At 38.7% G+C, this 72,089-nt stretch overlaps 1 long non-coding RNA gene across 1 annotated transcript; it reads left to right on the top strand.

Moving 5' to 3' along the window:
- The first annotated feature begins 20,599 nt into the window (after positions 1 to 20,599).
- LOC118655677 lies at positions 20,600 to 60,418 on the top strand. The gene is made up of 3 exons (XR_004967345.1): positions 20,600 to 20,687; positions 56,485 to 56,558; positions 59,812 to 60,418. It is a non-coding gene; the product is annotated as an uncharacterized LOC118655677 (long non-coding RNA).
- Positions 60,419 to 72,089: the final 11,671 nt, after the last annotated feature.

The following is a 72,089-nucleotide window of genomic DNA, read 5'->3' as shown; positions in this document are numbered from 1 at the left end:
GAACACTTGATAGACAGGCATCATAGCTCCAGAGTCCAACTTTATGAGGGCAGTTGCACGGGGCACAGGTTGTTCTGAAGGCAGGTGCTATCAGCAGAGCCCTTATTTTTTCATGGAAGACTTTCTATGGAGTCACCAGGGCCTTCTCCTTACTCCTAAAGACAAAGGGATAGTGTGCTGTGGGATTCAGGACAAGACCCTGACAGATTCTGTAGAGCATGAAACCACAAGGATTTTCATTTTATACAGTGTGTCTGTGCTGGGCACTACCCACTTGAAGTGCCTATACGCACAGCAGCCATGCCTGCCAGGAGCCCCTCTGTGTTGTCAGCTAGGAGAGGGGGACAGTTCACTATCTCAGCATTGAGACAGTTCACTATCTGGAGACAGTTCACTATCTCAGCATTGAACTTCAATACTCCTTTTTGGCCCACTGAACCCTGAATCCTTTCTTAAGTTGGGTATATTAGCAGAGTTTAGCTACTGAAACCCAGTTAAGAGCTGGAAATGCTCTCTGCCTACTACCTCCACTCCCTGACAGTTAGCCGCATCCCCTAGGGCTGTCACTCACTTTCAATTCTGGACATTTTCTGAGGTTCCCTTGGAGACCTCGTCTTTTTTATAAGAGGATCTGTCACCTTTCATTTTCCAGGAACAAGTGGATCTCTAAATGTCATACTAAAATGTCTTTGTCTCTGAATAAAATAATTAATCCCACAGTGGCTAGAAATATGTTTAAGTTTTGCCTCATAAATTAGACTGATTGTTTGAGATTGTATGGAGCCCTTTTAGGGGAGGTATACCTATTTTGTGAAATAAGTTCTTTCATATTCCAACTCTCTCTAACCTGAGTTCCAAGAATTTGTTTGAAATTTCATCTCATGGTCATTTCAGCATGTAATGCAGCGTTCAGGGGAGCATTGGAGTGCATCACTTGGACCGTGGGAGACACAAATATGTTTCTTACTCTTTAGTTTATAGCTATTTGTAGAGATGAGTGAAAACCCCTCATTCTCTCCAGGGATAGAGGCGCTGTATTATCTGCCCAAATCCATGGGTTACTATGGGTACAACAGTGGCTATGCTCCTGGGCTCTGCCCACTGGCAATGGCAGGAAGTTGCTGCAAGGGCTTCCCCCCAACCTGTTCCTCCAGGGAGGATCTGTGCCACAGTGTTCTTCCCAGCCCCACCTCTGCCCTGAGTTGGGACAGGTCACCTTAAGGAGGAATCTCCTCTTTGTCCAGGCCTTTAATCATGTGGAAGTGTTGTCTGTGTGTTTGGGGAGCTGAGCTATGTGTCCACTGAAAAACCGTCAAGAGGTATAGTCCATCATGAAATACGTGTGAAAACGCAGAGAGACCTCTCACTGTTTCATTTAGAAGTGTATTTGTTTCTTATCACAGCTGTAATGCATTACTATAAATTACTTGAGGGCTAAAACCGTGGTTGGTAAACTGTGGCTCGCGAGCCACATGCGGCTCTTTGGCCCCTTGAGTGTGGCTCTTCCACAAAATACCACGTGCGGGCGCACGTACAGTGTGATTGAAACTTCGTGGCCCATGCGCAGAAGTCGGTTTTCGGCCTGGGCGAGTCTATTTTGAAGAAGTACTGTTGATATTTGACTCTGTAGACTAATGAGTTTGCCGACCACTGTTGGAGAACAATGTTTTAGGCCTTAAAACAACACAAATTTATTCAGTTACAGTTTTGGAGGCCAGAAGTTCAAAATCAATTTCACTGGAAAAAAATCAAGGTGTCAGCAGGACTGGTTTCTTCTTGAGATTCTCTGAGAGAACCCATTTATTTGATTTTCCCAGCATTTAGAGATTGCCTATAGTCCTTGCTTTGGGGCCACTATCCTCTGTCTTCAAAGCCAGCAATGTAGCATCTTCACATCTTTTTGTTTCTTGCTTCTGTCATCAAATCACTGTCAGTGTCACTCTGACAACCTCTATATCTCTCTTATAAGGATCCTGTGATCACACTGGGTCTATTCAGATAATGCAGAATAATTTTCCCTTCTCAACATCCTTAATTTCATCATATCCGCAAAGTCTATTTTGCCATATAAAGTGAAATTCACAGGTTCCAGGGATTAGGAAGTTGCATCTTGGTGGGAGGCATTATTTCATTTACCACAGTAAAGCATAACTGTTGAAACATTAAATTGGTGGCCTTGTTTGTGGTATGGCTTTGTTTAAAGTTTTTTACAAATCATTCCAAGAAAAATCCTTATTTTTTGCCAAAAATATTTTGTAAAACATTTTAGTATAAATCTATCCTATTTTGCCATTGCTAAGCTAATAAGCAGTTTATAGCTTAACCACAGATTACTTTGAAAACATGTGATTTTGAACAGCCAATTACTTTGGATATATTTGGTATTTTGCTGTTTAGTGTTATGGCAATAAATTAATTTAACATTCACACAGTTGTCATATGCCATTTCCTAAGAATTCTACTTTAGCACACCTATTAGAATTTCCTAATAAACACTATAAAGTGACTACCCTGAAATAATGTCAAATTATAATGAAGTCATATACACACAATCCATATAACAAGGCATAAGTGTCCTGAGCACTTCTCTTTCTCTTTCTTTCTCTCTGTCTTTCTTCTGTCTGTATCTCTGTTTCTTGGAGCCTTCACTCTGAGGGAGTCAAGCTGCCTTATTGTGAGAAACCTTATGGAGAAACCCATTTGATGAGGAACTTATATTTTCATTCAAGCGTCAGCAAGGACCTGAGGCCTGCCAGCAGCCATGTGAGTGAGCTGTTAAGGGACTCCTCATCCAGTTTACCTTGAGATAACTGCAGCCCTGACAACACCTTGATTGCAGCCTCATGAAAGGCTATGAAACAGACCCATCTAGTTAAGCTGCTCCTAGATTCCCAACTCAGAAACTGAAATAATAAATGTTTATTGTTTTAAGTCACGCAGCAGTAGATAGCAAATACCCAAGCCTTGAGGATCTTATCTGCGCATAAAACACACACACACACACACACACACACACGACGTAGTAAATGACTCAAGGCTGTGCTTTCAACTAAGTCTTGGATTTTAAGTACTTCCTATAGGTCAGTAGAGGTAGAGGTTGGGGAAGGGGAGATTTGAAATGAAGCAAAGCTTTATTTACTCTAAGAGTTTAAGAACTTGAGCATGCCCATGACAGTAACAAGGTGAATATGCTGAGCATATATCTGTATGAACACTTAATAGCACCCTGAAAATGAACTCTTCCTAAGGACACTCATTCCATTAGCCAAGCCCTGGTGCCAGAAAAGGTGAACGGAGCTTGGCACTTCACTCAGATGGTCTGCTTGGCCTGGGGAAATAGGAATGTGGAGACAATGTCTGGGAGGCGATATACTGACCCCAGAGCAGCACTGCCTCAGGGTGTGCTCGCAGGTGTGATTCTGCCATGGGGAAGAGGGACCTCCCCAGCCAACTGGAACATCTAAAGTACCACACACTCCAGTGGGCACCAGTGTAAAATGCTACTGCCTTCCCTGCCAGTGGGGGGGGGGCACAGAGGGGGCTTCACAGACAGAAGCCTTTTGGGCCACTATAGATGTCAGGGCCAGAGCAGGAAAGGAGGGACCACCAGCAAGAGCAATATGAGAGCTGAGATGTCTCTATTCATGAGCACCTAGAAGAAGGAATTCTAGAAATTCTACTACTATGAAAGGAAGCCAAAATAGGGAAAGAATATATTTCCATTGTGACTTTTTAAAAAAATTCTTAGGTTGGTGTGTTCTATAAAACAACAATTACATTCTTTGGGCTTCTGTCGGTAATTACCCAAGTACAGCATCTGTTTGGAGCATGGATTAATTACTACCCAAAGATTAGAACTAACTGCCTTGTGGTTAGTGGCAGGACCATGGAGAGAATACTGTGCACTGTCAGAGATCATTCATGAAGCATCAAGCGTAGGCATGGCACCAGAAAACTGGTCTAAACAGTATAAAAATATTGTTGCCGGCAGGCAGCAAGGCTGTTCAGTCTCTAGGAGAAAATTGATGATCTTCTCTGAGAGATCAGAGAAGCCCTGCCAGCCTCAGGGGAAGTCTTTTGCCCTGGCTGGAACTTTCCTCTCAGGCCTTGTCAAAGGAGGTAAGAACAGGCAGGAGAAAGAGAAGGGTGCCGATAGAAGACAGCAGGGCCCATAGAAAATAGCATCTCCTCTCTCAGGGCAGATAATGTTTACAATTATGGGGGGATGCTTAAAGACGTGCAAATAAGTATTTTAAACCCTAGATAGTCACATGACCATAGGATTAAATTTCTAAAGATACAGAAGAATGCAGGGACATTTTACTAGTGTCTTGTAGGAGTAAAACCAATCACAGACAGTAATAGAAACAGGAGATGAGACGGGGCTTGCTGTAAGCAAAAAAGTATAAACATTTGAATGGTAGCTTAGATTGCAGAGAAAGAAAAGTATAGCACCCTGGATTCCCATAACTAATACAAACTAATAGAAGAGGAGGAGGAATATGAGGCCATTTTTAGCATTCAAATGGACAAGATGCGAGGGGTTGGAGAACAGCTACCACCTACACTTGCATTTCAAGGCACTATCCTAGAAGAAACTTTGAGGGTCACTCAAACTAGCAGCTTGGTCATTGATCCCTTTCCTAATATTGCATATAATAAATATATGGAACTGTGAATGGGAACTGTCAATGATTTTGTAACCCTTTCATACCGTTTTTCCATGTGGCATGTGACAGCAGGAAAAGTCAAATCTTAGAAGTCCAGTTTTACTTGGTGAGTCATGTTAAGTCTTCTTTTCTGTCCCTTTACAGATGGGGCTTGGCTAAGGATGTTTTGATTTCTTGGTTCTTAAACTTTTTGTGTATTAGGGTGGTGCCATTCGAAGTTTGGACTCAAGCTCCCTGCATTTTAATCACCTCAGGAGTATACCGTATTTTTCTGTGTATAAGATGCCGTCATGTATAAGATGCCCCCCCCTTTTCCAACCCAAAATTAAGAAATCAATGTTCTAAACATTTTTCTGGCTTTCCTCTTAAGGCCTTCTTCTTTTGTGGCATCTCAAGGAGTTGTTCTTCCTGTTTTCTCCACTGTCTGATCATACACTCAGTGAGAAGAGGTCCAAATTGTCTCTCTGCAGCTCTATTTCCATGCTCTTTTGCATAGCTGATTACATTCAGTTTGAATTTTTACATTACTTTTGCAGAGTAAGATAGTCGCTTACTAGTATTCATCGTTTTATTTTTGACATCTTTATGAGTTCAGAAGTCTCCAGTCCTTGTTGCATCTGCGCACTCTCCACCTCCACCTCCAATTAGGCATCAGCTGACTTCAGTAACAATAAGGCTTGTGACTGGAGGAAGCCTGTTTGACAAGGTATGGGTAGCTACGCACCTGCGTGGCTCTCTCCTCAGCTGACTTCTGTGTATAAGATGCCCCTCAATTTGTAGTCTAACAATTTTAGAAAGAAAAATAGCATCTTATATATGAAAAAATATGGTATATATACTATATATATAGTATATATATATATATTCATTCTTAAGTTTCACATCCCTGTATTCTGACTCAGTAAATTTGGAGTGGGACTCAGGTTCTAAATTTTAACCAATATATCCCCCTTCTCAAATTGATGTTGTGACTGAATTCTAAGGTCTTTTTGACTGATGAATTCTGAGGAAAGGGAGTAGAATGAAGGCAAGGACTTTCTCCTTCTCCATTATTTATTTTGAAAAAGAAAATGCAGAGCAGAGAATATGACCAAGGACCCTAGTAACCTGCCTTTGAAACTGATTCATAGGCAGAATTCTATTGTCAAAATTCTAGAACCCACAATAAAGACAAGGGGTGAGCTAAAATTCACCCCTCCAATTATTTGTGCCCTGAAGATCCAAAAGTGAAATTTGACAATGGGAACAAAAAGGGTATACCTGATGGAGTGGCCTGGAGAATCAGCTAGACTTCAGCTCACTGTGAATTCCCAGGCTACAAAAGAAGATTTTTCCAGAATGCCAGGAAGCTTTGATAAGGAAGGGCCAGCATCAATAATGATCATGATGATAATGATAATAGTTAATGTTCATAAGCACATATTTGTCAAGCACAGACCTAAATAGTCTTCTGTAATTCTTACAATAATTGTATGATATCAGATGAGGAAAATAATACTTAGTAACTTGACCAAGTTTATTTAACTACTGTGTGGACAAACTGAACTTTTAATCTCAGTCTGTCTGACTTCAAAGCCCATGGACTATATCATTAGTTTCTTTGCCTCCCTAAATGGTACTATGAGGGAATGGAGAAGGCTAGTCTACAAATAATTTTTCAAAGAGGTTGACAAAGATGCTCTGAATCAAGATGGATTACAATACTTCTGTTATCAGAACTTCTGAAAGTTTTTACACAGGTGGTTTCTGGGTATTTATTGTGTAAATCTCATCATCCCTCAGAATAAAGGCTAGGAAAAGGCTCAGTTTATTCTCATAAAAAGATTGCCCGTTTCTGGGGATAGAGACCTTTAAAGGATGTAATAGGGAGAAGTGTAGCAGCAATCCCAGGTGAGCCTACATTGAACACATTTTAGGACTGTTGTTATAGAGATCTACCAAAGGCAGATTTTAATGTTTCTAGCAAACCTCCTGGGAAATAACTATTACAAAGAACAAGGCAAGATCTGTGCCCAATAATATCATCAATACTGAAGAAGACTCATTTTTAATATAGAACAGTGTCTATCACTCAGCTCATCCTTAAGCCCCAAAGGTCACAGGTTGGGTGCTAGGAAGAACCAAGTAATATTTGAAAGAGCTATTTAAAGAGTTGTATAAAGTCTGAAATCAATTGGGTATGGCCATTCCATACCCAATGGTGTATGACACAAAGACTTATTGGGGATTCTCTACTACCTATGCAGAGAGCACACAGTTCCACACTGCTGGCTCCCTGAAGGCAGCTGGCATACAGGTGGTCTCTATGGTGTGTGCAACATTGAATAACACATCATGTTTGGCACAGCAGAGGTTTTAGCCCAGCAGGACACCTTTATGGTGCATATTCAGGATTTGTGCCAGACCTGGAAGAAAAACGTTTTATAAGGCTGAAGCCTGGGTAGCAGATTACACTACTGCGTGCCAGTAATGGAACAAAAGAGAAAAAATGGCAATAATTGCATGGTATTTGAAAGAACTCTGTGCTTGAATCCACATGAGATACTTTCAGAAAATATTAGGGGAGATTTAATGGACTATAGGGATTTCAGTAGATAGCGGCAGAGCCTTAAAGAGGTTGTTGATTACAATCAATGCTGTGATATCCAGCCTCCCAGGTGCCTCCTAATACTCCTTGGCTCCTGATATTCATGTTCTTGCTTTGAATCCCTACACAGTAAATCAGTGCTGACCCACATCACCAGTAGAATACTGCGGAAGTGGTGGTGTGTGACTTCTAAGCTAGGTTATAGGAAGCATTGATATTTCTTGGATTGTCACCCCAGGGGAAGCCAGCCTCCACATCTTAGGACATTCAAACAACCCTGTGGAGAGGCCTATAGGAGGGTAACTGAGGTCTCCCATTGAAAGCCAGCATTTGCCAGCCATGTGAAGGAATCACTTAGGAAGCAAATCTTCTGTCCTCAGTCAGATCTTCAGATGACTATAGCCTGGCCAACCTCTGACTGAAATCTCATAAGAGACTGAGCCAGAAACACTCACACAATCCCCTTCTAAATTCCTAACCCACATAAACACAGAGAAATAGTAATGTTTATTGTTATTTTAAGTCACTAAATTATAGAGTGACATGCTATGCAGAATATATAGCTAATGCAAACATGATCTCCATTTTTATTCATAGGCTAGAAAGTCATGAAGAAAGAGTTTGGCTAAGACTTGAATTTCTATAAGTAAAGGGTAGGATTTGATAGGTGCTGAGGCAATGGGAAACCTTTCTTGAAAGAGGGATGAACATGAACAAAGGCAGAGATGCAGACGCATCTGTATTCAACGGGACAGATATGTTGAGTGTAAGAGGAGGACTGTGGAATTAGGTGGGATAGATCGGCAAGATCCAGGTTAGGGAGGTCTTTATGGCCAATTTTAAGACCTTGAATGTGAAGCTTAAGACACTGGAATATGAGGCAGAAGAGTAATAGAATAAATAATTGATTTTTCAGAATATTATTTCACCTAATGATTGGGAGTCAAATGAACTACAGGCATATCTCAGAGTTATTGCAGGTTCAGTTCCAGACCACCACAATAAAGTGAGTATTGCAATAGAGCAAGTTGTAATCTTTTTGCTGGTGGAGGGGCTTGCCTTCAATTTCTAAAAAAAATGCAACATCTGTGAAGTGCAATAAAACAAGTTCTGCTGGTAGAGGCAAGAAGACATTGGAATGAAGAAAATTGTTTGAATAATTTAATAATCATACATAGTTCATCTGAATGAACTGATAAACAGATATATTTAGAAAAACTGGACTTATCTTTTCAGATATGACTTTACAATATGACTGCAATATTAAAAATTACTTGCAAATTTTTTATTTAGATTTTCATTCATTCATTAATGAAATATTATTGAAGTTAGGCATACATAAATTGATAAGTTTAATCATCATCATCATCATAATCTTTTCTCTACACAATGTTGGTAACATAGGGGGCAATTATTAAATGAAATAGTTGAAATTATTTATTGTTCTTTGAATTTGTTCTTTTTTTTAAAAAAAAATAAAAGTATTCCTCCTTTATAATTTGTATCTTTTCAGTGATTTTGTTGTTTGTTAGCTTCTGCTTTGAAAGTGCAGGCAGGTGTTGTCTGTGGAGAAATTTCACTTTTTACCATAAGGATAGATACTGAATTAAATTATAGGCCTGGCCAGATGACCCTATTTACTGGGATTGGGGAAGTAGAGATTGCTCATTAATTACTATTATCTTTGCTCAACTGCATCACTTACTCTCCTTTCTTATCTCTTTCTCCTACCTTCTGTTTATCTCAACAACTCATCTCTCCAGGGGAAAAACCCTCAATATTTGTGTCTGTAACTAACAAACAGTTGCCTGATTCTACAGTTATGAATCACAGCTAATATACCACACACAAAAACATAAAATACCTGTACTAACTTTCATTTCATTTGCATTCATCTTTATTGCTATAAGCCACTAAAGTGTAAACTATCCATTTTTGGTATTTGCAAGGAATTTCTGGAGAAAAGGATATTTCTAAGGACCACTCAGGTCTTATTGTTATCATTATCCTAATATTTATGGCATTAAAAAAAACCTAAAGGCCATGACCCAATAAAAGGCTATAAAATCAATTTAGAATGTTATGACAATAAGACTTTTAAAATGAAATAAAATAATATTTAATAGATAATATCCCAAATGTGTTTCATGTCATGAGAGTAAATACTTCGTTATAAAAATTGATTCCAGTTTTATGTTTGTGTGTGTATGAGTCACAATATAAAATTACCTCTTGTCAAATATCATTTAAAAATTTTTGAAAGCTACTGATAGTTGGGAATATAAATTTCCAAGTTTAAGAAGGTTTTCCAGTATAATATTTTTATGAATAATCTGTTTTTCTCCAAATCAGAAATAGCATGCATTGGAGATGGAACCACAGATTATATAAGCAGTTGCAGAAGATTGTTTCAGACTTCTCTAAGTTGTCTCTCTTCTCAGTTAAACACTTTTTTGAGGGGGGTGGGAAAGGGAATAGAGCTTATCAATTATATACACAGTGACATTTTTTATGTTCAGCTGCTATTATGCATGTGAGAAGTGACTATCCAAAAATCACTCCTCCTTGTGTGGACTGCGATGGATGGCGTTATGTGCTTTACAGGGAGTGAGCACCACAGCATTTCACCTTACCAGGCTGTTAGACTTTGGAAGATGCCAACCTATTTCTTGACCTGGTCAAATAGTCTAGCAAAGGTGACTCTCAATCAAGGTTTCTGAGTGACTAGATAAAGTCAGTGTATATATATTTTTCTTAATCTCCTGTCTTTGCAGTTGGAATCCTAAAGATAATAAACTTGCCTCATAAATCTTCACATGGATCAACTTGGGAAAAATCTCAAGGACTTTCTCTCCCTCCATTATTTATTGTGATAATGCCAAAGGTTGTTGGTGTCTTTCAATCAATGAATTTCTTTGTGCGTATTTAGATTATTCAATACTAGAGGCCCAGTGCACAAAATTGTTCAAGGGGCTGGCCCCACCCCCACCCCGCCGCCTCGGTGGCTGCCTCTGCCTCAGCCCCACCACCACGTTGGCCACCTCGGCCCTCGGAGCCCTGGCTTTGTCTGGAAGGTCGTCCAGAAGGACTTCTGATCTAATTAGCATATTACTCTTTTATTATTATAGATATGTCTTAGATATTGATATTTCTTCATTTGGATACAAAAGAACAGGTTCTGCACAAAAATAAATGGCTAAACCAAGGTTTACAGGGTTGTGTTTTAACCAGACAATAAGGTTACTTTGATGGAAAGCAGTTCAGTGTGGTACAACAGAGAGTACTGGAACTTGGGACTAAGGCTGGTTCCAGAATTGCTACTTTTTAATTGCATGACTTCAGATAACTGTCTTAATTTCTTTTAACCTCCATGTTCTCATTAGGAAATAAAGAGCCACATCCTACAAACCCTGAAGTTGCCTGAGAGCTCTCTAGTTCCACAAGTCTACCATGCTATAATCAGAAAGGTTAAGTTAACTGGAGAGTTGAATGCAATAATTCAGATAAAAATATCTAGCACACACTAAAGGAAAGAAAAACAAGGTGGAGAACTTGATCTATGCATTTATTGAACATATACGGAGTATGCAGGTGCTGGGCTAGGTGCTGTGTGTGTCTGTGTTTTAAGTGTGGTAGGATCTTAAAAAGGCTTGGAGGCTAGTTGAGGGGAACTGGGTGTGTGCATGAATAACCCTCCCTGAAAATGGCTCTCAATTTTTAGGAAATTAACTAGGCAATTGAGCCATAATTCCTTTTATCTTTTAAGATAGCACTTGATATTCTGAGAAAAATGGCTCAATCTAAAGTTACTTCGGAGTAAAATAATTTTTCTGCATATCAGAACATCACTATTTGTAGGCAAAAGACTGCCAAGTTCACAAGAATGTGTGGGTGTACTTGTTTTAAAAAATCTGTGATTAGGCCAAAAAACTCTACTCCCTGAATCTGCTTAACCTGAAAACAAATAAACCAATTCTAATCGCTGGCCAATAATAATAATTTATAAAACAAGGGGTTGGGTTGAACACAGAGATTAGAGAAAGGTGTTAATCAAATTCACAGTGGCATGCTTTTACAAAAAGAAAGCAAGGGTTGCTGGGTTCTGTTAGGCAATCTTTTTAAGCTTTGATTAAAGATGCTGCCAGGCAACATTATCTAACCCCGCATAGCATATTAGAAATCTGTATCTTTGCACAGACTCCTCCCATTTAGATTGCAAACTGTTTACAGTGTCCTAATTTCTAAGGCAGCCAAGGCACGTAAATAGATTTCCTCAGTTCAGGTTTTAATATTTCTTAAATGTTCAGTAACAGATAGAAAAATACTTCTAAATACAATGATTGTTCTTGATTCAGTATACCAGCACTAAGCAGATCTGCCATAGAAATACGCAAAAGACGCTTCTGAAGATAGGTGGATATTTATGTACAGTTCCCATATTAAGGCAGAGGAATATAGAAAGAGGTGCATGAGTATAGGTTTTCTTCTTTCAGCATAAGTGGAACATTTTTTTTTTTTCAGGGAGAAAGGGGTATGATTAGATTGTTGTTTTAGAAAGGCAATCTAAGATGAGAAATAAGAATGAAAAAATGATATTAAAATATGTTAACTTTAATAATTCATGTAAATGGCCATCAAGATTTGTGTGAAAGGAAGCGAATGGTTGAATATGAGGAGTGAGTGATAAACTAACCTCAAATGCTAAGCTGGGTGCTGGGAGGATGGTGGTGTCAGAGACTAAACCTAGAAAAACTAAAGAAGAAACCATTTTTGAGTCAATTATGCTTAGAGGAGAAAGAAAAGATATAAACATTATTTTCCTATCTTTTTATTTTTGAAGATTTCAAACCTACAGATAGGTTGTAAGAATAGTACAATACATATCTATAAACTACTCTGGACTAGGTTCACCATCTGTTGACATTTTGCCCATGTGATAACCTTCCCCTTTCTCTCCCTCTCTTTTTCTCCCCTCAATATTTTGGCAAATATCTTCTAATAACCAGTCAATTCTCCTATATATCCAAAATACAATTACCACTCTCAAGAAATAAAATTATTAAGATGTTATCTAATAAACAATCTATATGCATTTCTCCAATATTCCCAATAATGTGTTTTATAGCTTTTGTTTTGCTGGAAAGACATCCATATTGGGATTCTGATATGGAGTTAAGGCACCAACTTATTGTTATAAATGTAGATTTGAGAGTCACTCTCTGGCATGGAAGTGATGTTATTAAGCCAATAGCATAGGTGAGACCACTCTTGAAAGAGTAAAAAGTGAGGTTAATCAAGGACAAAACCTTAAGAAAATTTTATATTGGCTTTTTAAAAAATTTGTATTGAATTTATGGGGGTGACGTTGGTTACTAAAATTATATAGGTTTCTATATTACATCATCTGTATATTGCATTGTGTGTTCACCATCCAAAGTCAAGTTTCTTTCTATCACCATTTATCTCCTCTTTATCCTCCTCTACCTCCCACTAAGCCCACTTTCCATCTTGTAATCACCATTATGGTGTGTGTGTGCCTATGAGTGTTTTTGTGCTTAATTCCTTCCCTTTTTTACCCAGCCCTCCAACACGCCTCCTCTCTGACAGCCGTCAGTCTGTTTTCTGTATCTACGAGTCTGTTTCTATTTTGTTTGTTTGTTTATTTTGTTCATTAGGTTCCACATAGAAGTAAAATCATATGGTATTTGTCTTTCTCTGGATAGCTTATTTCACTTAGCATAATACTCTCCAGATCTATCCATACTGTTGCAAAAGGTAAGATTTCCTTCTTTTTAATGGCTGAATAGTATTCCATTGTGTAAATGTACTGCATCTTTTTTATTCACTCACCTATTGGTGGGCACTTGGACTGCTTCCAAATCTTGACTATTGTAAATAACACTGCAATGAATGTAAGAGTGCATAGATTCTTTTGAAATAGTGTTTCAGGTTTCTTCATATATATTCCCAGTAGTGGAATTGCTGAGTATTAAGGTAGTTACATTAAAAATGTTTCTATTACCTATTCTTATTTTAAAAATTATTGTGTAATCAATATTTTCAGAATTTTAATCAAAGAAAATTACTTAATTAAGATAGTTGCTTATAACAAGTTATGAAGTTATTGAAATGTAGAACTAGGATTTGATTTTTGCCTCCTAAGCATGTGGTCCTCCTATTATAACACAATTACAGCCTGTGAGTGCATGATGTCATTTCTGGAGGAAACTGAATGTAGCTTATTGGTTCTCCAACTATGGTTATAACAGTAATTCCCACCACACAAATTTTTCTGCAATGTGACTTGCCACTCTCCCTTAAGGGGTGGAATCTCTATATTGCCAAATCACATTGTGTCATGGAGACTTAAAGGCATGCTTCCCTTTTTACAGAAAATAATAGTATAATTAAAAAGAGCTAATAAATAAGTACTTGTTTATTTATTTTATTGATGTTTTATAGAGAGGTAGGGAGAGGGATAGAGAGCCAGAAACATTGATGAGAGAGAAACATCGATCAGCTGCCTCTTGCACACTCCCTACTGGGTGTGTGCCTGCAAACAAGGTATACATCCCCTTGACCGGAATCGAACGTGGGACCCTTGAGTCCACAGGCTGATGCTCTATCCACTGAGCCAAACCAGTCAGGGCAGTACTTGTTTATTTACATCTTCACATTATCCCAAGAAGGATTTAAGGCAGTTAGGGATAGTTTATGCCATTCCTGCCTGGAGTTCTCAGAAAGTACAATTAGATCACCGAACCTATTTTTCTATCCAAGGGTATGCTTTCTTTCCATATAATCTTTTCTTACTAGTTTGGCTGCACCCTTTCAGAAATGTCTTCATTCAAGAGCTATTATACCTGCCATCTTGAATGCAAAGTAGCTAACACAATTAATCTCATGAATTGACTCAAATTCACATATCAAACCATAAAATAGTCATATTGGTAGGTCCACGTTTCATGATATACTTTCAAAATAAAAAATAAGTGATATGCAGGATAAAAGTACTTTTTGGCCTGGTATATCTGAGAAGTAGTGGGTAGACGTTCAGAGGAGGGGGGTAAAAGAGAAGAGGATGAAAGTAACCCCTCTCTGTAACTTACTGATTAGTATCTGGTTTTGTGATTTATTCTTTACTTGATATAATACACTGTGTTCTGAATTAGAATGTATAGTTTCATTCAGTCTATAACCAAGAATATAATCTCCTTTAATTTTATTTTGTTGGTTTGTGACTATAGCTATTCAAAATTCCTGGTAAAACTTGAAGAATAAGGGGATTCTACTAGCTTATGGGACAGACTAACTCTTTAAATCCATTTTTATTTTTTAGGAAATTATATTTGTATCTAGTGAGAATTTCAAACATTGCCAAGGTGAATATATCAAACCAAACACCTGCTTCTTATCTCTAGTCCTCTAGTTTCGTCTCCAAAGTCAACCGGTTTTCAAATTCTTGTATATACATATTCAGAGATATTCAAGTCTTGTCAAGCAGGTTTATACATATCTATGCCTCCTTTTTTTGGCCTGTTTAGTAGCATATGATTCTCCTGTTCACTTTGTTTTTTACAATTATTTAAATGTAAAGTTTGGTCCATATCAGTATAAGTATAAAATTTATGTATCAGAAGTATTCCATTATAAACCTGCACCATGTTTCATTTAACTGGTTGCCTATTGTTGGATACCTTGGCGTGCATTCCAACTGGTAAACAATCTTTTAAAATTTAAAGTTGTGCCCTGGCCAAGTAGCTCAGTTGGTTAGAGCATAGTCCTGATACACAAAGGTTGCAGGTTCGATCCCCAGTTAGGTCCCATGTAAGAAGCAACCAATGAATGCATGAATAAGTGGAACTACAAGTCGATGGTTCTCTCTTTCCCTCTCCCTCCCTTTCTCTTTCCCTCTCTAAAATCAGTCAATAAATAAAAAAAATAAGAGTTAAAAGCTGTGAAAATGTAACATAACATTAAAAGTCTGTAGGAGAATTACACAAAACACCACAAGGTGGAGATACCAGATCATAGAAGCCCATCTCTGTTTCTTTGTGTTGTGTGTGGTTGTGAGTCTGTTTTGCTGTGTTTTTGTGCTACTCCACGTCCTTTCACACTGTCTAAGTTTCTTTCTCTCTGTGCATGCGCATTTCTATTCACTATTCCCGTCTCTGTATTTCACTGTTGGGAGGATGCACTTTAGGGGTTAAGTGTGGAATAGTGGGAAGCATGGTGAGCAGAACTGGGACACAGTTCTGATTCTACCACTAACCAGATCTCAGACCTTTTCTCTTCACATCTATTTTTTACATCTAAAGCCATCAGTTTTCCCATTTGTTGAGGATAATAATTTCTGAAGCTCTCTTTCCTATCATCCTATTCATACATTCACTTATATAGCTGTTTATTGAGTCATCATCTAATAAGTTGTGTTGAATTTTACTACTTACCAGGCATTGTGAAGCACTAGTAGAAATGGAGGAAGATTATAAATACACATGAAATGTTTTCTAGCTTTAAGTCAATCCAGTGGAGAACACAGATGAATAAATAACTACATCGTAAAGAGTAGTAGAATATGCCACCCTAAATATGCCTCTTGGATATAAGGATTATTGGAGCTGATTATTTTGAGAAATAGCAGACATAGGATGAGCTCTGTAAACAGTATAAATTAGCCTTTTGTAAGGGAAATTAATGTTTATAAAGGAAATTTCCATTTGTAAGGGTGTCTGCTTCTGTGTAGCAAAAGGATGACTAAATCACGAGAGACTTGGCAATGGAGAAGGCACAGACTTAAATTTGCATAGCAAACTTTACCCTTGTTTACCCAGGACTTTTCTGGTAACCTCTCACAACTGGCCTTCACCCATACCTCCCTGTCCAACACACACATACCCTTTTCTTTATTTTACCTTTAGCTGAAGATGATATATAAGCTATGGGCTAGGCCACCTTAGGAAGTTACTGATTTTTCCCTATCTCCCATGTGCACATGAGGTATCTATGCTAATAAACTTACGTTATTTTCTCTTGTTAATCTGTCTTTTTATTATCGGGTGGGGGTATGTCAGCCAAGAACTCATAAACAAAGAGGGAGAATTATTTTTTTGTTCCCTACAATTGCATATAATTACAGTTACTAAATGGAGTTTTAAGCTCTTGTTTCCTAATTTAAAAAGTGGAACAGTGAGTACTTATATACTTCTTTTTAAATTTTGCTTTTTCTGATTGTAATTGAACTAATATTTTCTGAGGACTATTTGCCCTCATCAGAAACAAACAAATTTCTGATTATATTATTTCAAAAGGAAAGTGCTCAGGACTTTGCATGTCACACAGCTTAATGTTTAAAACAATTCATTGTGAGTTTTTATGCAAATATCATAATTCATATGCTCGATAATTTGTAGCAGCAGGTTCATACCTCATCCTGGTTAATAAGGGATAGATGTTGTACAAGGTATAGGTTGAACTACAGACCAGCCATGAGCGAGAGACTTGGTCCATCATTGACCGAGGAGCGTGAGAAAATGAGATCTGGAGCTCACTGGAGTTCCCAACTGTAAGAGCACAGGGCTAAGAAGCCGGGACTGTAAAGAGAAAACACCATCTTTATGGGAACAGTAGAATGGAATATCACCTTGGAGTCCTGCTCTATTTCAGAATAAATATGGAGGATCTGTTCAGAGCCATCTGCATGCTCCTAAAGGGGGGAAGAACAGGTCACCCCAAAATGTGCCACCTTGGTATATGGATTATTTTGAGCTGGAGACAATCAAGGCCCAAAAGACTCAGGAAGAGCTTTTTACCCCTCCTTAACTGTCCCCCCAAATTTAGATAGAGGATCTGGTTCAAGAAGAGAACTGTCACCAGAGAGAACTACAGTGAGTATGGGCTAGGTTTAGTAAGCTGGGGAGAGCTCAGCCATGCTTGTTTGTTCCAGTTTCTCTGTGTGCCATTGTCTCTGCATGGCCAACATTTGTTTACCAAACATTTACTCTTCCCATCTTCTTGTGAATCGTCTTTCTTCCCTTTGTAGCCTCAGACACCTCCACACTTCTCCTTAGCTCAGGATGGCTTATAAGCTCAATTGCCTGACTGTCAGAGAGCATCCCATGTCTATGTGAGGCTCTTGCATGTATGAAATTAAATTTGTTTTTCTATTGTTAATCTGTGTCATGTTAATTTAATTATTAGACCAGCCAAAGAACCTAGAAGAATGGAGTAAACATTTTCCTCTCTTACACTTCTCTTCCATTAACCTTATGCTTGCTAAACTACATCAGAGTTTTTAAGTGATAGTTATTTAATTGGAAAATGAACATTTACAAATGAGAAACAATGTTGCCCAACTTATACAGAGGTGTTGATAAATTGAAATGAGTGGGATCACATTTAACACCCCATTGACTGAAATATCATTAATATTTTAATTCATATGTTTTTTATTTGTTATTGTTATTTAGTTTTGTTTTTTTCCTATGGGAAAGGAAGCACCATAAATATAAATTTCAAGGCTGTATTTATTTCTGTGGGCAACATGACTAATCAAGTTAAAAGTGAAATTACATTAATTCATGTGTCCAGTTGAAAGAACAAAAGTAAAATTTGCATTTTATAATAATTAATATTTAAATTATAACATTTACTTTATTGAGCTGACTCATCTAAGCATACTAAGCCTCAGTTTTCTCATATATAAAGTGGAAATAATAAGAGTAATATAAATAAACTAGAGGCGCAGTGCACAGATTCGTGCACCAGTGGGGTCCCTCAGCCTGGCCTGCACCCTCTCGCAATCCAGGACCCCTCAGGGATGTTGGACTGCTAGGTTTGGCCCAATCTCCGACATCCACCAAGGGATGTAGTAGTGCGCAAAGTGGAAGGCAGCCAGAGAGGAGCCCGAGCCCAGGCCGGGCGCTGCACTGCTCCCACTCATCCTGGCCCTGCTGCACCTGCTGCTGCTGTTGCTTGGTAGTGCTGCCGTGCAGGTGGGAGAGGCTCGCGCTGCTGCAGCTGTGCTGATCAGCCGTGAGTCCGGCGTCTAGTGCCTGTTGGTCAGCTGAGCAGTGCTCCCACTGTGGGAGCACACTGACCACCAGCTCCTGCATTGAGCATCTGCCTCCTGGTGGTCAGTGAGCATCATAGCGACTTGTTGACCGGTCATTTGGTCGACTGGTCATTCGGTTGGTCATTTAGTCAATAGCTTAGCTTTTATATACTAGGTGTACTAATTAATAATGCAAATTTTTTTCAATAGATGGAGTTACACATATGTTAATATATATATGTGATTTGATATGTATGCTATTTTGTTGTATTGACAACAAGCTTCAAAACTTCATATGTCAAATTTGGTTAAGGTGTTAACATCATAGATATTTTCACACTTAAAAATGTCGAGTTTTGTGCCAAAAAAAGAGCATTTGTGGGAAGTTATAATTCATTACTTTATTTTGAAGAAAAGTGCTGCTGAAAGTTATTGTATACTTCGGGAAGCTTATGGTTGAACATGCTCCATCTCAAGATACTTGTGAACGCTGGTTTAAATGCTTTAAAAGTGATGATTTTGATGTGAAAGACAAAGAACATCCAGGTCAACCGAAAAAGTTTGAAGACCAACAATTACAATTATTATTGGATGAAGATGCGTGTCAAACTCAAAAACAACTTGCAGAAAGATTAAACGTTGCTCAGCAAACAATTTTGCGATCGTTTACAAGCAATGGGAAAGATTTTAAAGGAAGGAAAATGGGTGCCACATCAACTGAATGAAACACAAATGGAAAACTGAAAAGTTATCAGTAAAATGTTGCTTCAATGGCATGAAAGAAAGTCTTTTTTGCATCGAATTGTGACTGGTGATGAGAAGTGGGTTTATTTTGAGAATCCCAAGTGCACAAAATTATGGGCTGATCCAGGACAACCATTAACATCAACTGCAAGGCCAAATTGCTTCAGAAAGAAGACCATGCTCTGTGTTTGGAGGGATCAGGAAAGTGTGGTGTATTATGCGCTTCTAAAACCAGGTGAAACCATTAATACCGATCACTACCGACAATTTTAACCATGCTTTGATAGTTAAATGACCAGAATATTCCAGAAGAAACAGCAAAATAATTTTGCATCATGATAACATGCCAGCACACACTTCAAAACCAGTTAAAGACATATTAAAAGATCTTGCCTGGGACGTATTAACCCACCTGCTGTATTCACCAGACCTTGCTCCTTCAGATTACCACTTGTTCCAATCAATGGCACACGTACTTTCTGAGCAGCACTTCAAAACATATGAAGAAGTGGAAAATTGGGTCTATGAATGGTTTGCCTAAAAACAAGAAAAGTTCTATTGGGACGATATCCACAAATTACCTGAAAGATGGGGAAATGTGTTGCTAGTGATGGACATTACTTTGAATAAAGCACTTTTGATGTTTCTCTTGAAATTATCATGTTTTCTTTGATTACAAAATCCGCTATTATTAACTGGTACACCTAGTATATAGATATCTGATAGGACCTGACACGTGGTTAGTGCTTCAATTCTTATTTGATACAGAGGCCCGGTGCACGAAATTCATGCACCGGTGGGGTCCCTAGGTCTGGCAGGTGATCAGGGCCGATCAGGGCCAGGCTGATCAGCGTCTGAAGACCCAGTGGGGTCGGGAGAGGAGGTGATGGTGGCCAGGCTAGTTGCAGAAGGAACAGATGCCAGACGCCGATGCTGCCCTTGGCACCCCCCCACCCCATGGTGTCCTGCCTCCCCCCCTCTCCTCCCCTTGGTGCTGCACCACCACTGGGATCCTGCTGACTGGGAGGGGTGGAGGGAGGGGCCAGGGGAGATTTTGATCCCCAGATTAGAACGTGCAGGAGGCAGCCAATAATGATTCTCTATTGGCAGGAGGCAACCAATCAATTATTCATGCACTTCAGGGTGAGGAACGGGCTGTAATGACTGGTAATGTCTGTGACAGTGACACCAAGTGTGTGTTGGGGCCATCGCTGGGATCATTCATCCCCAAGAGGTTTCGAGTCTGGATGGGAGGAGGAACACAGAGATCAGCAGGCCTTTCTTAGCCTAGAAGGTGATGCAGGTGGCAGGAGTCAGCTGCCCTGCTTCCCTACAAATGTAAACATGCAGTGTAACTTGCACATGGACGTCGGTCACACGGCCAAATCAATGCCCAGCCAGTGCTGGTGGCTAAGTCCTGCCACTCTCTGGCTATGCTGCAGCGCTATTGGCTGGGGAGGCCGAAGCCATGCCCCCAAGCACATGTAGTGTGTGAAGAGGTGGGCAGGAAGCCAGAAGCTGGAAGTCGGAGCGGAGGCGGCCTGGCAGCGCCATAGCCACCATGGAGCTGGATAAGGAGCAGCTGTCAGTGTGACCACAAAGCCAGAGGGGCTGCACTTCCTGCACGTCACTGGTAAGTCCCTGTGAGCCTGTGGTGTGCCAGCTGGGCCAGGTGAGGCCTGGGGAGGCCTTTCCCTCCTGGAGCCGTTCTTCCTTAGGGTGGCAGCATCAACCATTCCCCCCGCCCAATTTATTATTTTTATTGAAAAGCAAGCTCTGGGCTCGGGGTTTCTGAGATCCCTGGGCCATAGAATGCACCTCCAGGCCTCACTACGCCCCCCTCCCCTCCTCCTGCATTGAGCATCTGGGCCCCTGGTGGTCAGTGTGCATCATAGTGACTGGTCGACTGGTAATTCTGGTCATTCTGCCATTATGGTTGCTGGGCTTTTATTATACTGAAGCCTGGTGCATGAAATTCATTCACGGGGGTGGGGGGTCCCCTCAGCCCAGCCTGCACCCTCTCCAATCCGGGACCCTTTGGGGATGTCCGATGGCCTGTTTAGGCCCGATCCCGGGGATTGGGCCTAAACCAGCAGTCGGACATCTCTCTCATAATCCGGGACCACTGGCTCCTAACTGCTCACCTGCCTGCCTGCCTGATCACCCCCTACTGCCCCCCTGCCATCCTGGTCATCCCCAACTGCCCCCCCTGCCAGCCTGGTTGCCCCCAATTGCCCCCTCCCCCTGCTGGCCTGGTCACCCCCAACGGCTACCCCCCTTGCCGGCTTGGTTGCCCCTTACTGCTCCCCCCCCCCCCCCACTAGCCTGGTCACCCCACGCAGCCTGCTGTTCAGTCATTTGGTCCTCCCTCACTAACCTCTCTGCCGGCTTGGTTGCCCCAAGCAGCCTGCTGTTTGGTCGTCCATCCTGTTGTTTCGGTTGTGACGGCCCCTGGCTTTTTATATATTAGGATAGGATTATTATTTGATCTTTAAAGTCTATAGTATCTGAAAAATATAACTAATTCTGCAGTAGGCAGTTAGACAGACCTGATCAGAGCAAGGATAATGGGCCAGGGCAGAAAGTCACCAGGGCAGAAAGCCCTGGTATCTAGCAATGGGCAAAACTGGGGTGGGACCTTGCCCCCAGGGTGACCTTTCCTCCCTTGTCTATTGCTGGTTATGTGATTCAGACCCTCCCCTGGCCTTTCCTCCCCTGGCCCATAGAGGGGGACCAAACAAGAGGATAGGAGGATAGCCCTTAAGCATTAAGCCCCCAGGGCAATGAGGTTCTGACCTGCATCTAGACCTCAGTTATGTTTTAGCTCCAGGCCTAGAAAAGCAGCAAAGCCAGGCAAGCAACACCATGGCTGACACCCAGACCATCTGCATTGACTAATGACCCCTTGCCCTGGCACTGAACAATCAGTGGAGACCATGACCTTGTAAAGGCACACATGGAAAACTGATGAATCTTATATTGGGACCCTCCCCTGAGACCTTTAGGTAAATAACCTCCAGACAGAGGAAGCAGTGCAGCTCTCTCTCTATGGAGCACACTTGCGCCTTTCCCCAGGCAAGTTTTTCTTGTCTTCTCTCCTAAGCTCTAAGGGCCTTCTTTTGCCTATAACTTGTTGATTCAGCCTGTTTCTTTTACAGCTCACTTTTTCTACCTTTGCGACTTTCTAAATAAACTTTCTCTTATAGTTTTGAGTCTTGGCTCTGAATTCTTTCTGAGCCAGAACTCAAGTACCCAGGTTGCTGAACAAAGGTCTGGTCTGACTCTACCGGTCTAACACCTGGTGCTATTTTTGCTGCCAACAATTTCAGGGCATAGAAATAAAAATAAATAATAAATAGGTGTAAGTTTCAAGATTTGCATAAATTAGAGTTTAGATGCATTACTCTGTTGAGAATAGCTGAAGGAATTCTTTCTATGGTTTATTTCTGAGGAATGACTAATCTATTATCTCTGCTAAAAGGGGGAAGGTGTTGAGCATATTGGAAAATATCTACAATTTCTTTTTAAAATAAATTACATATATTTGTTCAAAATTAGGAAATACTTTTGTATGTATTATATTGCATAAATGCCTTTAGATATATATTTTAAACATAATTCCATTAAAATCAAGCTTCAACTGTGTACACCATTTTGCCAAATAGCTCTAGCTCTTTCTCATTTTAACAAAAGATAGGATTGAGATGCTTATTAGAAACTGACAGATTCAGAGAGCAGCCTTGTTCAGGAGATCTCTCAGCTTAGCAACAAAAACCTAAACACAACAAATCTTCTGAAGTGGCTCCCATCTCTTTTTAATGTTTATTAATTTGACCCACCTTTGCCCGATTCCGAACTTTGCCCAGTGGTGTTCCTTCCTTCTATCTCACTAGTCCCAGCCTTCTTCCCTCTTTCTTGTGTTGCCCACCTTTCTCCTTCCCGCAGCGAAAAGAGAAATATGGGGCTTCCCTCTAGAGACCCTCCACCCCAAACGACCATATGGGTTTAATGTATAATGCATGAGAAGCAGCGTGAGCTGCAGATGATTCAAAAGAAAAGCCTTCGAGGCTGGGCTCAGGAGGCATTCTTCAATAATAATTAGAAAATCAAATAGCATCTTACTGTTGTTCCAGGCATTTCATTGCAGTGTAATAACCCAGGCTCAAATAGTGCTGGAAAGTAATATATTGCTATAATATAACCTTCTCAACACAATTATTGTGCAAATGCACTTGCTCATTAGTAATGGGCTCGCTGCCCTCAGAATTTCCAGCTTTCTGACGGGAAATGTCACTTTCCTATGAACACTTCTCTAACTTGAGCTGTATCACTAAGGTCTCTGGCAGAGACAAAATAATGTGAGGTTTAATTTATATGCTAATTTTCACTATTTTATAGTAAAGGACTATTTTGGGAGAGGCAGGATAGGGCAAGACTTTGGCATGATTTTGTAGCTAATGACATCAATGTTTGAAAGAGACCTTTTTCTTTTCTTCTGGCACAGAAATAATATTTGAAACTAACACTTGACTTTTTCCTCCCCCACTATATACAAAATTTTTGCATCTAGTCAGGTTTAAAAACACACACACACAACTAAAATGAAGTAGAATGTAGAAATGTTTATTGGGTACTTGATATGTGTGACAGATACCAGAATGTACCACCTCATAATATGCTTTTAGGTGTATGGATTATTTTGAACTAAAGACCATTGAGAAGCAGGTAAACCTCTTAAAATCAGGGCACAAGTTTTCCTTCTGTAAAGGAAATTTCCATTTGTAAAGATGTCTCCTTCTCCCCAGCTCCAGGAAGAGGAATACCCTTATCAAGAAGGTGGGACTTAAATCTACATAACAAACTTATTAAACAACCTTTTTTTACCATGCTTCCCCTGGTCACATTCTCATAATGGGCCTCCTTCTCTCTGAAGACACAACACCCTTTTCCTTTGTTTAGTCTAAGGTGGTATATGCATCCTTTGGGTGCTCCCCTGTTGATGCACATATTAGTAAACTTTTTGTTTTTGGCCAATCTAATTTACAGGATCCTAGCTGAAAAACCCAAGATGGGTAGAAGACAATTTTTTTTCCCTTCCCTATATGTGTAAAGTACTCTTTAGAAATTTGGCAGGAAGGGAGGGAGTGAAGGAGGGAGACCTTCACTTTTTATGTCTTCAAGGACAGTTATGAAATTCTTTGGAAAACTTTGCAGGAGATGCATTTTTTATTGAAGAAATTAGTCAAGTAGTTTGTAAAGGTGGAAAAAGGTAATCCTGATGCATAACAATACAGGGGATAATTCATCTCATTTACACAGAAGCTGTAGTCAAGGTTTTTTGTGTATTTTATGTGTGGAGATATATGCTAATTACTTCATAAGGTTCCAGGGCAAAGGCATTTGATAGAATTATATGAATGTTCTATAAAGGAAAAAAGACAACATTAGAAAAATATCATTGTTTCTTTTAAACCGGAAGGAAATTTAGATGCACAGAATTGCCTAACTTAATCTCATGTAAGACTCGATAGTAGACAGCCTGGTCCTCTGATTTTGCATATGAGAGGACTGAGAACCAAGTTATCAACCACACATTATATGGGCTCCTTTGTGTGAACATTCAACCTCTACTTAAACACCTCCTGTGATAGAGAGATCAATTTTCTTGTGGCTACCACCTTTAAATTTGAATATCTTAAATTGTCGTACAAATTTCCCTTTTACAAAGTAAAAATTTCTTCCTACTTTGTCAAAATCAAATCATAAAACACTATATTATTTTGTCTGATACGTATTAGACAACTTTAGGATATAATTTTTGTACATTTTAGCATTTAACTAGCACAATGATATTTTGATGTTGCAGCACAAATCAATAGAAAAGAATAAATTGTTTATTGGTAGTGTTAGAAAAACTGGTTTTGTATAGATTGTTGTTATGTATCACATCGATCTAATTAAATATATGTAAAAAATAGGATGGAAAAGTGATGGAAAAAAATTCAAGAAAATATTTTTGTGATTTAGGAACTAAACTTCTAAACTGATCATATTTTTATCAGAATAAATTATCTGTTCAATGAAGGACATCATAGACAAAGATAATGCACAGATAACAGAATGGCAGAAGGGGGAATATTTTTGTACTATCTCACAGTGACAAAGGGTTATATCTAAACCCTTTATAAAAGGAATTTTTGCAAATTAATAAGAAGAGGACAGAAACCCCAATGAAACATGGCATACAATTTAAAAAGCAGTTTTTAAAGAGGAAACTCAAGAAGTTAACAAAGAGATGCTCAAATTCATTTGAAGTGCTGAAAATGCATGTCAAAAGAACGATGAGCTATCACTTTATACCTATTCTCCTGGTAATAATTAGAAAGCTAGGTAGTGCCAACTATTAACAGGGTGGTAGGGGTAGAATAGTTCATGTTTATTCCTAGTGGGAAATAAAATTGATGCAGCTATTCAGAAGAGTGATCTGAGCCGACTTTCTCTAAATAAATTTTCTCATACCTTATGTCTAAACGATTCCATCCCTCAATATATATAAAATCCAAGGAACATCTCACACAGATCCATTCAGGGACATATATAAGGATGTTGACTGATGCATTATTTGTGGTGGTGGGAGTAGAGCCAACCTGGATGTCCCTCACTGGGAGAACAGATAATAGACTATGGTGAGTGTACACACTGGAATACTATGTACTGGTTAGAAATAATGCATTTTGTTCATGTGGCAAATATAGATGAATCTTAAAAACAGTGCCTAGTGAAATAAATAAGAATCTAAATAACATACAAAATTATTTATCTAAATAAATATATATAATTAAATTCATTATTTGAATTCATTCAAAAAAATTTTTAAATCACATTTTTATAACAAGATGTGCAAACAAAAAATGCATTGAACAGAATGGAATGGCTGCCTGGAGACAGAATAGTGAATGTGAGGCAGGTAAGGAAATAAAAGGAACTAAATAAATAAAACAAAAGAGGCCTTTTTTATAGCCCAATGTTAATAACATGTCATGAACTATGGAGCCTGATTAATTCAATTCTCTGCACCTAAGGGTCAAGGGAAAAAGATATCTCATAACAATGACCTTGGAAGAGCCTAAAGGGCCTTTTGAATCATGCAAGAAATCGTAAATGTGTTTAGTATCAGTGACATTTTATTATACTCTAACATATGACAGAATACTGCATGTGACTATAGAGAACTTATCTTAAATTATTTGAAAATGTTTGAGCTAATCAAATATTCTGGTGAACTGTGACTTTTTTGTAAATAGGTAGGTTTAGAAAGAAAAAAGCTACAAAGCTTGCTAATGATATGTTGATCATTTATTCTTGCCGCCTCGCTGCAATTTTCACTGTTTTCCACCTTTAACCTTATGTGGGAACTCTCTGCTTTTCATTATGTTGTAGGCAATAGGCCAAAAGCTAGTGCTTTTTGTCTTTCTTGTATCGTGTGATTATGTTGTTGTTGGTGGTGGTTTTTTAAAATATATAATAGAGGGTTTTTTCCTAAATGACTTTCTACCAGGAGCAGAAGTAAACGCCTGTAGTTAATGGGCAGAATGAGGTAGAATGGGCTTAATGGGTAAGGCACCTATGGGACTTGCACAGGGCCCCATGCTCAGAAGGGACTTGAGCTTATTTATTGCTCTGCAACAGCTATCTTGAAATTCTTAATCATTTTTGGAATAACGGGTTTTATATTATGCAGTGGGCTCTCAAATTATGTAGCCAGTCCTGCATAAATAGGTGCAGAAATCATTTTATTTGAAAGTAACTTATGGAACATCTTTGATGTAGTAGGCACTATGCCAGGGGCTGGCAATTCAGAGGTAAATAGGAATTGCTCCTCTCTTTAAGAGCTCATCATAACAAAGAAGAGACACATACGAACAACTAACTTCCACAGCAATACATATGCAACATTGTCAGAGCCTGCTTCATGGGAACATATTTGTGTTTGCTTGGGAGGCGTGGGGATTGTAAATGAACAAAGAGATTGGAAGTATTTATTCCATGCTGATGCATGGAATCAAACGGCTGTCAGAATTAAAACACAATGGAAGTAAGTCACTCCTATTCGAAATGCCAGGCAGTTTCATTTGGAAATAACACTTAATATTATTTCCGGCAGAATCTCTGTCAAACTACTTAGCTTTTTTTAACTAGGCACTAATTTCATAACAAAAACTAGGTCCAATTTCACTGTCTTCATAGTGCTTTGCTGATCATGTCCTCAGTTCATTTCATTTTCAATTTTTCATCAGTTAACCTCATAGGCTTTTCTTTGTTTGCAAAGTCGGATTTCTAAAGCTTTGATCCTCAAGAGCTGAAATACTTTTTTTTTTTTTTAGTTTTAGTAATTTTGCAACATTTTAATTTTTCAGTTCTACCATTAACTCTCACTAATTTGTGCAGCAGCTTCAAAATCCCACAGCTTTTCTCTAATTCTTCTCCTGGGACTAAATTCTACTGGAGTTTGATAACTTCTCCAAGATGTAATGCATTTCATCTACAGTCCAGCTGGATGTAGCAATCATTTCAAACCATTGAAAGAACAAATTTGCTTTGAGAAGCAATGAAATGAATCAAAGAAAGCTCAGAATCTGTTCTTAGGTTCTATCTCATTGGGTTATTTTGGTACAAAACTGTTGACATATTTCTACTTCATTTCTCTAAATTTTTGCTATATATCTAATTGGTGCCATGATGTGAAATTAGCTAATTTTTTTTTTAATTTTTGAAAACAATTATTGAGGTTTATTTTATCAACAATAAATATTTTCAGTGATCTATATTTGTTGCTGAAGGTGCAATTTCCCTCTTGCATAATTTTTTTAAACTTTGTTTAGCATTTCTAATAGGTCTAGTAAAGAAAAGTTTCTTAGTTTTCTTGATCTAAGAATGTTTTTACCGTCATTCTTGAAGGATATTTTCACTTGATGTAGAATTTTGAGTTGCCGTTTTTTTCTTTCAGGACATTAAACATGTTGTTTCCTGTCTTCCAGCCTTCAGGCTTTCTGATGAAAGCTTGCAGTAATTCAAGTCTTTGTTTCGTGTATGTTTCTTTTTTTTAAAATTTTAAATATATTTTTATTGATTTCAGAGAGGAAGGGAGAAGGATAGAGAGATAGAAACATCAATGATGAGAGAGAATCATTGATTGGCTGCCTCCTGCACTCCACCTACTGACTATATATTATCCCCACCCTACAACCCCCTTCCCACACCCTTCCCTCTGGCAATCACTACACTGTTGTCTGTGTCCATTCAGTTTCAGTTTTATATCCCACATGAGAGATATCATATGGTTCTTAGCTTTTCCTGACTTATTTCACTTAGCATAATATTATCAAGGTCCATCCATGTTGTTGCAATGGCAGTATTTCATATTGCAACCAAAGAAGACAATACCTAAGAATAAACTTAACAAAGGATGTGAAAGACCTACATACTGAAAGCTACAAAGCATTATTAAAATAGATTGAGAAAAACATAAAATGGAAAGATATTCCATGTTCATGAATTAGAAGAATCAAAATAGTTAAAATTACTCAAAGCAATATATAGATTTAATGTAATTTTCATCAAAATCCCAATGTCATTTTTCAAAGAAATAGAACAAAAAGTCTTCAGATTTGTATGGAACCACAAAAGACCCTGAATAACCAAAGTGATCCTGAGAAAAAGAACGAAGCCAGAAGTATCACACTCCCTGACTTCCAATTATACCACAGAGCTATGATAATCAAAACAGCATGGTATTGGCAGACAAACAGACACACAGATCACTGGATTAGAATTGAGAGCCCAGAAATAAAACCACATGTACATAGGCAGATAATCTTCAACAAAAGTGCCAAGAACACATAATAGAGAAAAGAAAGCCCGTGTTATTGTTTTTTCCTCTCTTCAGCTTTCAAAAAATTCCCCCTTTATCTTTAGTTTGTGGACATAAGAATAATTAAAAGAAATATTTTCTAATAAGCAGGAAAAAACATAAAAATAAAGAGCCTCAGGATTCTGTGAGGCAATTTTAAAAAAAAGTCACAGAAGGTGAAGAAAGAGGTAAAGTAAAAGAAAATTTTAAAAAAATGTCTAAAATTTTACCAAATTAGGTAAGGTTATAAATTTATAAATTCAAGAAGTTCAAATCCCCAGACAGCGTTATTTCTTCTGTCATCTTTACTTTGCTATAAGTTTCTTTCAGTGAATTTTAAAATTTTACCTATTGTATTTTTTCAATTCTAAAATTTCCATCTGCTCTTTTATGTTTCTCATATTTCTATTTATCATGCCTTATTTCATATGTGATTATATTTCCCTTTATCTCACTGTGTGTAATTAGAATAGTCACATTAAGTCTTCGTGTGTGTGTGTGTGTGTGTGTGTGTGTGTGTGTGTGTGTGTGTGTCTGTGGTAATTACAACACAACACTGGGTTATCTCAAGATTGGGCCCTTTGAGACTTGGTCACATTTTTCTGGTTCTTCATATGTTGAGTAATTTGGGATTGTATATCTTAGGCATTGTGAATATTACACTGGTTAGGCTCTGCAATCTGTTATATATTCTAAAGAGTGTTTATATTTATTGGTGAGTATATATGCCTGTCCAGAAATAGCCCAAGATCGGGGGAAAAAAAGCACTAGGAAGTATTAGAGGGAGTAGTGCCTATTGCCCATGCAGGGCTTAAAATAGTGCTTTTTCTTATCAGTCAGAATGGAAAAACTTATAATTCATGGGACAATTATTAGAATACTCAAAAGGTCTTGCCTCACTCAGTAATAAGAAATGATTAGCTCTAGACTGCCCATCCACTCATTTCATCGATTAAATTTTAAAAATAGAACTGTTTCCATGTTAATTTCCTGTGCCCTAAGAAGACTCAGAATATTTGTAGGAATACAAAATAATCCAATTCAATAAGGAAAAATTACAATGTATGACATACATTGAAATATTACCAGGCATTCAAAGAAGCTAAAAGTATGACCCAAAATGAGGGGGGGGGGGACAGTCAAAATCATTCCAGAATTGACACAATTGTTAGAATTAGCAGGCAAGTACATTAAAATAGTATTTACCATTGTAGTCCATTTTCAAAAATGTAAGTAGAAGCATGGAATATATAAAAAGGACTGAAATCTAGCTTCTAGAAATGAGAACTAGAATGCCTGATATGAAAAATATAGGAACAGCAGATGAAACTGCAGAAGAAATGATTAGAGAGTTTGAAGACACAGCGATAGAAACTATCCAAAATGAAACAGAGAAAAGCACAGATTTATGGAGCACCCTCTATATTTCTCTGTCCTCTCAGATACCGTGTCCCACAAACTCTAGCCTTCTTGGTCTCCCTGGGTTCTCAGTCCCACGTGCTCAGCTCAGAGAGTCCTCTAGGTACCACCTTAGTTACTCTTCTCTGTGCCAAGGCCTGGAAACTCTTTCTCAAAGCAGAATCCAGGATAATCATAGTGATTATCGTATTTGTTTCCCATACCTCTTCCCCTGCCCGATGTCCAGTGTTTTGAAAACCATTTGTTAATGAAATTTGTCCAGTTTTCTTATTGTTTTAGGTGACAGGGTAAATCTAGTCCCCTGTTATCACATGTTGACCAGAATTGGAAATAAATTCTATGGCATTAACTTCCTACTCCCCGCCTCCCCCCTGCCCCCATTGGAAATATCTGTAATTGTAATTGTCAAGTATAGTATATCAAGTTTAGTACCACAATAGTAACAATGACCCCTTTATCACATGAACAGCCTCAGATAACAGAATTTTGGCTAGGTAAAACCAGGGTAGGCAAGAAGAACAAGGCCCCTTTCTCTTTAAATAAAAACTGAATGTCATCTTGGAACATTGTTTTGTAAAGAATCACTTAAGTAGCCCCTTTGCATCTCAGCCACGTAAAGGCAAATGTACTAGAAACCTGTTGACTCAACTTCCTGGTTCAACTGCTGTCTTTCCTAAACAACTAACTGTTGGATTGTTCATGTAAACCAAAGAGGTAGAAGTTAGGGGTTCCCGGGGACATTTCTGTGGCCTCTGTAGGAATCGACACTATCAAACACATCCTTGCAGCACTGAGTAAGGTCACAGATGTTAGGCATGTGGGTCCAGTATTGGAAAGTAAAATTATGTGACAGTGACAGAAGAAATGACAAAAATTAGGGCCTACCAGTGACTGGATTTTAATCTCTGGTTTATGCTTTCCAAAATTTATAAAAATTGGATTTTCATTCTCTTAAATGAGGGCTAATTTATTTTCTATTATTTTGAAGAAGGTCTTAATTTATATTTAAAAATGAAAGAATGCTGATGAGTACTCTAGTGAAATATGTAATTCTGTGCATGTATTCTAATATATATCGCTTTGTAGATTCACTAAGAAAAAAAGAACTCTTAGCTTAAAAGAAATGGTGATTATATTCTTGAGAAAAATTTGGTCTATTTTATTGGAATAATTTTCTCAAGGTTGTGTTAATTGGATGAGTCCAGGTTTCAAGAACAGAAATACCCTTATGCTCTTCAAAGGTATAGGATGTATTTTAAGGATATATGGGGAAGTAAAGAAGTAAGAGGAGGTACGCCAAAGATCATATCTAACAAAAGAGTAGCACTCACTTCTTGGATAAGTTGATCCATACTCTATTGCTCTCCTGACAACTTTCTTGTAATGTCTCTAATTTGGGCACCATTGTTATTATCCAGTACTGGGTATGTTATTGCTTAGAATTTTCTTGCCCACAGATAGCACCATAGTCACCAATTGTGGTTTACTTAGTTGAAATCATAGGTCAGAATGTTGATTTCAAGTTACAAAGCATGGTTGCTTAAAGAGAAGAAAATAAATGAGACTGATTTTTTAGAAGCAAATTGAAGCCGCGTAGACATTCAATTTTTTTAAAATACAAGGGTAGACTTATTTACCTTCATTGCTGATTTAGTAAGAGAAGAGAAACTAATAAAACTTTAGAAGCTCATGGATATTTGGGGTTTAATATTTTATAAGTCATCTTCATCTGTGAGACCATCTTTCCGTCCTTGTAATTCTTACTATGCAGTTTATTAGTCATATGATCTCAGTCAAATTATTTTACCTCCTCACTTATAAAATAGGTCTAATGCTATCTGTCTAAGGGTTTTTTTTTGTGAGGATTAAATGAGTTAACAGTATGTTGTAATATTTGCTCTTATTGTTATTATTATTATCATCAGGTGAGTTTCGGAAATGTATGTCAAGCTTATTTACAATTATCCCAGAATTAGTGGGGTTTCCTAAGTGTGTAAAGTTTATAAAAATAAATCTCTATATTTAATATGTATGTGTATATTTCATACATATTTTAGTATTTATATCCATATCCATTTTTTCTGTATCTTCTTCCCAGAATTAATTTTAAAGAAGGAAGAGACTGTGCTTTCTTAATATATTCCTAGTGTATAGCACAGTGTTTGAAATACAATGGTGTTTGATGCATAGTTATCGAGCTGAAGTGAATTTGATTGAAAAGGAGAAGAAAGAATGTTTTGAGTCATATTTTTCCTGCTGTAGAGGCAGCTACCTTACGGTGCATTGAATACGACCTTGGAAACCGCAGTTCTGTTTTTGAGATTTTTCTTACCTGCTCTACGTCCCCCAACCATCATTCCATCTCCCTGAGCTTCAGCTTCCTCATTGTTACAGTGGGGAACTATTACCCTACAGATTCATATCACAGTAGGTATTAAAATGAAACTAAATGTATACAGAGCTACCCACACGTTAGTTGTGATTATTGTTATTTTGTTGCCAACTATTGCCCTTTCGGTTGAATTCCAATTTTCTGGAAGATGTAAGCTTTTAAATGGTGTTTCTCAAATTTCCAGGGCCTAGTAATTCCTCAGTCAGAGTACTTTCTTTTTCTTTTTTAAAAAATATAGTTTTATTGATTTCAGAGAGGAAGGAAGTGGGAGAGAGAGAAAGAGGGAAAGGGAGAGAGAGAGAGAGAGAGAGAGAGAGAGAGAGAGAGAGAGAGAGAGAGAGAGAGAGAGAGATCAATGATGAGAGAGATCACTGATCTGCTGCCTCCTGCACCTCCCACAGTGGGGATGGAGTCCACAACCCGGGCATGTGCCCTGACCGGGAATCAAACCGTGACCTCCTGGTTCATAAGTCGACATTCAATCACTGAGCCATGCTTGCCAGGCAAGAGTACTTTCTTACGTTCTGTTCTCTGCCTGATCTATGGCCTATCCCTTCTTGGATTTAACCCTTCAAACATGACTTAATGCAGCTGAGATCAGCCATGTTTAGATCTTACATCTTTCCTCCTCCCCTTTTACCACCTAATTTTATATCTTTCTTTTTGAAAACAACACGGACCCAAAGAGATATGAACAATCATGCTGTGGTCATTAGTTTATGTGGATCCTGCCTTACCTCTTACACAGTCACTCTTTGTCTAGCCTGGGGCAGACAAGCCTCATCTCATTTCAACCTGGGCACAGGATGTGGAATGGAAGATGCATCCTGATGGACATCTGGTCTATGACAAGGAGAACCAATAAACTATATCTAGCCAGTTGCGAATGTCATACAAAACAACAGGACCTTTTTATGGCAATGCTCTTTCGGTCACTCTCTAATGTGGTTTTTATTGCATATTATTTTTCTCAGTTGTAATTCAGTTGAGCCTTTCCTACCATGAAAAGATCACCCCTTCACATACATTGTAAGTATTATACTGCGGTACGAGAGGAAAACTTGGGAATGCTACACTTCTGCATTGAACCTTTGAACAAAGAAAACAAAAGAAACGATTTTACTGTTATATATTGTAAATCACTTCTGTTTCAGAACACAGTACTTTTTTTTTGGCCATTCATTTTGGAAACTAATTCAGTTAATTGTTGCTACTCTGAAATTACCTGATACATTTTCTGTCCCTTGATTTAAAAATATTGTCATCTTGCCTGCAGACCGGTCTGGAAGTTTTGCAAGGCAAACAGAAGAGTTGGATAAAAATGGCCACTTAAGCCGCAGTCATAATGGGTTTCTAACGGCAGTAGTTTTTGACTCTGACAGAATGCCTATTTTATCTTGAGTAACTTGAGAGACTGCTTGCAACTTCTAGACCTAAGTGCACATTAAATTTATGGCTACCGCAAGGTTCATCCTGAAGGGCCAATAACTTCCTTAGAAGCTGAAGGGAAATGATTTTCTGCCTTTTTTTTTGTTTTAGAAAATAATTTAATTTAGAGCTCTCCAGTAAGGCTCACACTAATTAGGGTAGAGGAATGAAATCTTATCCTAGATATAAGACAAGTGAGAGAATTAATAAAATCTCCTAATTTTTAGAAATGAAATTAATAATTTATTTGGCACCGTGTAAACATAGCAATAAATTGTACATTTCTATATATCAGGGTCAGCATTAAGCAGAATTTTGCATTAACTTTTTAATAAATGAAAAATTTTTTAAAAAGATAGCAAGTTTTATATGGCTTTATATGCTGTATGTTAAGCCAGTAAATCTGCTATGAGGTTACATAAAATTTTAGCAGGTTTTCTCCAGATGCCATCAACACTGAACTTAAGGCTATAATATTTATTCTGTGAGCTTGAATATTGAAATTGAATTTTTAAATTGGAATATAGCCTACAAGGAAATGATGAATAACTTTTACTAATTCTTTTCAAGTGACAACTTAGAGAAAATATTTTAAACAATTATTCACAAATATTCTCAGGATCTTCATATTTCACGGTTTTATAAACACCCCAGAAGTATGACTCTTTCCCTTGATAAGGAGGTCATAGACAAAATGTCCTGTTTTTTTTTTCATATGGTTTGTGAGAAATCATAATATACATATTTTTTGCACCAGAGCAACTGTCTTGATAATTTTAATATAGACCCAAATAAACTCAGGGTTCCTATGGACTGACCTGTCACAAAGAGATCTAACTAGATCTTTCAGTGAAGAATTTAAGTGCTATTTGGAAGAGGACGTTTAATTTTGATTGCCTCTGGATTCAATCTAAACTACCTGATCAGTCTATAACCTTTTGCCTTTCACTTGCTGTCACTATTATCAAAAATCTAACTCAGGTCCCTCCATGCTGCTTCAAAGGGTACGAGAACTTGGAGAGTATTATGCTAAGTGAAATAAGCCAGTCAGAGAAAGATAAGTATCACATGCTCTTACTCATATGGGGAATCTAATGAAATAAACTAACAAACAAATAGATCCAGAAACATGGGAGTGTGGAACAGACTGATGAATCTCAGAGGGAAGGTGGGGTGGGGGGAGTGCAGGAAGAAAATAACAAAATAATTTATATGTATACTAGAGGTCGGGTGCACAAATTCGTGCACCAGTGGGGTCCCTTGGCCTGGCCTGTGGGATTGGGCTGAAACTGGCTCTCCAACATGCCCTGAGGGGTCCCAGATTGCACAGACTAGGCTGAGGGACCCCACAGGTGCACGATTGGAGCAGGGAGGGACACGGGAGGTTGGCTAGCAGGGGAGGGACTGCGGGAGAGCTCCAGGGCGTATCCAGCCCATCTCGCTCAGTCCTGATCGGCCAGACCCCAGCAGCAAGCTAACCTACCAGTCAGAGTGTCTGCCCCTGGTGGTCAGTGCATGTCATAGTGAGTGGTTGAGCAGCCTTAGCATATCATTAGCATTATTGCTCTTTGGTTGAATGGATGACCGGATGACTAGACACTTAGCATATTAGGCTTTTATTATATAGGATATGCATAACCTATGGACATAGACACTAATACACAAAGACCTGGGACAGAGCAAGTGTGGGTGGAGGCAGTTAATTGGGGGGAAGGGAGGGGAAAGGGAATATAAAATTTTAAAGACTGGCTTGATATAAAGCATTTAGTAATTTTTAATGTTTTTTTTTAAAGACAGTCTTAGAAATTCTGGAAAATTGTAGAATTCGGATTCAGATATGTGGGGTTTATAGGTCAGCTTATAATGATTTATTCTTTCAATGATCCATTCTGAGATCAGCGCTGGTATAGGCCAGATTCTACAGTTGAAACTGAAGTAAATCAACATCTAGTGACTGAGGGATTGCCAATTACCTTTCAGCCATGCACTCTTGGGTAATTGCAAAGTAAGTATATCACCTGGTACCCCCATATGCTCAGGGTCCCCAAGCTCAGAGCTAATGCTGATCTTTGTAATGAAGGTTGGGCTTTTTACCAATTAATTGTCTAGCAATCCTTTTAGGACATTAAAGACATGAACATAATTTGAGACCTTCATATCTGAGGGACACAGTTATTTTATAGAGAGACCATGGCACTCATATTAAACATGACTCTAGGAACATCGGGAAGATGTATGTGGTAGCCTTTGCTAAATATAAAGTAGTATAAGGATGTAAAAATCTATTGTTATAATTTGTCAGTGCTATGGTTAATATTTAATTTTAATCACTTATGAAAGCATGAAAGCCACCTGGCTGGTCTGGAACTCATAAGCTATTATCTACCTGGATTTGTTCCAGAGTAGAGTCCTGTTCAAGACCAGGCCTGCCAGGCAGGAAGAGGGGGGACAGAGCTGCCCTGGCTGAAGAATAGCAGCAAATTCTCTCCCCAGCCTTGCCTGTGCATGGCAGCCACACATGGCCACTCGGATGCATGTGCTATATATATTTATTTATTGGTTGATTGATTGGTAAGTTAAATAATCCCTTTTTAAAAATAAGTTTTTAATTTTTTTACACTTTCCGGTTCTCTGCCAAGATTCTCCATTCTGTCATCTTTTCCTACAAATCTTTTAACATATTTGTAACAGATGTTTTAAAGTTTTTGCCTGCTAATGCAAGCAGCTGGGCCAGTGGTGAAGTTCCTTTTCGCTTGATTATTGGTCAGATTTTCTTGCTTCTTTACATGTCTAGTATTATTTAACTATTGGATATTATGATTGATATGTTGTAGCAACTCCAGATTTTGTTATCTGGACTTATGTTTTGCTGGGCAGTTAAATTATTGAGTGATCATCTCGACCTGTGGATGACAGGTTTTCTGCTGTGTTAGTGTGGGCTTCTTTTAGTTTTGTCCTTAGTTCTGGGGCAATGTCCTTAGTGAGGATTCATTACCAAGGTGTAGCCTTTTGGGATTTTAATGGAAAGGCTGAGACTGTTACCTAGCTCCTCCTACTTGACAGGACTTAAAACCAAATTATGAGGCCTGAACTGGGTGGCTGACGAAATACTGCCTTTGAGCTGTTGCTTTCTTTTAGGTTCTGAGCCTTATCTTATATATAAGCAGCTCAACTGTCAGTCAATAATTTGAGTAAACATTTTTATACAGATTTTATTCTCTCTTTTGGTGGCTTCCTCCTTTCTGGGATTTTCCCGACAGCCCAACCTAATTCTCCTCAGCTGACTAGTGCTGCTGCCTTGGGTCTACACGCCAGTCCGCTGGCCTGTCTTCATCCTTCTTCTAGTGCTGCTGTGAGATGATACAGCGCCTACGTGACGAGATAAAGTGATGTGAATGGCATAGGCGTTGTAACGCTAGGCCACTAAAGGGTTACTTGAACACAAGCACTGAGCTATCACGACAGTCAACCCGGTAACCAAGACAGCTACTAAGTGACTGAGAGATGGGTAGCATATATGATGCGGACACTCTGGTCAAAGGAATGATTCATGTTCTGGGTGGGACTGAAAAGAATGGTGCAAGACTCCATCCAGCTACTCAGAATGACATGTAATTTAAAACGTATGGATTGTTTATTTCTGAAATTTTCTATTTAATATTTTTGGACCACTGTTGACTGTGGGTAACTGAAACCTCAGAAAGAAAAACCGCGGGTAAAGGGGACTATTATACACTGTAAAGTGTCTCAACAGCTTTTGATCCAATTGTTCAGGCAACTATTAACAATCATTGCATAGGAGTTACATAATTTACTCTTGCCTAATTTATTCTTTATTTATGTATTGAACATAGGTATATTTCAAACACTGTTCAAAGCATGGGAGTACAAACAAGAAAACAGTTCTTACCTATCAGAAACTTATGGCTCTCTATTGGCCATGCTATGGCCATGTCCTCATATGTAGCTAAATTCCCTTTGTAGCCACAGAATTTTGGAACATAAAAATAATCAATAATATTTTGGGCATTAAGGATGAGGAATTAGGTTGCAGCTACATGAAGATGTCATTACTTAGTGTAGATGAACTGGGCTCAAGTCCTGACTAAATCATCCTCATGTTGTGGGAGTAGAATTTCAGGCAACAGTTTTGCTTGAATTATTTTGCAACAAAATGATGCAAAGTACAAAACCTACTTGGTCCATCGCATTCCACTTCCCACCACAACAAATCTGCTCTCAATTTGGCATGAGTTTGGTTTATAGAGAAGTTTTTCTTTTCATTGTTTTTACATAAATTAAATGTTTATTAGACATGTTTTCTTCACTATTTTAAAACACTTTCAAAATTTACTGAATGCAATTTATGCATTGTAAATATGAATATTAGGCTATGACATGATAATAAGAAGTTTACAAAATTATGTTTTTGAAGTTCATCTTGTTTTTCTAGATTTAGTACTTACATTTAACATTGAATCAAAGGAAACAAAGAATGAGAAGAATGCTAGGAAGTCATAATGTATGTACCTCTTCTAGGGACTGGCATGTGTTCAGTTCAGAAATGGAGAGAGCATCTATTACTTACCTGGAATGTCCTGGGCACATTGATGAATAAGACAGACAAAGTTTCTGTCTCTTCATGGAACTTACATTCCAGTGCCACAGTCTCAGTCATGTTTATTACAAATTGAACATAAACAGGTGAATATTCTTCTCCCCACTAATGTTCCAGATGTCATCTGGCATTATGATAGCCTCATGATACATGGTTTTTATAATACACTTTATAATAACGAAGCATTTTATTACATACAACATGGCTAATCCTCAGAGCAATGTAAGATGGCTATTCTTATTTTCCCTAGGATAGATATTCCTGGAATTAAGATGGGATTGCATCCAGATAACCCCTCATGATTTAAAAATATTGTAAGTTGAAAATGCATTTTAATATACCTAACCTACCAAACATCATAACATAGTCCAGCCCACCTTAAACATGTTCCAAATACAGTATCTCCCCCCCCCCCCAAAAAAAAATGCTGACAGCACAGAACACTGCAGAGTGTCAACTGTTCATCCTCCTGACCGTGCGTCTGACTGGGAGCTGCAGCTCACGGCCACTGCCAGGGCCACAAGAGTATCACTGCACATTTCCCTACCCGAGGAAAGAGCAAAACTCTAAATCTGAAGTATGGTTTCTACTGAATGCAAATTGTTTTAGCAGCATTGTGAAGTTGAAAAATCAAAGTTGAACCATCGTACATCAGGTAACGATGGTCTAAAAATCACTATAGGGCATATAATATCTTGTTTCTGATATAAAATGGGGCTCTGTGTATTATAAAGTCAATTTTATTATCAATGTGAATTTATTATTGTTTTATTTTCTTTGGACTGTGAACTTCTGACAAGATACAAAGGATGATTAGGATTGATTGTATTTTGTTTCAATTAACAATTTATTGTATTTGTCCAGAACTAGAAAGGTAACCTCCCTATTATTATGGTTAAGGCCCTCACTGTGCTCAGTTTTCTAACCCTAATTCTTAAAAATTACACTAGACTTTTTAATTTACCACACTCTCAATAGCCAATCTATCTCTTTTCAATTCTCTTTCATCTCATTGGCATATATGACCATTCTCTCCCGCCCCGCCCCCCATGTTGTGCTATTTTAATTTTATTTCTTATTATCCATTACTATGATTACCAAAACAAATTAATTGGTCTCTTTCCCTTAAATTCTTCTTCTGTTAAAATGATTTTCAATGTGCAAAATGTATCCTATTATGTCACTGCTTAAAACCATTCAACAGATCCTCAGTGTTTATAGGATACAATCTAAAGTCTTTTTAGGGACAGTCAAGGTCTTCCATGCTTCCAAATTCATTTCTTGCCACCAGGCCAAACTTACTCTGCACTCTAGATATAATAAACAGCTAATGGTTTCCAAATACACCATGCTGACTCATGTTCATTTAACTCAGTGCAGATTCATTTCAACTTTTCCTCTTTATCATCTCTTGTTAGAAGTTTCCTTAACTGCTTAAGAAGATTTAACCACTTCTTTAACTCCCACCGTGCCAAGTATATACTTCTTTTTATTTAAGATGTGTGTGTGTGTGTATGTGTATGTGTGTGTGTGTGTGTGTGTGTGTGTGTGATTTATCACTCTATTACAAGTATCTTTTTACAGGCCTGTCTTTCTTATGACAGTATGATTTTAGGAGGTCAGGTGCCTGGAGCATGGTAGGAACATAAGTCTTTGTTTATTTGATTAAACAATGAAGGAATAAAAAGGAAAAATTTAAGGAGGTGAAGATATCATCAGTGTGCCCTCCACTTTTATCATCCTTATGGATATTGCATTTTTTCCTCTATCCCTCTGTCTTTCTGCCTAAAAATTGAGGCATTGTAGAAGCCAGGAGCCCAGAATAGAGCAGGACCCTTTAACTGCCTCTCCTTTGTAGTCTGGACCTCATCCCTTTTACCTCATCTTCTTATCAAAATGGGCTTGTGTTATACAATATTCCCTTAAGATCTTGCTTAGTAGTTACCAAATTTGATGAACAGCTTTCAGGGCATGGGTGGATTCAAGGCTGTAATGAGATACCATAAAAGCATGGCTAAGCACACAAATTCAAACTTGGAGTTCAACTCGCTTCTACCACTTAGGACTGTGTTAACCCAGGGCAAGGTATTTATCCTCTCTAAAACTCAGTTACCTCATTGGTAAAATTGGAACACAGCTCTACCTCATAGGGTTGTTGTGAGGATTAGAGTTATTGTCTAAGATGAAAGTCCTAGACTATCCCCTCTCCTGTCCAAACGTTGGCTATGATCAGAAAACAATAAAGGGGCAATAGAATAGATAATATGGAAAGCATTTTAATTTGCAACTTGGGGTCACAGACAAAGCTCAAGAAATATTTCTTCAATTGTCTAGAGAAAATTTCCACAAATACTATAACCTCTGCAAACCTCTTTCACTCATAACCAGATGAATCATGAATAAATGTTACATGGTCATTGTAAGCTATGTATTTCAAATTTGTAGGTACTTTTTGTATGTTTTGATGTGTAGTTCTTCCAAAGTACCAAAACATTTACAAATGTTTTATAAATAGACATTCATTAATGTTAGTTCTGAGTCACCTCATATATTTGAAAATTAGTATGTTTAATGAAACTATTTTGGGGTGAGTGAAATTCAAATTCATGGTAAATTTGGGCTGTAAGCCTGAATGTACAATACACAATCAGAGTGTATAAGCTGACAGTAAAAATATTACATTTCCTGACTTTAAGCTTCATTTGTTAATGATGGAAAGTATTCAACTATCTCCTAAAAATGAACATACAATTCTTGGAATCAATACCTCAGGCATCAGCTGTTAGCTTTTCCTCAATTGTCATTACTAGGGTTTTGTCTAATTTAAAAACATGGAGTGCATTGATGTCTTGGAGCTTTACTTGTTTTTTCTTCCTGTATGTTTCTTTCTGCCTGATGACATGTGTGAGAGAAGATGCATGTGCAGAAAGAGGTTTTCCTTTTCATAGACACTGATATTATTAATTTTACATACGTCTTTAAGAGTACATTTCTGTGCAATAGGTATATGATTGGGGCTGATCTGTTACTCATCTTTGACCTGTAAATCCTCTGAGGGAGAAGCACTGTGTCCCTACTTTCCTTGTTGAGACTCTCTCTGAAGCAGCTTGGCGAATTCCTCTGTGTACCTTAAAGGTGGAGGGCATGTTGTATAGCCACGTAAAACCATTGGTCTGACTCTTGAGTCCTGAACCACAGACTTGGTTGCAGGATTAAAAAGTAAGCCCAATATCTACACTAATAAAAGAGAAACATGCAAATTGGTGTCACTCCACTACACCCACCAGCCAATCAGAGCAACTATGCAAATTAACCCAACAAAGATGGCAGTTAATCTGCATATGCACGCACGGAGCGAAGACCGAAGGCTCCGGCCGGAGTGAAGACTAAAGACTGAAGAGGCTTGGCTTCTCCGCTGTGGCTGGACCAAAGGCCTGGGTCCTGGGTGCAGGAGGAAAACCGGTGCCAGCAGCCAGGGGAAGAAAGCCTATTGTGAGAATCTTTGTGCAATGGGCTTCTAGTATTGTATAAAAAGTAATAACTGATTCTTAAAAATTTTTCATGAATGCATTATAACTTTTATAAATATATCACATATAAGGCTCCAGTTTAATTTTTGACATTATACTTATTGAAAAAATGTCATCACTTAAGTTATGGGCACAACCTCCCTCCCCATCTCTTTCATAACCCAACTTTCAAAGTTACAGAAAGTTTGTTCACTGGCTGCCATCCTGCATGGATTCTGATGGTTGGTGCCAGAGATAAGCTTTATCTTTCCTACAAAGTGTTCACTATCTGGTTTTCACACTGATCTCTATCATTCATAATAAATGCTTGTAATTTCTCACTTGTTATTGACCAGGATCACCATGCTGATCATGCCATGAATGTGCGGCATCTCTACAGATGGTTTCTTCAATGATAAACAGTAGGGAGATTTACAGGTTTTCTATCTCATAATAGAACCAGAGTAGGATCATGATGGTATGGTAGAGACTTGCAGGGAACAGGACCAACTCCCCTAGGGCTGAGAAAATCCTAGCGGTAGATAGTCCTGCAAGTTATAAAAGAATATCTAACCAGATAGGTAGAATGCAGTGTTAAGCAATAGATTGCTAATTCAGTGTTAAGCAATAGGTTGCTAACCAGGTAAAAAGTGAAAAAAGAATAAATAACTGAATAAACATCTATTTTTCAGTTTATGTGTTTGCTTAATGAAAGTTCTTTCTACTGGTAACTGCATCTCCCAGATATTCCTTTCTAGAACCATTTCATCCACACACCCAATCGATGAAGTTGCAGGGAGCCGACCTTTATCCTGCCTCCAAGAGTGGGCTTGAGACCCAGGCTTGGACAATGTAAGTGCTATACACACATCGGGATGCTGACTGATTTAGGGATGGCCCTGTGACCTTGGATTTTGGTATGAGTTTTTTTGCCTGGTTTGCTACATTGGTGGATTATAAATCCTTGGTAATTTGTGGAAAGAGCCTGCCTTAGAATAAAATCAACACAGAAGAGACAAAGCCAAAGGCCAAAAAGAAAGGCAGTATGGCTGGGCAGCATGGTTCAGTGATTGAGCATCGACCTATGAACCTGGAGGTCACGGTTTGTTTCCCGGTTAGGGTACATGCCTGGGTTGTGGGCTCAGTCCTGAGTGTGGGGCAGCCAATCAATGATTCTCTCTCATCATTGATGTTTCTATCTCTTCTTTCCGCTCCCTTCCTCTCTGAAATCAATAAAAATATATTTTAAAAAAGAAAGAAAGAAAGGCGGTATGTAGATGAAATCCTTTAGGTCCCTGGAACTAGCTAACCAAATGTGAAATTCCCTCCTTCACTTTAGCCAATAAATGATTTTCTGAAATTTAAACCAAATGTAATCAATATACCATTTCATTTAGCAGTTTTTCAAACAAGTAGATTAGCAGAAAAATCTGGATTTAGGCAATATTTGGAAACATGGTTGGGCAGATATGAAAATAATGGAAGTCTACTAACAGATCATGGACTCAGGGACAGGAGAGTCATGTTTGTTAATAGAGAGGGAGCAGAAAGAGCAAAACAGGTTCTAATTGGAAAGACCGGGGCTATGGTTCATGGAAACAAAGCGTCACCCAGTAATCATAACAGAGTTGTATCTGGGGCCAGGATCAGAGATTTTTCTAAGGAATATGAAACTACCAGAAATGGAACTACCACGTGCGGGCACGCATGTACAATGTGATTGAAACCTCGTGGCCCATGTGCAGAAGTCGGTATTTTGTGGAAGAGCCACACTCAAGGGGCCAAAGAGGCGCATGTGGCTTTCGAGCCGCAGTTTGCAGACGACTGCCCTAGACCAAAGCTAGATATCAAGCACACAGTTGGAAGTAAACCATCTCTGCTAGGGGGAAAGCAGGAATATGGGTCAAGGTAAGTAGTGGAGTTGATAGAGGAGAAGGAGGAAAAGATTTGAGCCTGGGGGCCATACATGTACATTAGACAGAGGTGGGTTTATGACCAACAATGCTTTTAAAAAGAGCTGCAAAAAAATTGTAATTTCTTTAAAAGAAAGAAAGAAAGTAAACTGTTAGGTTGAAATTATTTTATATACCATATTAATATTAATGTTAATATTAATATATTCATCTCTATACCAACATAGTCACAAAATAGACTTCTATATACATACATATATATATATTTATGTGCATATGTTTATTATTTTATTTTTTAATAGAAGAAATCCACAAAAGCAAAAGTACTGAGGCCCATGAAAGTCATAATACTGCCCCACTGTGAGTGCTATGACAGACTCTGTGATTTGTAGCCCCAAAGTCCTTCATAGTCACCTACTCCCTGATCTTCTCTACTAAAAAAGCTGAAAGACCAGAAAATTTACTTTTCCAGATTCTCTTGCAGTTAGGAGTAGCATGTATTGAGTTACAACTAATGGAATATATGTATGTCTATTTAAAAAAACCTCACTAGGCACTATGTCTGGAAAAACATTTTAAAAGAGAAAAGGATAGTTCTGGTTTTCTTTGCTTAGGAAAATAGCTGACCCATAATAAGCATTCAATAAGTGATAGCTAATAATAATCAAAACAATAATAATTTTGTTACTGAAAAGATCACAGAACATAGAACAAAGTGATGACTGCTAACATTAATTCCCCATTTGTTCTTTGGATTCAAAATGTATTGGCTGCCATGGAGACCATAATGGTCACCTAGATTTTCCTTAATGATAGTATGCATGCCCTAGGAGCCAGCAGGTGGTGCCAATTATAGCAGATCACATTGCAAGCCCCCAAAAGACTGGCTGGCTCAGAAGATGTTTCCTGGTAAGGACGAAAGCCATAATTTGCTATGGGTTTTCTGGACAATGACAAAACCCTGAGGACCCAATTATGAGGCACTATATGGATTTTGCAAGCTGTTGCCATTCTTAATATTTGTGATAATCACTTTCCAGTATTTATCGACTTTGTATGGCAGAGAGGGCTTGGTATGTGAGGCTGATAAAGAAGAGTGAGTTGATAGTGGAATATATAATCTAGGTTTATTCCATTAAATCTAAAATTCCTTAAAATGTTTATCAATGAGTGTGCAGTGCCTACATTATTCCGTCTCCTCCCGAATTGTTCTCTCACTTTCCAATTCTCTTTCTTTCCTATCTACACCATCCCTTTTTTCATGTTACTTCGTTGCTCAGAAGTATTTTTTGATTCCTATTACTTACATAAAAAGACCCACACATCCTCATTGTAAAATTCCAATCTTATCTTTCATCTCTATCTACATTTTCCTCTCCAACCATTGGGTTTTCTTGAAAGTACCCCAAATACACCAATTTATGCCATCTGTTTGAAATCTCCTTCATGATATTTAATTCTCATTTATGTCTTATTAATTAATCTGGGCCCAATTCAAGTTCTTTTTCTGAATTATTATGTGTTTACACCTAATTTTATGGTATATAATCTATTTAACTTATTAGCATAGTGCAGTGCAGGAAAGAAGGAAAAAATGGCTTTAAAGTGTGGTTTGCTTTCAATATATATATTTAGCCAGGATATAACTATTTAGAAGAGGTTTTGTATATCTCATTTTTTCTTGTATAGCCCACAGTATACAGCACTGCATAATAAATATTTGGTAGATATGGAATGACACCTCAACGACTGTGGTTTTGTTGTTTTTTGTTTTTGTTTTGTTTGTGTGTGTGTGAATCTTCACCTGAATATATTTTTTCCATTTATATATTTTTTAATTTTTTTCTTAGAGAGAGTGGAAGGGTGGGAGTGAGAGAGAAAGGAGAGAAAAGCATCAATGTGAGAAAGACACATTGATTGGTTGCCTCCTGTGAGTGCCCTGACCTGGGCAGGGAATGAACCTGCAACCCAGGTACATACTTGTCCTTGACCAGGAATCCAACCCATGATCCTTGGGTGCACAAGTCAATGATCTACCACTGAGCCCTGTGGGCCCGGGCAAGAACTATGGTCATTAAAGTGGAGTTCAGGGGACCTTAGAGATTCATAAAGCACTTCAGGTGATCTGTGAGTTCATTATAGTACTAAGATATTATTTGCCCTGTTTATATTCACACAAGTGTACCCTGGAGTTTTTCAGAGGCTATATAACTATTGATGTTATAACATAGCAAATGCATAAAACAGATATGAGAATCCAGCTGTCTTCTTTCTGTTTAAGAGACTGGAAACATATTTCTCACTAAATAGTTTTGCTTTGGAAATATAGTTATTTTTAATAAAATATGCTATATATATGGGTGGGGGCAAAAATAGTTTTACAATTGTGAGTATGCAAAAAAGTTTATTCTTGTATCATTATATATTAACTAGAGGCCCAGTGCACAAAAATTTGTGCACTCGGGGGGGGGGGGGGGGAGGGGGGTCCCTCAGCCCGGCCTGTGCCTTCTTGCAGTCTGGGACCCCTCAGGAGATAACGACCTGCTGGCTTAGGCCTGCTCCCGGGTGGCAGAGGGCAGGCCCAATCCCTAGGTGCAGCCCCTGGTCGGGCTCAGAGCAGGGACGATTGGGGAGTTGGGGCGCCTTCCCCAGTCATGCACAGAGCAGGGCGATCAGGAGGTTGTGATGCCACCCTCAGTCACGCTCAGGGTAGGGCCAATTGGGGGGTTGGGGCACCGCCCCCTGTCACACTCAAGGCAGGGTCGATGGGGAGGTTGCGGTGCCACCCCCTGTCATGCACAGAGCAGGGCCAATCAGGGGGTTGGGGCACTTCCCCCTGTCACTCACAGAATAGGGCCAATCAGGGGGTTGGGGCGCTGCCACTGTCACACTCAGGGCAGGGCCGATGGGAAGGTTATGGCTCTACCCCGTCACACACAGAGCAGGGCCCGTGGGGGGGAGTGGGGGTTGGGGCGCCGCACCCTGTCACACACAGAGCAGGGCTGATCAGGGAGTTGGGGCGCCGCACCCTGTCACACACAGAGCCGCAGGGCGATCAGGGGGTTGGGGAGCTCCCCCCTATCAGGCACAGAGCAGGGCGGATCAGGGGGTTGGGACGCCTTCCCCTGTCAGGAACAGAGCAGGGTGGATAGGGAGGTTGTGGCCCCACCCCCTGTCACACACAGAGCTGCAGTGCGATCAGGGGGTTTGGGCGCTGCCCCCGTCATGCTGATCCTGGTGCCGGGAGACCTCATGGCTCTGCTGATCCCGGTGCTGGGAGGCATATTACCCTTTTACTATATAGGGTAGAGGCCTGGTGCACCGGTGGGTGCCGGCTGGTTTGCCCTGAAGGGTGTCCTGGATCAGGGTGGGGGTCCCCACTGGGGTGCCTGGCCAGCCTGGGTGAGGGGATGATGGCTGTTTGCAGCTGGCCACACACCCTTCAGGGTGGGGGTCCCCACTTGGGTGCCTGGCCAGTCTAGGTGAGGGGCTGAGGGCTGTTTTCAGGCTGGGGGTGACTGAAGCTCCCAGCTGCTCCTTTTTTTCTTTTTCTTTTTTTAATTCTGGGCCAGCTTTAGCTTTGAGGCTTGGCTTCAGCTCTTAGGCCTCCGCTGCTGAAAGTAGGTTTCTGGCCTTTGCTTACAATGTTGCGATCCTGCTGGCTGAAGCCCAGTGGACTAAAGCAGGTTTCTGCAGTTTTGTTTAGCTTCTATATTTGTTACATAGTTGCTTAGAGTTGCAGCTCAGAGGCCTGCAGCGGCAGGTGGGGAACGTTGGAGTCCTCCGTCACTGAAGCAAGCAAGCCTCATGTTAGTTTCAAGCTGCCTGGCTGCCGGCCGCCATCTTGGCTGGAAGTTAATTTGCATATTGCCCTGATTAGCCAATGGGAAGGGTAGCGATTGTATGCCAATTACCATGTTTCTCTTTTATTAGATAGGATTACTATATCATTTTCCCCCATGAACAACTGTTAACCTACTTTTGCCCCACCCAGTAGTAATATGTAATGGGCTTATTATGGTTATCTTTAAATAAGTAAATACATATTTTTTATTTCTCAATTTAATTTAAATGATAGTAAATATTGATAGATATAATACACTAGAGGCCCAGTCACAGATTTGTGTACCAGTGGGGTCCCTCAGCCTGGCCTGCGTCCTCTTGCAATCTGGGACCCCTCAGGGGATGTTGGACTGCCAATTTTGGCCCGATCTAGTCCAACTTTCCCCAAGAGATATAGCAGTGTGTGAAGTGGCAGGCGGCCGGGGAGGAGCCCGAGCTGGGGCTGGGTGCAGCACCACTCCTGCTCATCCAGGCCCCGCTGTGCCTGCTGATGCTGTGACTCGGTAGCACTGCCACAGAGGTGGGAGAGGCTCGCGCCACCACAGCTGCACTTGCCAGCTGTGAGCCTGGCTTCTGGCTGAGAGGTGTTCCCACTGTGGGAGCACACTGACCACCGTGTGCAGCTCCTGCATTGAGCATCTGCCGCTGGTGATCAGTGCATGTCAGAGCTACCATCCGGTTGTCTGGTTGCTTAGGCTTTTATAGATATAGATATAGATACCAACAAAACCTCTTTGGAGTCCCTGATAATTTCTAAGAGTATTAAAGGTCCAAAATGTGAGAGCCTTGCTGCCCAAGCAGAGGTTACACTTTGCTATTGGAAATTCATTTCAGAAAAACAGAAGACAGAACAAAACAGTTGAAAAGGTATGATAGAGACACCACCAGTTCCTATTTATTATTTAAAAAGTGGACATGCATAGGAATGAAAACTCAGCAGCTTTCTTTTCAATGATTATAATTATCTCATTATAATGAGATAATATGGAAGTCAAAATGTCTTACATAGAGAGAAATAAGTTTACATATTTGCAAAAGGCTGATTTCCTCAACAATAATATGCCTGCCATTTGTTAAATCCTATGCTGTATGTTTTAGCCATTTCTATGGATTAGACATTTATATAAACAATTTTCTAAACTCATTCATACTGATAATATAATTCCTTTCATTTACCAGCTTCTTACATTATTTTGCCATTTCAAGTGTGAAAATATAGTATTGTCTGTTTCCAAATACTAACACTGATACTAACATTTGTTGAATGTATGGTATGAACCAAGTATTCTTCTAATTCTCTACACATATTAACTCTTCCAACCCCCTGGAAAATTTGTATAGTAAACACTCTTATTATTCCCATTTTACAGACAAGGAATACAAAGAATGTATAGATTATCTAATTAACTAAAGTTGCTCAGCTAGTAAAATATGGAGTCAAGATTCACATACGGCAATCTGGCTCTGGAGGAATCTAGCATAGGATGCTATCTTGGAGATTTCACAAATATTTAGCTTTTCCCTTAAAAAAAAGTAAGGCAAGATATTCGTTAATGGATGAAATTAACTAATTTTGATTATAAGCCCCTTATATTAATAACAATGGAAGTCATTTTAATTGTAATGATATCAAATACTGTAGTTCTTGAATTAAGCTATCATTGCTAAGAGGCATAGATTTTTTGCTTTTTGCTGATTTTTATTCAATCTTAACTAGGTATTCTCAAATTTTACAGACTTATTACAAGCTGTCTAAAATAACCATAAATTCTAAAGCCTTGCCTCTAGAGTTGTCCTAATTATTTCTAACTTCCCAAATTATGTGTTAGGCTGTTAAATGTGAGAAGCTGTGACTCAGTAACTGCAGGAAGATGAGATAATTGGTAAATAAAGTTGGTGCGGAGGGAAGTGAGAAGGCTGAGAAATGCTTGGGTCAGAGATGATTGCATTACAGATGAACAAATCTGGTTGTAAAATTGCAACCAGAATTCAGGGTCCAGAAAGGTTAAATGTGAATATCTATTCTTTTCACAACTGCTATAAAGACAAATCCAGGCTCTGGTACTGCCTAGATTTTGTTCTGGGGCAGGTCCCTGAAGTCTTTCCACCATCCCAGAAATAGATAGTGAGTGGAATCCTGCAGCCTGTAGGGCAGTGATGGCGAGCCTTTTGAGCTTGGCGTGTCAGCATTTTGAAAAACCCTAATTTAACTCTGCTGCTGTGTCATATATAGAAATTTTCTGATATTTGCAACCATAATAAAACAAAGACTTATATTTTTGATATTTATTTTATATATTTAAATGCCATTTAATGAAGAAAAATCAACCAAAAAAAATGAGTTTGCGTATCACCTCTGACATGCGTGTCATAGGTTTGTCATAACTGCTATAGGGTGTGACTTGTTTTTCTAACCAAATGCTTATATGGGTAATCAGCCCCACACATTCAATTAATTAATTTGAAAGATTATACATCAGAATTTTATTAATCAATCCTATTCATCTTTTCACAAAGTTCATTCAATGAAGACATTGCTTTTAAATTGTGAGTTATTTAAGGCCTCAGGCAGTTAGTGACTAATGCCATGAGGCCACCAGATGTGCTGTCCCAGCTTCAGTAGTGTCATTCCCCTTGGTCCACCTCCCCATTCCCATTTACATGGAGGCCACAGACTACTACTTGGATCTTAAAGATTTGTTATAACTCCTAATTTACTTTTTTTGCCTTTTGGAATTTTAAGAAAAAAAAAATAAGGCTTCAAAAATGTAAAGGGGTTGTGCCTTACTTAATGAAGAAGACAGTTGAGGAAATTGGAATATTATGGCGTCCTCCTCAAAAAGAGTGAGGACTGTGATTAGAAAAGACCAGTGGAAGAATGAGATGAATACTACTATTAAGCAGACCACATTGGTGTGCTCTGCATGGAATAAGAAAGGTGAAAGTAAGAAAGAGGATGGGGACCTTGACTATGTGCAGGAGGGCATTCATTGCAATACACTATTTAAAAAAACAAACACAATTCCAGTTGATCAAATGCAGGTTGGGGAAGAGAAATGCCAACAAGAATATTCTGTGAAACTATAGCATTTCTATGTGATTGCACACCTGATATCTTTTCATTCACTCTAAGTTTGTGTCACTCAGAATTTAGTTTTGAGATAACAAAAACAATTTCCTGATGGCTATTTTAAACTCAGTAATCTTATTTTCCTTGCTGAAATTATTTATTTCCAGCTTATTTTTGGTGGTTTAAGAGTCATGTGTTCGATGACACATCTTTAGAGTTGTGTGGAGAAAAGTTATATATTTTTCCCAGCACTATTATGTCATTTCGTCTTTTTTTACATATCTAACTAACCTTTTTTTTTTTTTTTTCTGTGCAGATCTCCTTCTTTTATCTTAAGCAATTTGCAGAAGGCCATGGTCTCCTGTAACTTTTTGTCTCAGGTCTCAACAGACAAGTGGTCCTGTTCACACTCCGGCTGCCCACCTATCACCCCATGGTCTTCTCTGGAAGATAAGCAGGTTATATTTATAACACTGCTGCCCCCAATTTCTACTGTTCTCCTGCAGTTAGTTTGGTCTCTTGATCCCCAACTCTTTTTTAAAAAATTTCTTTTGAGCTTCCTGGAAAGGATCAGGAGTGGCTATAAAATATTATATGGGCCACCTATACATCCTATCACTTGGGGAAGAAAGGATCCCTACCACATTGATACTACACTGAAAGAGACATGTGAGATGAGGGAGATAGTCTCATTAAGCCTATGGCTCTCAGCAATTCAGGATATCTGGTGAACTCTTATATTATCTTTCAGACTCAATATTTAGAGCCAGCCCAAGACATGTTTCAGAGTCACAGATGATAGTTGTTCATTGGAGTATGCAGGCAAATCCCCCTGGTTCTGACACCCCAAGACAGTCCCCTGCTACTTTAAATTTCTAAATCAAGTTTTAAAAAGATTTGTTAATATACAATTTTAAATATTGAACCTTAAAATGTTATTTCAAAATAAACAAATAATATTTTCCCTATATTTTTTTAAGAATCAGTTCTACTTATGGAAAATATATCTTTAGAAAATTAGAATTCAAAGTACTAAAAAGGTTGTTAGAGGGATTCAAAACAGAAGGAAATGACTTTAGGTGGGATATTCAGAATGTAAGGTCTTGAACAGGTGGGCTCCACTTCATATCAAGCCCTGGGCGTCCTTTGGGCCATGCTGTAATGAACATGGTGGAGAAGTGGGAACAGAGTTAAGATAAGTGCCTCTTATTAATGAATAATATTTGTTATAGGTTAACATGACATAGTTAAGCATTATTTCAGCAAACACGTTTTGAGAAAATACTTTTTACTTACACAGTCCCTATAATTTGGTAATATAAAAATATTAGTATCTTAGAATGTTGGGGCCACAAGGAACTTCAATAATCCAAATTCCACATTTTTAAAGATTAAAATTCCACATTTTTAAGATTAAAAGAGTGAACATTCTGCTTATGTAACTATCCCCAATTTCCTTAGTCAGCTCAGGGCAGAATGAGCTCTTGAAGAAAGTTTTTCAACACCCAGTCCAATGTTCTTTTGTGTTTAAATTAATATATTTTCCAGTTCTTCCTCTAACAGAGTAGTTACTCTACAAAGTACTCCCAACCTATTATCATGTTTTCTGTCATGAATAGTAGGAGGATTAGGGGAGCATGGGAGCTATGAGCTTTAATATGAAGAAAAATGTAAGAAATGAAAGGGACCGATACCAAGAGTCACTCTGATGCTTGGTATAGGACAGTGATGGTGAACCTATGACACGCGTGTCAGAGGTGACACGCGAACTCATTTTTTTTGGTTGATTTTTCTTTGTTAAATGGCATTTAAATATATAAAATAAATATCAAAAATATGTCTTTGTTTTACTATGGTTGCAAATATCAAAAATTTCTATATGTGACACGGCACCAGAGTTAAGTTAGGGTTTTTCAAAATGCTGACACGCTGAGCTCAAAAGGTTCGCCATCACTGGTATAGGAGCATAGTTTTTAGACAAAAAAATCTATCAGTGTTTAGTGTCACAGGTTTATCAAATACTTTCTCATTCAGCACATGGAATTATCTAAGATAGCTGTCCAAGTGAAAAAAGAGTGTTTATGGTCCTTAGTTACTCCACTGAGTAAAATTAAGTTTGATAGGCAAGCTTATAAGTGTAGCATCTACATGTGTAATTGCCTGAAGTATTAATGTAATCAACCATCCATGTCCATAGGTTTTATTCTTGGTGATGGGTTGGTAAAATACTGTTAGGCACATTGAGTATTAAAAGTAAGAAAAATCACACAATAAAGTATTAGCGCAATTTGTACAATTTGTGTTTTCATATCTATCTATATGTAAAATCTATATATATAAAAGCCTAAGTGACTATTTGAGCATTTGACCAGTGGCTGTGATGCACACTGACCACCAGGGAGCAGATGCTCAATGCACAGGCATGGAAACATGGAACAGACTGATGAATCTCAGAGGGAAGGAAGCGGGCTGGCGGGAAGAGATTAACCAAAGATCTTATTGCATACTAGAGGCCTGGTGCACGGATCCGTGTACTGGTGGGGTCCCTCTGCCTGACCTGCAGTCCTGGACCCCTCGTGGGATGTCAGAGAGCTGGTTTTGGCCCAATCCCTGCAGGCCAGGCTGAGGGATCCCACCGGTGCACGAATTTGTGCATCCGCCTCTAATATATTATTGCTTTCATTTAAAAGTTAATGTAAGAATACTGGTTGATCTCTTTCAAGTTTTAGTCCAGCTGCGATAGAGTATAAATGAGAAACTGGTAACCAATATGATAGGTTTAATCAATATATAAAATATAGCTACTCTTGTGCCCTTGATACCTCTCTATTCTAGCAAGAAAAGGATATAAGTAATATAAACTGTAATCTTCAGATTAGAAATTGCTTTCTAATAGAGAAATCCTTTTAGGCCCTGAAGTGACAGTTTGTACAAAATTACATTTTTTGAAATACAGTCTGTCCAAGGCTGGTATTAGACAAGAGAAACAATGCCTCTAACAGGAAATAAAAATGCATTATTCTGGCTACCATCTAATATTTTCTTTAGATAAACTATAAAAATTATTTCTTGCATAAATGACAGCCCTGAGGAGTATTGGGTATGAGAAAAAAAAAACACAATGGAGTTTATCCTATTGAAATAGCTGAGTTGGTTAAATGAGTATTGAAAGGAATTATGAGAAAATGTGTAATACGATCATGGATTTCAATGGCTAACTTATATGTCTATATGTCCTCTTTTCCTTCTTTCTCTCTCTCCTTTTCTTTTACTCCATTTCTTTAAGCTGCATTCTCTGACCTGTTTTGCCGGCCTTGTTTCTTTCCTGGGGTCCTGCGTTTGTGAGGCAGTATGGAGACTGTGATATTATATACCCACCACACTCCCACTTTTTTTTAAGTTGTTTTTTGTTCTCAAGTGCGAGGGGAAAAAATAAATGCAGCATTGTGAGGCACACCTGAGAAGATGATTCTATTAGAATGTGAGAATTTCAAACAGGCATTTTATTTCACTTTAAAATTATTTTTATAGAGGCATGCTTTACATAAAATAAAAATTGTTACCCCTCTTCAGTTATGTAGCTGTGTAACCATCACCATAATCCACATATAGAGCATTTTCACCACTTTCATAAGGTATTTCATGTCCATTTGTAGTCAATTCCCCTCCACTATCCATAGCCTCTGGCAACACTGAACTGTTTTCTGTCCCTATGGCTATATCTTTTATAGAGGTCACAGACAGGTCATAGATTTCATCAAAATCTAAAAGTTATACTCTAAAAATACCATAAACTAAATAAAATGATAAGCCATAACCATTTTCCCCATAGACTGGGGGAAATATTGCAAAACATAGTTAATAAAAGTCTCATACACAAAATATATAAGAACTCATAACTCTTTAATAAAAAGAAAAACAACTAAATTAAAAGTCTGAAAAATATTTGAATAGACACTTTAGAAAATGAGTGATATTTTTAGCCAATAAACATAGAAAGATGGTTGGCATCATTAGTCATCAGGGAAATTAAAATTTTATGGAATAAAATACCACTACATACTCACTAGAATGGCTAAAATAGAGAATAATAAAAAGTGCTGGTGAGGATATGGAGCAAATTGAACTCTCATATGTTGCTGGTTGGAGGACAAACAGCAATATAAGCCTGTTTAGTGTGTGTGTCTATTAAACTTAATCAAAAATCAAGTACGTGACTGTGTCCACATATAGAGGAAAAACATTTTAAAAAACGTGTAAAGTCAGTCATTGGATTTTTTGTTTACAGTCAAGTACTATTGAGTCTTCTGAGAGGGCAGGGAGAATGAAATAAGATGCCACTGCCCTTGAAAATCCCATTGCTTTTCCTCTTGTGAAATAACAGGGAGACTCTTGTCACTCTTGTGCTATAAAACACTGTCTACTTTCTAATACATCTTTTGAGACTTTTAAGACCTCAAGTAAAATTAAACTCAACTTCCAGCAAAATGAAAATCTTTTGGGGAGCAGTGATTCATGACGTCCTCTTTTTGAGAATCATGGAACAGATGTTCTCAATACCACACACGATGATTGTCAACTTCAAAATGGAATGGAGAGCTGAGGCCCCTTTCCAGATAATGCTGATCACGAAGCAATCCAGGCCTCAATTATCATGATGTCTCATGGGGCCTCCAACCTTCAAATGCTCCACCTTACCAACAAAATACTCACTTTTATGGAACTTCCACAGAGAAAAAATTGGGATATAAACAGATGTGTGGGCATAGTCATGGTTCAGATACTTTCATATACTTGAAACAGCGTTAATTAAAAACTTTGCTAATAGAGCTTCTCATTTAAGCTAGGCAGCTGCATTAGAACTTCATTAGGAGGAGAAAAAAATAAGGCAAAAAGGACAAATGGTGGAAAATCCATAGAATATCTAGTTGGAAAGTTGAAAATAAAAGCAGAGTTCAGTAGATCCTATTTCCTGGAATATTCCTGGTGTACACCATTTGTCCCAGTGCCATTATTAACTGTCCCACCTCCCACTCCCTTAACTTTCAAATGTTTTCTGGTTTGAATTAAAATGGTCATCCTATTTATAAGTCATTGAATCCAGCACCAATGCATATGGTGTTCTCAATGTGATGGTCTGAAGTGCAGCAGAGCAAAGCAAAGCAAATAGAGATCTAATGTATGTGACCACATATAATAGCATATCACTAACCAAAAGACTGGATCATCATCCAGCATTTTTATAGTTTTTTTTTTTTTTTTTTTTTACAAAGGTATAACTTTTAAGATTTCTGAGTTTCAATAAAAAGTACCCTTCTTCTCTAATAGGTTAACACACTGAGAAATAAAGCAAGGAATAAGGCAGATGAAAAATCTAAATATCACCAATATTGCTGATAAAGGTAAGGTGTAAGCTGTATCTTTGTGTGAAAAACAAATGAATTTCCTAACACTGGACCCCAGGACATGACAGTTTTAGCTAGTCATTTGATGTACCCGAGCCTGAAGGCCTCACAGAGAATTCCTTCTGCCTATGGGAAAGCGGTGAGCTGGCGGATGAATCTTTTGTTCAAGTTAGTCCTCTGTACTTAAAGGGTCTGGTGCAGCAAAGAGTTCAAGCAGACGCACTAACAGAAGACATCAGCCCCCTCTCGCAGGCCACTGAGCCCCAGGAGAGGGGAGGAGCGGGCTGAGCACCTGGTTTATCCCTTTCAGCCATACCAGTCAGTGTTTCTCAAAGGAAGGCAGAGGGGCCAGGCTTGTCACGCCAGTGGAGCTCCGCCGAAGGAAGCGTCCGCACTAGGGAGAAGAGTTCCTCAAATGAAATACCATTTATTGAGAAGAGAGAGAATATAAAAAGTCTTTAGAGGTTTGAATCTCATGATATGGTAAAGCAACATTTTAGATAAAAAGTTAAGTTTCCAGAAAAAAAGTAGATGAATTTCCTAGCATTGTTGTAGAGTTGAGCAGAGAAGCGGACCCCTGAGTTGCAGATTTAGTTTCCCTAAGCACCTAGTCATCCTCCAAAACCTATTCGCACTGAAAATGTAGCCCCTTCTTGGGCCCACTTCTCCATTTTGATCACAATAATGCCATCAACAAGCAGACAGGGTCGTTTGAGCTGGTTACTGTGGTTAGGGTTGTTTTGTGCATGAACTGTTTCTCTGTGTGCTGGTGATGAAGAGTGCTGGGCCTAAAGACATTTTATGTTGCAGATAGATTGCTCGCATTGCTTGTGATCTCACATCACGCTGCTGGAACCAATTGCATTATCTGACACAAATCATCATGCCCGCAGGGTGTTCATTCTCAGTCAAAATTACAGGCTTCTTATCTATTTGTGGGGAAAGCGAAAACAGGGGTGTGCTGATGAGTTTCGAAGCAGAACACCCTGATTCATTTCCTGGGAAGGGAAAGGGAAGAAGATGACATGTTTCCCCTCAGTGGACTGAAGCCTGAGTGTCAGGAGTATGTTCTGTTTTACATTTAGATTGAATGCTCTTTCCCAGCAGCTGCCAGGTGATTACCGCAGAGGGCATTTTGATCGGCGTGGTGAGGGGGGTGACTGCATTTCCTGCTCACCCACTCCCCTTTGGCTTCTGAGCTGTGCAGAGGACTGGAAGGCCAGTGTTGATAGCTTCCCTGACTCAGCCCTCTTGGGTACTGCTTTGCACTGGATGGAGCTGGGGCTCTAGGAGTGAGATGCCTGTCACTGGGAGTTTCGGGATAGGCCATCTTCTCAAAGGCAAGGCCACGTACGGGGGCATTTACCAAGGCAGCTCTATAAGCAGCAAAATCAGTGCTGTGGATTTGAATTACTTTTCATTTTTGCTCAAAATTCAAATTCCTCTGCAGTTTTGTTTTCAATTCTTCCCCTAACCCCAACCAAATAGGGAGGTTCTAAATCACACCCTTGTGGTGTCAGATGGGTCATTTCTTCCCTCAAATTATTTTATTTGTGTTGATTGCTCATTTTTATTTATTTGTTCTTTTGTTTATTGAACTGATAAAACAAAGTATTAGAATTTCCTGCTGGGGGCCCCAGACTGTTTAGATAGTTACCTAGCAACCAGGATGTAACACTTTCTGAATTATTTGGAGTAGCTTCGCTTATGTACTAGATAAAATTATGCAGTTTGTTTCAGCAAACGTGATGGGGGAAAAAGTCAATAGTAAGAACAGAGCAACATTCCATTGTTCTTTCCCTGTGACTCCAAGAACATCTGGTCTCATTAATCTCAAGTGCCTGGCTAAATGTGATGGACATATCCTGAGTTCCATTCATCTTGAGCATGGTCCATTGAAAACTGCTGTTGCATAGTAATGTGGGCAGATGCTTTGAAGCATGTAGTTTTCAAAATGTTCAAAAGGAACAGCATTGTCCAGCAGGGTGAGAATGGGGCTCTGCACGTTCTACCTTATGGTCACTGGTGTGAGTACGGCCCAGGTTAGAAACAGCTGAAGCCCTAGCCCCACAAATTGGGTGGTCTTAGCTTAATTTTTTACAGATTGCCAATGTGTAATAAATGTTGACAACCACAGAATGAATTATGTTCAAGCTTCCATAGTGCGGTTTCTGAGAGTCCGTGGCCTAGAACTGCCATATGGTGCAGCCACATGAGGAAATTCTCTATTAGGAACTTTAGTAATTAAATTAGTTTAACATTCAAAATGGGGTTCAGCTTATACAAAAAATTCCGGAATGAAGCTAGGATCTTGTGGTAGGCCGACTTTGATAGAATTATTGACTTTGCTTGGGATTTTATGGTGAAGGAAAGATAGACTGTAAAATCAGACAGATATGGGTTGCACTCTGGGCAAGCAATTTAACCAACTCTAACCTTAGGGAAAGTGATTTAACCTCACTAAACCTCAATGTCATCATATAAAAAATTGGGATAAAATTGTTCACCCTCAGGGATTGTGAAGATTAAGCCAAAGAACTCATGACATAGCTAAAATACAGCAGGCATGTACTATATTTTATTCCCTTCAACAAAAAGGAGTGGGTAGGATTTTACTACATATTCTGAGTTGAATCTTTTAAAGGGCCATGGATCAAATTGCTTCATTCTTTTGGTTATCGTTTGGGGAGTGGAACGGAGGAATTAGAGCAATGTCAGGAATTACTCAAGTAGTGAAGTCAGGTGGTGTTGGGAGAAGCATGCAGGCATCCATGAAGTTAGCAGTTTAGGTTAGGTCTTGAAACAGCAGGAATGTAGTTGAGCAGGCAATGTTAGCACAGTGCTTCTGGCTCTGGGTGTATTTGCACCTGACTGATTTTTTTCTATTCAACAGATTGTTTCTTAGTTTGTGAGAGGCTGTTTCATTACTTACCAATCCTCCCTCATGTTAAGAAGTTATTTTTCTCTCATTATGGCAGCATATTTTTGAGAATGTGAGACTTCTGAAAAGAAGGACCATCTACAACATTCTTAGAGTGTTCATGAGGATTATACCTTATTCTAATTGTGGAGGCAATTACAGGGTTTTAATTTTCAGGGCCCAACCCAATTTTTATCTTTTGCATGAAGTTTCTTTTGACATCTGCCCTCTTTCACATCTCTTCCCTGTTTTCAGAAAGCATTTTCCATCAAGGTCACAATTTAACTCTCAATGATATACTGCCTTGAATAAATGTCTTTTATTTTGCAGATGTGATCTTCTATTCACCCGTCTGGACTTTTCATGCTTTGCTGTTGGGCTACACTGCTTGTCAAAGCTCCTAATGTAGCACTGTTGCATAAAATGTGATCACAAAGTGCACATTCATCGATTGGCTAATGTTTTAATGCAATTTATCCTGGGATCCCAAAAGATATGTGGCGATAATAATCTGATTCTCCTCTCCCTCCTGGGCAAAAGGAAACATGTACTTCCCGGTCCCTCTTGCAGAACCTTGGGACTAAGTCTGGCCTGTACGCTGTGAGTAGGGCTGATCTGTCACTTGCAGGCAGGGGCAGTGAAAAGCCCCTGTGTTACTGTGGAGGGCACAGGTGAAATGGTGGAGACGCCAGAAGGCACTGCCCTAAGTCCAGGTGCCAGGAGGGTTACCTGATGTTCACTGGATGTGTCATGTGAGCAAGAAATAAACGGGTGTTGTGTTAAGTCACTGGCATTTTGAGCTTAATTTTTTTCAATGTCACAACTGAGCCTCTGTTGACAAGTTGTAGTGGAGGTTGTGATGCATCACCTAGACCTCCACCTCTGGGAAGCTCGCTCACTTCCAAAGTAACTGGCTGCTGGCTGTTCACAGCCGAATACTCGCTAAAGGGAGTTTCCTGGCCCAGGGCCTACGACTACTACAGATCATGCTACATCTGATGACTGGTAGATGAGGCAGCATAAAGTCCCAACCCTCAACTGAGGACAGCTTTGAAGACGGGGCATGAAAATTCCCTGTAGAAACAGCATTTAAATTTAACTTCTTCCTACACCAACTCTTGTTTCTCTTTCTCACTGCCCTAGGGCACACCTCATCTACCCTTTGCAAGTATATCTGCCTCAGGGTCTGTTTCCCAGGAAACCAGAACTAAGATACTGAAACCGAATTGTTGCGAATTCCAGTAAAAACTAAAAACTTATGGAGTGAAGGCAAAGGGATGCAGTTTGAGTCCTGGGTGAATCTTTTAACCACCTAACTTAAAATACATACAACACTGAAGAGGCCTTGTTTCTCCTAGTAGTTACTCTGCAAAGAACCTGCAGTGACTCTGTTTCTTCATTTGTCAAATAGAGATCATAACATATGTTCTTTAAAAAAATATTTTTTGATTTCAGAGAGGAAAGGAGAGGGAGATAGAAACATTAATGATAGAATCATCGATCGGCTGCCTCCTGCCTGGCCCACACTGGAGCTCACATCCCAGGCATGTGCCCTGACTGGGAATCAAACCTACTCATAGGTCGATTCTCAACCACTGAGCCACGCTGGCCAGTCATAGTATATGTTCTAATGCGAGCAAAGAGCTACTGTGCAGGTCAAACATGAAAGTATATAAATACTGTAATGCTTTCTATAGAAGCTATGATCACACTGGATTTAATCTCATGTTGCCTGCACCCAGACTGCCTTCAGGCCCCAGGGAGCTGGTGGAAAAAGTTACGAATGAAGGATGCAATTAGAAATTAATCTCACTGAGAGCAGCACTACCCCTTCACCAGTGACAACATGTGGAGGCATTTATTTCAGAGACAAGTTTCAGGCTAGAGAATCTTTTGAAGTAGTTCATACCCAGCTGATTTATAAGCCAAATGGAATTAAACCCCTGTATTTGATATTTTGTTTTGTCACATCCCGGCTGCATCTGCTGGAGGAGGTGGAGGGAGGTCACCATGATCCCAAGTGTATCACCAATAACCAGTAGTGTATCAGCTAAGCGAGAGCCGTGAACGGAAGAAGTCGGATCTCCTGGGATGGGGAAGAGTCCTGCACCTCAATGTTTCCAGTATTGAGTTCCAGTGAAGCATGACATCATGGAACATTTGGAACATTCCCTCCCCCCGATCAGAACAGGCTGTGCGGAGGGGATCTAGGAGAAATGTGTTACTCTCCTTTTGTCAATTAAAGACTCATATGTTTGTCGGCAACAAAAAGAAATAATGAAATTACTTCATAACGACTATGATTATTCCAGGGATTATCTCACCAGATTCACTGTGATAAATCTTCACCAGAGACAGGGAATAGGATGCCAGCACAAGGCACTGTTGCCGAGCTTAACTTAAGCAGTGGGATAAAAGACACGAAAGTTGCCCAAGATACCTTTTCACCCAATGCGTCTCAATACTTTGCAGCTACTGGATTAGTCTAAACCACTCTGCAAGGGATTCAAGGGATTTGACTTTACTTTATATGCACCATTTAAAAGGTTTGTCATAAGTCATACAATTAGAAAAGTGACTGTTTTAGTTATGAGAACTCCTCAGAGTTAACCTTCAGTCTAGGCCAAGAATTGCATAGTGGGATGGGTTTTTTTTCTTTTTCTTTTCTTTCTACAATATGATCTAGAGCACATGCAAAGATTCAGTAAAGTGTATTTTGTTAATAGTTGCTAGGCACAGTTATAGAATACTGAGAAATGGACAGTAGAAAAGTCCAACCGATGGGGAAATAATTGGAAATAAAATAGCTAATTTTAACCAAATGTGTTAGCATGTGTAAGTGGCAATGTTTAAATTTACATTTAGTGATTAAAAGTAACAAGTCATATTGCTTTTTTACAAATCCTCCCTGTAGCCATCGTCTTCTCTACTTCTAGCTGTTGAATATGTACTACCCTCTGTATTCAAAAAGTCTACATTGCAACTTTTTAAATAAATTAAAACAGATAGCATGCTGACATGTATTTTGAGTTATTCTCAGTTTGGTAGGATCTTGGGGCCTGACAATTTAATGTCAACTGAATTAAGTTTTAGGTCTCCATGTATTCTCTGTTAATGGCAACTCTATCCTTATACTTGCCCACGTCAAAAATCCTGGTGTCTTCTTTGAACCCTCTGTAGCACTCATCCTTCACATTGGATCTGTCAGCAGTGCTTTTAAAATATGTCTGGAATAATTCTACCACTTCTCACCACCTCCATTGCCATCCTCTGGATCCAAGTACCATTATCCAGTCCATGAGTCATTACTATATGTACTGACTTCCTTTCTTCCCTTTCATACCCCTTTAGTCTGTTTTCAATAGAGTAGTCATAGTGATTCTATGAAAACATAAACCAGATTATGTCTTTCCTCCACTCAAAAGTCCCCAGCGGCTTATCTCACTCTGTGTAAAAGCAAACGTTCATACTCTGACCTATGAAGCTTTACATGATCTGAACATGTGTCCTACCATGCTCCCTTAATTCCTGTGCTCCTGTCACCCTGGCCTCCTCGCTCTTCTTCAAATATGCTGCTAGGCAGGCCTGTCTCAGGGGCTTCACACAGTCTTTATGCTCGAACTCCTCTTTCCCAGATATCCAACAAAGCTACCTCATTCATTTAACCAGTCTGTACTCAAAAGCCATTCTTTGGGTGAGATCTACCCTGGCGAGGCAGACTAAAATTTGCCATACTCCTAAACATGAACACACACATGCATGCACACATACTTATTATTTTTCTCAGCTTTATGCTTTTCCCTCTAGCAATTATTAGTATATAATACACACTAAATTTTAAAAATGAGTACCTTTTTATTTTCTGACCCCCTTCCTCATCACTGAAATTCAGACTCATCAAGAGAATAACTTTTTGCCTATTTTGTTTAGGATGCACCTTCTATGCTAGAAGTGTTCCTGGGGTAGGATAGATAATCCATAAATACTTATAAAGTAGAAGACTTTATTCTGAGTTCAACATGTTTCATAGCTTCTTATATTAAGTCAAACTCCAATTTAAAATGATGCCTTATTTTCACTCTTAGGGCTAGAAATGTGTCTATTAACTTTGACAAGATATTGAGTAAGGAAACTGTGGGAAAGGAGGTTGCATGGTTTAACAAGCAGAGACAATGGAGGTTAAAGTCCTACTTCTAGAGAGTCAAGGTTTTATGGAAGTTCTGAACTGTGATTTGATAAATTAGGGGATTCTTGGAGAGTTTAATTTAGTTTGAATCAAGGAAAAACACATTATTATTTTTTTAAATATTTTTGTTGAGTTCAGAGAGGGAGAGAATCATTGATTAGCTGCCTCCTGCACGTCCCCTATAGGGGATGGAGCATGCAACCCGGGCATGTGCCTGAACCGGAATCAAATTGTGACCTCCTAGTTCATAGATTGATGTTCAACCATTGAACCATGCCAGCCGGGCAACACATTATTTTCTTGATTCTTTTTTTGTGGTATTGAATATTGAGTAAACTAATTAAGACTTATTAGGGTAAGGAAATATGAAAATTTTCTTAAAGAAATAACATGTATTATTACTTTACTTATGAACACAGTGGTAACTTGTAAACCATTCCTTCTTGAAATAACTGAAAACCAAGAAATAAACAATTTCAGGGTTCTATTTTAGGCATAATTCCAATGTAAAAGATCATATAATGAGCTATGTCTACAACAATAAGAAAAAATAGACCTATGACAATTATAGTTAGAAATAGAGCATCTCACCTTTGGCAAATATCACAAATTTGCCTCTGATAATACCTTTTTGATACTAAAAATCTACTCCCCTTCTGATGGTCTGCTAGCATGTACTTAAATATGGGGTGGGCAAAAGTAGGTTTACAGTTGTTCATATGGAAATAAATAAACAAGAATAATCTAAAAAAAAAAAAGAATAATCTTTGTGTTTCTTTTACTCACAATGGTAAACCTATTTTTGCCTACCCCTGTACTTCAATGATGGGAAATTTACTATATTTTGAGTTTGTTTATTTTATCTTTGGATAATTTTGTTAGAAAACTCATTTATGTCAAGTCAATTTGTATCCTTGAAGTTTCCTTAGATGATATTCAATTAACTATTGTTGAATGAATGCATAATTGGATTGGGTGAATTAATTTGTGAAGATGACAGAAGAATCAGGTAGCTTGATCCTAAGACTTGATAGCTCGTGGCCTGGAGATGCTTAAGGAAGCCCCAAATCTTAAAAAATATTTTTTTGATGTCAGAGAGTAGAAATGAGAACTCACAAAGCACAATACTATTTTCATATAGAGAAAAATGGCTCTTCCCCTTCTACTTCAAGGATAACCTCATTACAGTTTAGTTCAATAACATATTTATAGTAACATCTGTGTGTTGCCAAGTAAAGTAATACTGTTTAAAGTGTTTTTTAAATAGACAAGGTAAGTTTCAATATTGTTTATAAATGCCTCCATGCCAAGCACTTAAACTTATAAGAACACATTGCTTATTGTGACAATTTTTAAGTTATCTAAAAAGTGTATTTACATGGCAACAATAGTTCTCCAATAGTTGCAAATAAGACCTATTGAAGTTCTGCAAACATTTCAGACTTTTAATGGTTATTTGCAATTATATTCAAATCAAAAATTTTTTTTGATGGGTTAGAAATAAGGATGTGATAATACTATTGCTTTAAATGTTACAAAGAGAGAAAATTATTGGAAGCATGTATTGAATTTGAAGTATAATGATGTTCAAAGATATGAAAAAACAAAAATACCTCTATTTCCTGAAGTCATTATGTGATATTGTCAAGTCCAGTGCCTGTGGTGAATTAAATGGAACTGGACTAAACTTTTGAAATCTGCCTGTGTATTTCGGTGGAACCTACTGACATGTTATCTATGCTTTCCAACCACACTAGCTTTGGTAAATATTTATATGTATCTATATTTTTACCCCTCTCTTTCTCTCTCTCTCTCTCTCTCTCTCTCTCTCTCTCTCTCATCTATCTCACATACACAAAGTCACACACATGCATACACACACACACACACACACACACACACACACACCACATATTGCATGAAAGTGAAAGCCTACGTTGCATTTGCCATTTAAATTCATGTTTCCCTCTGAAATGAAATCATTTCACATTGTATTGAAGATTAGGAGCCTGGTTTCTTGTCTCAGATCTGGCACAGTACAATGGACAAGCATTCAATTTCTTCATTATGCTTGGAGGTTTTTCTGACTAAATGATTGATTATTAAGATCTTAGTCTCAATAGTTTATAATATTCACTATTTTATGAGTATTTTGAATTGGGAAAATACATCTGTGAGATGTGAATGTTGACCAAAGGAAAATGGGGATGAAATGCTGTGACATAATGTGTGAATGTTTTCCATTTGTTGGTCACACTCCATCCCTCTCTGTGCTGCTGTGCTCCAGGTGCTGCGGTCTGTCTGGACTGCATCAATAGGCTCTCGAGATCTTGTAGCAAAGACAGGAGGGAGGGAAGGAGGGATGAAGAGTGGGGTTGGACTATATATTCTCCCTGCTTCCTCCCCGCGGGTTATTAAGGCAGGCTGGCCATGTGACAAAGGCTGCAGGCCTATCAGTCAGTCCTCTCTAAGTGACAGTAACTGCTCGCTCCTCTTGCTTCTTCAGTAACTGCTCCCTCTGCCGGCCCATGCTATCAGCCTTTGTGTATATGCTCCTCTTTATGATTCCCTTACTCTCTGACTGTATTTTTGCAAGTAGTTCCTTTATTAGAGTCATTGCAAGTTATTCCAGGCCCTGTGGCATCCGTTTCCTGTGGGATCCTAACTCACTGGGAATACAAACCCCCTGGGATGCTACAGCAGGGAAGGATGGATATTGTACTGACAGCATGGATGCCGGAGTTACTGCCTCTGTCTCAGCCATCATCCAGGAACTTCCTCTCCCTGACCAGAAGGCACAGTGTAAGATTCCCCTCGCATTGCCATGGGACAGGTGGATGGACAACAGCAACACCCAGGTTGGAGCACTGAAAGAGAGAGTCTCACAGGATCCCAGAGAGGGAAGGAAAGCCAGTCTCAGGGTGGAGCGGGATTTGTGGTGCGCACATACAGAGCGAACCACCTCAGAAAGGTTACCAATTTCTAGAGTGAACAAATCACAGAGGAAGAGGCCGAGGGTTTTCCACAAATGGTCAAAAGTCCCTCAAACCAAAGAAGAAACAGCCCACATCAGGTCAATTCATGCTCCAAGTGGCAAGATGCAAAATCTCACAGCAGAGCGGAGCGGCCCAGGAGGAAGACAAACCTGGGCCAGAAGAAAGACCATGCGTGGTAACAGCTGATTGAGAGTCCTCATCAGACTTAAGTAGAACCCTCGCTCCTCCCCCCGCCCCCGCCCCCGCTCCTGCCGCCGCCTGCCAAATCCTCAAACTTAATACCATAATCCTATTGTATGCCATTTTAGTTTGTTATACATAAGTTTGCTTTAGTTAAATAGATATAGAGATAGATGATAAAGAGATACATAAATAGAGAGCTAATGAATTCCATAAGCATTTCATATCACATGTTATGACATTTTGATACAGTCCCAAATTAAAGAAGCCTGAATTGAGTAGCACCTTCCTACTCTTGCAGTTAGGATATGTCTTTTTGGAATAAATATGTACTTAGAAATGCCTGCATTAACTGAAAAAATATATTAAGCATTGAGTATATTCCAAGAGGTGTATAGATAATCAAAACTAATCTCTTTGTCTCTGGAATTTTAAAAAAAGTATTTATTTTGGATGTACAGAGGAATTAAGTTCACTCTGGATATAATTGAAAAAAATCTGAGTTCCCCTTAAAGTTGTGTTAATCTTTGTATATATGATTGTAACAGAATACATTGGACCTAATATTTTTCAGGAATTTTTAAAAAACAGCAACCCTAATTTATGGTCCAACAGAGAGGTTCCTCAAGTTAATGGACAGAAATCTAAGTGTCACTGCTATTGTAATGATGACAATATCTGGTCATCTTAATTTCCATCCCCTTGAAGCACATATCCCAAGTGCTGAGACAGCACAATTTTACCATTTGCAAAGCCATTTCATATTAAAAACAAAAACAAAAACTTAGATAAGAGAGCAAAATACTACAAGAGTTAAATTAAAAATTGATTTTTAGCACAGAAAAATAGTACAGCTTTCCTTGCTAATTAAAAAAAAAATATTTTGTCTGTTTTATTACCCCAGCTAGGAAATTGCACATAGGGTGACATTATGAAGATAAAAGCCTCTGGAATATAGCATTTTACCACACAGAATCTGTGTGAATGGGAAAATGTATTTTTAAAACCAACCATTCTTTTGGAGCTCTGCTGCTTGCAGGAATGTATGGGAAGAAGATTTTCCTCATTATTTTTGAGTGGTTTGGAGCAGGGGACATTTTTGGGAGCGTACATCTCAGTACTGCATAGACTCAATCCCCAGCTTGACAGCTCTCTTAAATGAAATGAAACCTATGCTGTAGTTCATTTCCAGTATCTTATCCCTGGCTCACATCTCCTGTGAAGTTTATTTATTTAGAGATGCATTCTGGGATCCCAACCCCTTTTTCTGACACCAGTTCAGACTTGCCTGAGACCAGTCATTACCATCCAGATTCCAGCTCTCAGCCTTGAGAGGCAAAGAGATTACCTATATGCGGTCTGCCTGGGTGTTGTGGCTGCATCGAGCAGACTTTGAACTGGACAACTTGGTGTGACATTTATAATATAAATGGAGCAAAGCTTACACCAACAAGCCTGAAGGCCCTCCAATGAGAAACAGCCTAAACACAATCTAAGGCATCTCTTCACAAGCACAATCTATTTCCGCTCCTGTCCCTTCAGACCTTCCCAAACTTTGGCCAATTTTGTGAGTTCATTCAGACACAATTTTCCTGTCCCCCCCCGCCCCTTCAAAATAGAACCAAGAGGGAATTATTTAATAAGTTACTGTAGAAAAGTTGGTAGAAAATAGGTCATCAGTCCATTTAATTGAAGAATACTAAATATGGTTATGAATTTATTTATCACAAATTCTAGTGCACAATGTGTTTGAGGGAATGCAGCACTTCACCTTCAAGCTGTCTTCCTTTTTATTTTTGAAATGTTTTAAATCAATGGACTTTATTTTTTAGAGTAGTTTTAGAGTTACATAAAAATTGGGCAAAAAAGCATAGAGTTCCCATATTACTCCCCCCTTACCCTCCACACTCCAACACACACACACACACACACACACACACACACACACACACACACACAGAGTTTCCCTTATTAATATCTTGCACTAGTCTGGTATATTTGTTATAATTGAAGAGCCACCATTTATAGGTTGTTATTAACTGAAATTCATAGTTTACCTAGGAATTTACTCCTTGTGTTGTACATTTGATGGGTTTTGACAAGTGCATAATGCCCTGCATCCACCATGATAGTATCATACAGAAGAGTGATGCTGCCCGAAAGACCTCATGCTTCTACTTATTAATCCTTCCTCCCACTCCTGGCAACCACTGATCTTTTTACTATCTCTACAGCTTTTCCTTTTCCAGAATGTTATATAGTTGGAATCATACAGTATGAGTCTTTTCAGATTGCCTTCTTTCACTCTGTAATATGCATTCCCATGGCTTGACAATGCATTTCTTTTTATCACTGAATAATATTCCATTGTGTGGATATAGCACTGTTTGTATTTGCATTTTTTATATAAAATATGTAAAACCAATATAAGATTTTTAAAAAAGAAAGCCAATATAAGATTTTTATTTGTGCAAATATTTACTTTTTTTAGGTTTCTAAAAAACTCATGCGATGGCATTGGATGAAACATCTGATATGGTGACAAGGTTTAGTGGAGAAGAAAATACTGAATAATTTAAAGCATATTTTCCTTCTTAGAATGATAAATATAATCCCTTGTGAAAACTTTTGTGAGAATCACACAAAATAGATAATTTTTTTGTGTATGGGAATTGTCTATGTGAAGAGAGGTTTTTGTTTTGTTTTGTTTCGTTTTTTTTTAGGGCTCCAACAGGTACTGCTACTCAGCAAACCCACTGGCTTCTAATGCCCGGTGCATCTTTCTGTAGTCAAACCTTTCTTCACTCTTTTGATTCCTGGAAACAGAGAGCTTAATGCCTAAGACACTGTAAGTAATTAGAAGATCAAATCTGTACAAGGTGTTTGAAAAATTAGTTTATTAGTTGGTCTCTGTGCAGAAGCTGGAACGAGGGAGCAGTAGGATGAACTGAATAGAAGTATCTACTCTTGGTCCTGAGTGGGTACCGGGGGACTTTACACCCAGGTGGTGGTTTCCATGTGGACAGCCACAGCATATATGTGAGGGGCAGCAGAACACTATGTGGGTTGTTACTTAAAACGGAAAGTAACTATCCATAGCAATTGGTTAAGAGTTTTATTAACTCAACATGGCTGTAACTTACTCCCTGTAATTTTCACTTTCCTTCTCTTAGCATTAAGTAGTTGCATTTTTCTATCTCATTATTAAAGGAAATCTTTCAATAGTCATACTTTTAAAAATTCTCAGGCCTGATAGTCAATGCTATAAACATTTACTGCATAATTTCCGTTTTTAAGTTTCTAAGCTGCCTTCCCCATTTCTGATAATATTATGAGACAGCTTCTTGTATACACTAATATCTCTTGCTAATATGTCTGACCTATGTAAAGAAATTATGATGGGCATAAAATAAAAATTCAGTTAATAGGAAAATCTACCAACTTTGAAAGACAGGGCTTAATATTATAAATATATTAATTCACCCTCATTTGATATAAGCATTTTTTAAAAATTGCATTCATAATTAATCCATAGGGTGGTGTGTGTGTGTGTGTGTGTGTGTGTGTGTGTGTGTGTGTGTGTTTGGAGAGCAGGATCTCGAGAGATGAAATAAAATTGATTTTAAAAGTGGAAAATAATTGTAGGAAACTTGTCCTAGAAAATGTTTCTCATTCTTAAAAACCTACTATAATGAGCAATATATCTGAAATAAAATAGAGTTTGATACCTGTGTAAATCATTACACACAGAAACAACAAATGCATAAAAAATATGAACTTTAAAAAATATAGAAAATATTTTATACTTTTTTTTATTAAAAAAGGTCTTTCTAAACAAGATATAAAACTACAAAACTCAGAAAATCTACATGCTTAAAGACATTGAATTAAAAAATTCTGGGATGAAAATACCTTAAATAAGTTTGACAAAAAGAAGACTCAGAAAATATTTATAACATCTTTAGTAAGAAAAGGGTTTATAATATGTAAACAATACCTATAAAACAATAATAGAAGATAAATGCAAATAGATGCAGATGCAATAATGGAAATAGGAGGCAAAATTTGAACAGGCAATTCATAGAAAAGAAATTATAAAAGACTACTCAACATATTAAATGTTAAACTTCACTAAGTTAGAGGAAAACCTACCAAAACAAAATAAAACTTCTCTCTACCAGTTTTAGTATAAATTGTAAAGATTGGTATATTTAGCTACAAGTATGGAGGAAGAGGAGGTACTCTCACACACTCCTGCTGGTAGGGACTGAGGACTATTGGGGAGCACCCATGAAAAATTTAAAAGACATAAACCTTTTGACACACATTCTTATTTTTTTTTGTTCTGGGATTTGATCCTAAAGTAATATGCAATGATGCACAAAGATTATCTGTCTATAAATACACAGAATTTGTAATGGCAAAATATAGGATCAAACAATCAGCAGAAGAATGTTTAAAAACACTATATAATATTATGGAGTTGTTAAATGAGGTAAGCTTACATATTTTTCTATAACAATATGTCTAGGATATTTTTTAGTGATATTTAAAGTGAAAATTTTAGGTACAATGTGGTCAAATTTTGTAACGTATTTATGAGTATGTCACTTAGCAACATGTGCTTTTACATACATCTACATGCATATACACCCTATCTAATAAAAGAGTAATATGCAAATTGACCATCACTCCAACACACAAGATGGCCACCACAAGATGGCCAGCAGGGGAGGGGAGTTGGGGGGGACCAGGCCTTCAGGGAAGGGCAGTTGGGGGGACCAGGCCTACAGGGAAGGGCAGTTGGGGGGGACCAGGCCTGCAGGGGAGGGCAGTTGGGGGGACCATGCCTGCAGGGGAGGGCAGTTAGGGGCAATCGGGCCAGCAGGGGAGCGCAGTTAGGGATGACTGGGCTGGCAACGGAAGGAAATTAGGGGTGACCAGGCCTGCAGGGGAGGACAGTTAGGGGCAACCAGGCTAGCAGGGGAGGGCAGTTAGAGGTGACCAGGCTGGCAGGGGACTGCAGTTAGGGGCAATTGGGCTGGCAGGGGAGTGGTTAGGGGGTGATCAGGCTGGCAGGCAGAAGCAGTTAGGGGCAATCAGGCAGGCAGGCAGGTGAGCAGCTGGGAGCCAACAGTCCTGGATTGTGAGAGGGATGTCCGACTGCCCGTTTAAATGGGCAGTCGGACATCCCTTGAGGGGTCCCAAATTGGAGAGGGTGCAGGCTGGGCTGAGGGACACACCTC

This window comes from Myotis myotis, unplaced genomic scaffold (genome assembly GCF_014108235.1).
Source record: "Myotis myotis isolate mMyoMyo1 unplaced genomic scaffold, mMyoMyo1.p scaffold_m19_p_5, whole genome shotgun sequence".
In the NCBI taxonomy this organism is placed as follows: domain Eukaryota; kingdom Metazoa; phylum Chordata; class Mammalia; order Chiroptera; family Vespertilionidae; genus Myotis; species Myotis myotis.
This window is presented reverse-complemented; position numbering and strand designations above follow the sequence as displayed.